We start from the raw sequence: 72,089 nt of genomic DNA on the forward strand, positions 1-72,089 counted from the left end.
CCAAGTTCTCTGCAGAAGCCCATCATAAAGATGTATCACGAAAATGCTCATGTGTCCTCAGAGACCTCATGAAGCAGTACTATCGGTAGCCAGGCCTGGCCACTGATGTGGAACACTGGTGCAGAACATGCATAGTGTGTGCCATGGTGAACCAGGGGAAAACGTACAAGGCTCAGCAGACCAGAACCCCTGAGGAGTCCCTGGGAGTCATTGCAGATTGACTACATAGGTCCTCATCAACTGTGATGGCAATTTCTAAAGTCAAAACGATTTACGAAATTGGGGTAAGACAGAGGAAAACACTAATGCACAATAAACAGTTTATTCTTGCAAGGAGAGAATACACAGGTTACAAAGTAACAATGAATAATCTCTAAATTAGTACAGGACAATCGTCAGTATGTAAGGGAGGAAAAGGGGTGTGGTAAGATGCTGCCCATCTGTCTTATGTCAATACAACACATTCCTTTTGTTCTATCACACACCCTAGGCTTCACACAAGTCACATGTTGTCCTCCCCCACCTGGGTAAACTTCTCAACCCTTGAGGGGGACTTAAAGCATCTGGACAAACTACAGATTTACGATTAACCCTATAATCTGCTTATACCAATCAAGAATGCCCCCTTAGACAAATACCAGATACCCCTCTCCCACATTCCTCTACTTATCTAAACAATGGGACTCAGTCCTTTAATCAGTAAGAATGCATCAGTTTAAGAAATTTCCCTGACACAACCCGCAAAAGGGGATTGTAGGTACTGTTTGGTTGTAGTTGCATCCCCACAAAGAATAACTCGGCCCAAACCAGGGCATGTGCGCTGGCAAACCAGATCATTCCCCTCTGGGGAGTGCCAAATAGCTGTGAATCAGAACGAGGTGGCCACTTCACTGTGCAAGTCATGAAGGATATGTGCAAAATGTTAAACATCAAACAGAGGTTTCACGTGCCGTACAGACCACAAGCAGCAGGATTTGTGGAAAGGCAAAACCACTTTCTTAAAGAATTAATTGCCAAACAAATTGCGCAACCCAAAATCCAGTGGATTGATGCTCTCCCCACAGTGTTGACAGTGATCAGGGCCACACCCTCAAGAGCTACAGGTATCAGCCCATACAAACTGATGACAGGAAGAGCTATGTGGCTTCCCATTGACCCAGAGGTGAAACCAGCTGACCTGGGACCTCTACTGTTCTCAACACAACATACTGTGTTGAAACAGATTCAGAATAGACTCAAGGTGCAGTATGCACTGGCTACATTGAGAAAGCAGCAGTCAGACTGATCAAAGAATGCCCTGTTCAACCCAGAAGTTGAAACCAGATTCACAGAAGGGGACATGACCATGGTGAAAGTGTTTGTGAAAGAAAGCACTTTTGCCCTAAGATGGCAGGGTCCCTACGAGGTCAAGGCCATTTGCAACAGCTGCCTGGCCATCGAGGCCAGAAAGAAACTCAAATGGTTCCAAATGACGCAATGCAAACCAGTCCAAATTCAAACAGAAGTGTTGCTGGCTATGACCTTTGTGTGGTGGCCTATGTGCTTTCTTAACAGGCAGGTGGCAGCTGTCCCCTGGACCCCGGAAACCAGAAATGTGATGGGACCCACTTGCATCAAAGCGTAACAGTGTGTAGAGCTTAAACATGCTCTAGGCTGTGGGAGATGGGTATACCATGGACCATACATAGAAGCACCTATTTCCAATTATCCAAAACAGATAGATATATGGCCCCCTGGGGTTATATCAGGACCAAATTGTGCAACACAATTTTGCTGTGACATAGGATTCCCTCATCTCCCCTGTCCGCGTAGACAGGGGATTTTTACCCCCACATAAACATATGAACATAAATCCTGACATTCGTTCCTAGTACAATGGAATGGTCTTGTTATAACACAATGGAGCTGCAGCCAGCCACATATCGGTGCAAGCATGTTGCTCCTCATAACAGGACACATCATAACATTGTCATAGCATTGTATAACCTAACTTTACCCTACAGGTAATTTCTTCAGACCCAGACCATTTGTCTGGACAAAACGCAGGGAGGGTATGTATTGTGATGGCTCGTGTGTTGCTAATCTCACAGCCTGGACAAATGCAAAAACTTTTCATGGGTATCTAAGTGTTGTTCAAACCTGACTACATGTGGCTATCACAAACCAACACAGTGCCCAAAGCCATATCCAGTCCCTAAAGGTGGTCTTGTTAAAGGAAACGCTAACAAGACTCTTTTGTGTCCTACAAACGTTATGTGTCCTACAAACTTTCCAATGTTCTGTCAGCATTCCAGGCTCACTGCAGCAAGGATGACAATTGTGATGGTAATTCCATCTATAGACACTCTTAAAGGAGTAAGTACAGAGACAAAATTCTCTTGGCACAATTAACAGTTTATTTGCAAATAGAGAGATTCGTCAAAAGCTTACAGAATAATCCTCTGAGGAAACTCTGAGGTAGATACATGAACAGTTGAAAGGGGTGTGGTAAGACGCTGCCCAGCTGTTCTGTGTCAATAAAACACGTTCCCTTTGCTCTATCACTACCTAAGTTTTAACCAAGGGGCAGACTGTCCTCCCCCACATGGGTAACCTCTTCAACTCTGAAGAGGTCTTACATCATCTGGACAAACAATAGATAGACTCTGATGGGTTATACAGATTTACGAGTAACCCTATAATCTGCTGATACCAGTCAATAATGACCCTAAACATCAGCTCCCCCTCTCCTACATTCCTTTTCTTATCTAAACATGGGGACTCAGTACCTTTAACTAGTAACCCATTTATAGATATGAATATACGTGGTGGGACTACATCTATCGCAGCTGTGTGGTGGCGAGCCTCATAGTGGTGACTATAAATCTGGCACAATGTTTCTACGTCAGATCTTTGATAACATCTCTCCGGAACACCACTGCAACGTCAGTAGCTTTGGTCCCCCTCAATCTCTCTGGACTGACAGGGGCCAAACGGGGGATTTCTGTAGTGTAATGAAAGATGTGTTTTGGATGGTTTGTGAAGGTGCCGTGTTGTCTGGTGTCTCAACTCAGTGGGCCTATTTGCACCCTGAAAGGAACGGACATACACAGTGGAGGACTTGGAGTCCCTGAGTTCTGGAATTCTGGAAGCAGTCTGGTTAGGCCCAGGAACATACGACCTTCGAGTCATCCTTGAGTCGTTGGGTGTAATTAACTTTCTTTTAGACCCGGGAACACACGCCATTTTACTGTATGGTTCGTGTTGAACGACCTACACATTATGGGCGCTTATGAGAACTGATATAGGCACATTCACATATGTAAATCTAAGTGACCAGACTGATCGTCTCTGAGTTCCGTGAACCTACACTGTCCCTCGTCTTCTGGACTTGACTGATGAGGAGCATTGAGGATGACGTAAGCCGTGAAACATACAATCTTTTAAATGTTTGGCTTGTGGCGAAAGATTAGCTACCTTCACTAAGAACTTCCAGCACATCATGTTCATTTATGATTGCGTATGTTTACAAACAATATGGAGTCAAATTATTCGATATTAAATTATCACGCAGGTCATTGATTCACATTCTGCACTAATTATTCCTACCTATCCACTGTGATGGTAATTCCATTGATTGACACTCTTAAAGGAGTAAGAATTAGAGTCAAAATTCTCTTGGCACAATTTAACAGTTTATTAATTATTTTCAAATAAGAGAGACGCGTCAAACGCTTACAAACATAATCGTCCCGAGGAGTATCTAACTCAATACATGAACAGCGTTGTATTTATTACAGTTAAAAGGGGTGTGGTAAGATGTTGCCCAGCTGTCCTATGTCAATACAACACATTCCCTTTGTTCTATTACTACCTAGGCTTCACACAAGGGGCAAGCTATCTACCCCCCACATGGGTAACCTATTGAACTCTAAGGAGCTCTTACAGTATCTGGACAGACAATAGATGCCCTGATGAGTTATACAGATGCGAAGATAAAGAGTAACCATTTCATCTGCTGATACCAGTCAATGATCCCCCCTAGGCAAATGCCTGATCCCCCACATTCCTTTTCTAATTTGAATAAGGGGCTCTCAGTCCTTTAATCAGTGAGAATACATTGGTAAGAGAAATTTCCACAACAGTAGCATTCAAAGGGGTTTACCTTATTCCCCCATACTACAGGTCCAGATCAGGCGAGTTGGCTGGCCAATCAAGCACAGTAATACCATGGGCAGTAAACCAGTTACCAGTCATTTTGCACTCTGGGCAGTTGCCAAGTCCTGCTGGAAAATAAATGTCCATAAAGCTTGTCAGCAGATGGAATCATGAAGTGCTCTAAAATCTCTCGGTAGCCGGCTGCATTGACTCTGGACTTGGTAAACACAGTTGAAAATATTTTAAATTCTGATCATCATTTTGTCAGTGTGTTAATGTCTACCCGAGAAGCGATTGCACCTTCTTTAGAAACTTAACTAGTCGCAAGTTTGAGGTAAAATGCACTTGTCGATGTCAAAACACTATAAGCTGTGATTCAAATATTAAATAATGTTATGTCATTTTTACTTTTACACTGAATGTTTGCTGCTTCAATCCAGATGAGTAGGCAGAAGGCTATTGTATACATTTAAAATAGGGTGTGAAAATTGTACAGCTGTGGTATTTGTATAGAGTGTGAATTCTGTTCAGAAGATGTGTAACGTTAGATTTTTGGTATGGCGTGTGGATTTTGTAAGAGGTAACATTAACGTTAAAGGAATTTCCATGGGGTGTGAATTTGGTAGGCCTCTAGGGTGTTAAATGTGTATATTTTGTGAAGGCGTGAACCATATTTGATATAATAAAGTTCTGTGTAACATTATTAATGAAGGAATTATTTTAACTATTCCTTTCAGATACTTTTTTCAAAACATTAAAGCAAATCTACTAAATAGCGATCAGATGGCAAAAAAATTTATCTGCATTTTGAGTTCTATCTATTTATGCTCTTGGCAAAGGTCATAACAAAACTAGTGCTATACATATCATAACACTTTGCCCCTAAACAACATCGTTTTTGTTGAGTTATTATTACACAATACTTTTTCTGACCTTTTTGAATCTTCCCCCTGACAAATAGCCCATATTACAAAAAAAGACTAAAACTAATAAAAACTAAACTAAAACTATGCATTTTCAAAAAATAAAAACTAAACTAGCAAACCCACTTTAAAAACTAATTAAAACTAAACTGAATTTGAAAACAAAAAGTCAAAACGAAATAAAAATAAAAACTAATAAAAAATGCAAAACTATAATAACCTTGCTCCAGACACAGTCCACTCCTTGTGAAGCTCCTTTAAGTTCTTGAATCTGCTTTGCTTGACAATCTTCTCATGGCTGCGGTCATCCCTGTTGGTTGTGCACCTTTACCTACCACACTTTTCCCTTCCAGTCAACTATCAATGAATATGCTTTGATTCAGAACTCTACGAACAGCCAGCCCTTTCAGCAATGACCTTCTTTGGCTAATCCTCCTTGTGGAGAGTGTCAGTGAGTGTCTTCTGGACAACTGTCAAGTCAGCAGTCTTCCCCATGATTGTGGTTGTGTGTACTGAAGGCTCAGGGAGTCAATTAACTGATTAGAGCCCTTCTAAAGTCGACATTTCGGTATGGTAGATTTTTTATTAAAATATGTTGAGATACTGGATTTTTGATTTCCATAAACTGTAAGCTGTAATGGTCAAGGTTGAAACAAACAAGAAACCAGGCAAGCCTAGTACAGCCGGACCGCAATAGAAAGTATTGCCCTCTTGAACAAATCCTTGTTTGCCTCTGGCTGTTTTAACAGCTTATTAGTCATTAATAGTCTTTGCCAATATCTACTAACCTACTGGAATAGTCATAGGAATTGAGCAATTGCTAGCAAGTCTGTAAAAGCTATTTCATATTATTTTCTTTCATGGCATAACAACGTTCTTTCATTTGTGAATGACATTGATACAATAACTATAAAGAAAGGTGACAATAACTTTTTCATTAAGTGAAACAACAAGAATAGTGGAAATAAAATAAATAAATGTTGTTGTTCACAACAGATTTGAAATTGAGCCTTCCACGTGAGAGGCACTGTCTTTAACAATAACACCATGGCATTACGCATTTCACCAGTCGCTAAACACTATTGAGCATTGTGTTAAACTGACTAACGTTTCTTATTAAGTTTACCTCCACGCAATCCAATCAAGCATCTGTGGGATGTGCTGGACAAACAGGTTCGATCCATGGAGGCCCCACCTTGCAACTTATAGGACTTGAAAGATCTGTTAACATCTTGGTGCCAGATACCACAGCACACCTTCAGAGGTCTAGTGGAGTCCATGCCTCGACGAGTCAGGCTTAGGCCTATACTTATACCTGAATAACTATAGGCCTATTTCCCAACTACCAGTTTTAGATAGATTTTAGAGACCCTTGTGTCAAGTTTATCAGTTTATGGAATTTTTATTCACCCGTGAAATCTTAACTGAGTGTCAGTCAGGTTTTAGAAAGCAGCACAGGACTATTAATGCAGCAACAAAAGTTCTAAATGATATATCTGTTGCCATCAATTAGAAACAACACTGTGTCTCACTTTTTATTGATCTGTCAAAGGCTTTTGACATTTGATCATGACATCATGTTGCAAAGACTTATTATCAGATCGGGCAGTATCATGGTACCAGAGGCGTAGGTTTCATTATAGTTCAAGTTCAAGTTCATTTATTTCTATAGCACATTTAAACAGCCGCTAGACAGACCAAAGTGCTTTACAGAACAAGCATATAAAAAATAAAAGCCACAAAACAACCCATAAACATATAGAGAACATCTAGACTAAGATTAACTTTAAAACAAAGGCACAAATGTAAAATAGTAAAAACAGCCCAAGAAAAATCATCAATATGCTAAAGAGAACAGGTATGTTTTAACCAAAGACTTAAAAGCAGAGAGGTTTGGAGCCGTTCTCATCTCTAGAGGGAGGGTGTTCCACAGACGAGGCCCTGCCACCGCAAAAGCACGCTCCCCTCCACGCTTTAGTCTGACACAAGGGACTACCAGCAGCGCCTGGTCGTTGGATCTGAGACCTCTGGACGGAATGTACGGATGAATAAGTTCAGAGAGATAAACCGGAGCTATGTTGTGTAAAGATTTTAAAATCTATTCTCTGCCGAACCGGTAGCCAGTGTAAAGATCTGAGGATAGGAGAGATATGATCATATTTGCGACAGTTAAGGATAAGTCTGGCCGCAGCATTTTGGAATAACTGAAGACGGGAAATTTGAGAATTATAGTGAGTTGCAATAGTCCAACCGACACGTGATGAAAGCATGAACCGCCATTTCCAGAGTTATTGGCGTGAGAAAGCCTTTGATTTTAGGTAGTTAACGAAGTTGGTAGAAACTGGAACTGATTACAGATGAGATGTGTTTATCAAACTTTAAGGACTGGTCAACAAGAACACCTAAGTTCCGCACTCCGGTAGATTTAAAGGGAGATTGTACACTGGGACCTCTCACTCGGGCTGAAAACAATGACCTCGGTCTTATCATCATTTAGAGAGAGGAAATTTTGAGCCAGCCATGCCTTCACCTCCTCTAAGCATAGCAGAAGATAATTTAATGCTGCAGGATTATTTCGCTTAATTGGAATGTAAATTTGAGTGTCGTCCGCATAAAAGTGAAATGATACAGTGTTTCCTAAAGATTGCGCCCAGCGATAGGACGTAGAGAGAAAATAGAGAGGGAGCCAAAATGGAGCCCTGTGGAAGACCACAGCTCAGAGGTGCCATGGAGCTGGAGAAGTTGCCCATCTTTACTAAGAACTTTCTGTCAGAAAGGTAAGACTGGAACCATGACAAAACAGAGCCTTTTATGCCCACCCATGTTTCCAGTCTAGCTAACAGAGTTGGGTGGTCAATGTTGTCAAAAGCCGCCGAAAGATCTAAGAGAACTAAAACCTCAGTGTCTCCAGAGTCAGTAGAGATATAAATGTCGTTTAGCACTCGCAGGAGAGCGGACTCAGTGCTGTGAGCAGTCCTAAACCCAGATTGAAAAACCTCATATATACAGTTATTTAACAAAAAGTGTTGGAGTTGATACAACACAATTTTCTCCAATAACTTGGAAATGAAAGAGATGACAGAGATGGGCCAGTAATTCTTTAAAACAGAAGGATCCAGTGAAGGCTTCTTGAGCAGAGGAGTGACCGTAGCCACTTTAAGATTGGCCGGAACAGAGCCTGTGTTTAGACACTTGTTAATAAGAGATACCATACCTGGACCCACCGAGTTGATGATTAATTTTCAAAATCTCGGCTGAATGATATCATTTGGGAAAAATGAAGGTTTGAGCTTGGCGCTCACATCCTTCAGTGTCTGGAGGTTAATAGAATCAAAAGCCTCCCAAACACAGGAGATAAGGAGTTAATTTAGGGCAGATACTAAGCCTTAATTGAGTGATTTTGTTAATAAAAATTCTCTGGAAGTCTTCACATAGAGCATCTGAGGCAACAGACAATTTAACAGATGGATTTAAAACAGATTGAATGACAGAAAACAAGACCTTAGGGTTAGAGGGTTATACATGAGTGGGACATGTCCCCCCCACTTTTTGAAAATGGCATTTTGTTCCTCCCACTTTTTATCAACAGAACTGTAAGAGAAGCTCAAACTCTGTGCTTCAGAATAGTGTGGAGGCAGGACGGTATTTCCTAATTCAGACTGGCTTTTGGAGCACACGCAGGCACTTTACTTTGAGGTATTTGCTGGAAAAGTATTTTATTTATATGTTGGGACAACCTGCATTCAAAAAAAATCTTCTTCTGAGTGCCAAAGGCACTTACAGAGTCAGGGAGGAAAGCCTTTTAGTTCCGTATTCATGGAACAAGCTTGGAGGTTGTAAATGCACTGGCCGTAATTTTAATAGTACATTTTAAACTGTTCTTATTCAGCGTCCATCCTTGCCGCTCATTTTATAAATTAATGTATATTTATTTTTGTGATGTAATGTGTGTGTGTCTATGTAATGTGCTGTCATTTTCACCAGGTCTCTCTTGCAAGAGATTATTAATCTCAATTAGACTAGCCTGGTTAAATAAAGTTTTAATGAAAAAAAGGAGGGGTCTGGAGACACTGTTGCCCCATTCTGGTAACTTTAATAAATGATCAGAAGCTATATGAAATGAGGAGTGAGTCTACATGTAATTCAATAGTTGTATTATTGCCATGAACAGGCAGTTCCCACTATTGCCAAAGGAAACATTTTAGTTGCCTTATAGTAATCAGTAGTGATACTGTAAAAAACTAACAAAAGTTAAACAGCAAACATTGTTATGTCTGTAATGGGAGGAAAAAGCACCAGACACGGGATGAGATGCACACACACCGTTTATTGTATAAATGGAGAAAAGCACATTATCCGGCTACAAACGAGGAACACACAGCACAGTAAACCACGATAAGAGAACAGAAAACAGGGCAACTTAATGCAATGGAAACCAACACAATGAGACACAGGTGTGGGGAAGGGGAGGTGCTGGCGGTTAGTACACCGGCGAGGAGGAGCGCAGTCAAGAGGTTGGTGTTGCCACAGCCCGGGAAGCCGGCGTGACAAACATTCAAAGAAATAGAAAATGTGCTAATATTAAAAATAAGACATGATGAACAAAGCTAAGAATCTGTACAATAGGAAATCATACCATGCATAATCAAAATATCATATGAAAACACAATTCTGTATATTTTATTTTTTTATTTGATGAAATCAATGTCATGCTGTGAGTGTTAGTCTTCTTCATTTTACATTTGATTGAACACACTTCAATACCTATGCCGGACTTACATGTCTTATGTTTACAGGGGGAAGAAAGTGGATGAATGAGCCAAATGGATGTTGTAGGAAATTAGATGGCACTGATGATTTGGAGGCCTAGTGTAGTGACAGGGGATCTTTAGACACAACAGATCGTCAGGGCATCTATTTAAGTGACATCTGAAAAACAGCACCATACACAGGGCACCCTGGGCAATGCCTGCCCTGATATGCTACTGTCTTTATGTCTGGCATGATAAAATAACCAGTTTAGCTCATGAAGACTACATGTATGCTTCTATTGCTTCTATGTATCTATTTAGTGTCTATTCAGTGTCTATTGTTTAAATCTTGTTAACATTATTTATTTATTTTTATATTATAAAATCATATATAGTTGAAGAAATCTCTAGAGGCTAAGGAAATGATTCTAATAAGACACTTCCTATTTTGAAAGTTGGTTCCTCCTAGTGGGGTTATGTTACATTTAAACTCACATGTTTGGTCAGCATGTTGATTGCGCACCACACTTCACCAAAACATCAATAACTACAGATATAGTTAAAGCTAGGTTGTAACTAGGTTTCGGCCAATTCATGCACATTCAGATGGAAATCCGATGCAGACAAACATGTCTATTATTCAGCTAGTCCCAGCAAAAAGAAACAATTGATAGAATTGAATTTAAATATAACTGAACAGACATAAGATAACGTTGAAATATACCAGTGCCAAGTTAAGTTAGTTTACAGTTTTTCATGATTGAAAAGAGACTTGTTTTTCACAATCGTTTACGCACTACAACTGGTTCCCTAAACAATATACACAAAAAGATTTAGCAAACTTCCAGAAGGAAGACCATCCAGCCTAACTCATCAGCAAAATTGAAATTTCTCACTAATAATCTTGATTAAACCTTTTTTGCAAAAGCATACAAGGAACATTTTGAGAAGCACAATTCTTACAATGTTTTCATATAGTAAATCCTGCAATTCAATATACCACATTCATATCATTGCAATTCCAATACACTTCCACTAACAAGCATAATTTGTCGAAAGGCAATAAGACATGAACAAATAGCGCCACATGCAACCGCATCTGTGTTTTTTAAACAATTGATGACAATATTAAAGAGTGGCAAATGTAGAAGAAGAATGAGAATAGGTGGACAGGGAGATAAGAACAACAATCTCTAATGATATTTGTGACAATGTGCTTGTTATTTTTGTACATGCTATAAAAACTATGAAAACTGGGCTAAGAGTAGTGCCAAACCTGAGCTGTTTCACTGTTGCCTTAACTTTAATGTATGTAAATTATGTAAACCTAGCTGACTACTGTGCTGACCACCCTGAATCTGTATGCATTAGCACATGGTGAACTTGATACTTTATGCTGTTCATATTCTATAGAATATATTCTATATTCTGTATATATTCTATAGAATATAGGACATTTTCACTTAGGGGTGTACTCACTTTTGTTACCAGCGGTTTAGACATTAATGGCTGTGTGTTGAGTTATTTTGAGGGGACAGCAAATTTACATTGTTATAAGTTGTACACTCACTACTTCACATTGAAGCAAAGTGTCATTTCTTCAGTGTTGTCACATGAAAAGATATACTCAAATCTTTACAAAAATGTGAGGGGTGTACTCACTTTTGTGAGATACTGTAAATTGCAACAATATTCACTACAAGCTGTCATTTGAGTTTGGTGGGCTGTCCTGACTTCTTGAGTTGAGAGCCTTACAGGGGCCACACAACTGCTGTACTCTCTCCACAAAGCTCTTAAGGAAGTGGTGAAAGGTACCACTGAGGGCCGACGAGGAGAAATAGAAGATAATCGGGTCTAAGCAGGCATTTATGGTACTGGACAAGACTGCTTCCACCCGCCAAGAGGGACTCTCCCATTTAATGAAGCCCACCACGTGTGACAGGTTAAAGGGTGCGAAGCAGACAACGAACACCAGCAGGGTCCCCAGAGACAGGCCAATGGCCCGCAGGCGCTTCTTTTGGCTGATGTTTGGCCGTTGTGAAAGGATCTGTACAAAGTTGATGTAGCAGAAGCAGCAGATGAGAAAGGGACAGCAGAATAAAAACAGGAAGAGCTCCAAACGAACGGGCATTAAGACCACCATCTGCTCTTGTGTGAAATTTTCATAACACCTGCCCAGTTCTGTCTGGCTAGTGTTGGATTGGTGAAGGTATTGCATGATGTAGACAATACTGACATGAGCCATGGAAATTGTCCAGAAGAAGAAACTAGCCACCATAGCGTACAATGGCCGTCTTTTGAGTTTGTACTGGATGGGGAAAGCCACTCCCAGATAACGTTCAACACTGATGGCAGTTAGAAAAAAGGTGCTGTTGTAGATGGTGGTGTAGAAGACAAAGTTGGTCAATGGACAAAGGAAGTCGGGCAGGTACCATTTCATGTTGTCTGCTGCCTCTTTCATTTTGAATGGCAAGACAAGCAGGAAGATAATGTCCGAGATGGTTAGGTTGAGAAGCAGGACATCAATTGGGATGGCTTTCTGCCTCACCTTTTTGCTGAAGGTGTAGAAGGCCACCATGTTGGCTGGGAAGCCAATCAGAAAGGTGAGGATGTAGACAACCAGCAATATATTTTTGTTTCCATATGTCTCAATTTCCTTCTCAGACTGCATTCTGCAAAAGATTACAGAAAATGGTTTAATGTAAGATGATGCATTATATTACAGGTACTCAGGCTGAGGTCACCTTAACTCAGACCAGGGCAAGACAAGGCCTGTTGAGTCATTCTATCTGGCCCGTGATACATCCAAAACATTAAAAATAATAAAAAAATAAAAAATACCTGACGAGGTCCGCAGATTATTTACTGTTGCATATTTATTTATTTTCAAATTAAAAGTCCTGTGGCACTCCCAGTAATAAGTACAGCTGTATCATACTGTCTGTTTAAAATACCTTTAAGTTGAAACAAGGTATTTGCATTGCTATGATACGTAGGGACCAGCACCACAATCCACGCGCGGAAGTTATCATTTGGACGTACTATACGCAATAGGCTCTGTGCACCAGCGTAGTAACGAACTTCCGCTTTTGTCTAGAAGTCTGCATTGCAGTTTCCGGTTTACTTACTAATACTCATCTGCATTAGTAAACACCTAAACTCTCAAGAAGATGAGTGATGCTGTTGTATGGAAAAAAAAGAAATATAATGTACGTGACTCATTTAATTTTCAAGGTACAAGTGGGGCATCATTTTAATCAGGAGAATGTCCTCTTCTTAATAAAATATGGCTTGCGCCATTCAATGACTTCAAACGCTAGACTAGAAATAGTCAGAAAAGGCTTTTTTTTTTATATACTTCCACGTAACGCAGGTTTAAGCGCAATTAATATATAGGACCAGATGTTTACTTCCTATACCAGTTGTTATTTTTCAGTTTCATTGTGAAATGAGGTTACAGTAGTAAAATAAAAGAGGAGACCAGTTTTTGTGCTTTTTTGAGGCTATGGAATTTTAAGCTTAATTCAGGTTAGAAGAGACTAAACGAAGGTTCGTTTCAATTCACTTGCTATTGGGACATGCTAGCATTCCAGCTCAGCCAGCGTTCTTTTGCTGTTTTTGAGGCTAGGGTGAATTTTTATGCGTTTTATTGTCCTGCCTAATACTACACAAAAAAATAACAGATCGCTAACTAGCTTACACCACAGTAAACTACTTGTAGTTGTGCACTTCCAGAGCAAGCATGCAGCAAAATACAAAAACTCTCCCGATGCTACAATTCACAACAAGTCCAAGCGTAGATGCAGCCTCACTGATGAACATCTTGCAGTAGTACAGCACACTGCTTCAACAGAACCGCACACTGCTTCAACAGAACCGCACACTGCTTCAACAGAAATTATTCCTGACTTCACCTCACTTGTCAACGCCCATACGAGGCTCTCCTGTTCATATTGAGTGTGAAGCCCTAAAAGTTTATTTCTTTGGTCTGGGCTGCTGGAATCGCTGTTGTTAAAATCACGTAGTACAAAAAATATACTGTATGAAGTTAGATGACGGCAATTATAGCAACATTTGTTTTGAGTGAAAATCTTCAGAAGTGATTTCATAAACTTATGTCTGCCCTAATAACTATTATACCTATATAACTGTTATACATTATACCTTATGTAATGTAGCTTACACTGTTGTGTTGAAAGATAAGTTTTAAGGTAAATATGTGTTGTAAAATTTCTGTTGAGTAATAACCCTAAAAAGGGATTTTTTTAGGCCTTTGCCTGCCATAATAACAGTTGTGAACAGAAAATAATAATCAAAAAATACATTATTAAAGTAAATTAAGTTCAATTATGAAAACGGTGTTGCATGGGAAAAAAATATGCATAAATATAATATGCAAGTCAACAGAGTTAGCTATGTTGTGTGTTTTTTAGGCATGTTGGTTAAAAAGGTAATCTGGCCCACGATGCTCTCTGGCATTTTCAGTGTGGCCCCCCAGTGAAAAGTATTGCCCACCCCTGCCTTAACTGTTCAGGTAGGGGCGTCAGTTTGTGTTGAAAAGTGGTGGGGACAAAAGATCAGATGAAAAAATATTACAACAGGACGGGAAAAATATTGAATAACGGTGCCGTGCATCAAAAATGGGCATAGGCCAGTCAACAACACAAAAATACTCAGCATAAAAAAATGACCGTTATGGTCGCATATATGGGATTTTTACTTCTGTGCCCCTGAGAGTACGGCCCCACATTGTATTTAGAATGTTCAGTGACGTCGCTTAACTGCCAGATTCAAACTGTGCTTTCACACGTGGGCTGGCCAGAGTCGGAGGTGTTCAGCGCTGTCATATATCACAACTATGCAGTGTTTTCAACCTCATAATGTTCATTTTAGGTTTCAGACATTTCAATACACATAAGCATGAGTAAAATAATACATTTGGAGTTTGTCAAATACACACTGATGGCTGTGGAAGCAGCAATAACAATCTATTCAAATATAATTTGCCGAAATGTTATTCATATCAGACAAACATAGGTGGAAGTAACTATTAAGTTTACTCTATTCTTCTCACAGTTCACCGACCACTTTCTTGTATGTATTTTGGGAGAAACTGATGAATTACGTGCTCTAAATCCGACTGACAGGACAACATTGCGGCACCCATCTCACGTTATAGATCAAGATTATTTATAAAGGTTTTCAAAAGACCAAACACACTCACTTACATGTATTTGAGAATCGGAATATCAGATAGTTAATGACATGGTAAGCAAGTTTGTGAATATTTTGAATAAAAAAGGAAAAAGGAAAGCAGAGCGAAGCTTCAGTGCCTTGAGACGCCTGAAGACCTGGCTGCGCTCTTCAATGACACAAACCCGACTCAACAGTGTGGCTGTTTGTCATGTTCACAGAGAGAGAATGTATAACTTGGAAAAAAGTGGCCCCTACAATACAGAGAGGCTAGTGATTATATTATACTTGTTGATATTTATTTGTTTTTGTTGCAGCCCTGGAATTTGGGTAAATTAGTTTTTTCTTTTCAAAAGTATAATTTACTATATGCAAAGATGTAGACAAAATAAAGGATATTCCTTCAAATTGCTGCATTTCTGATTCATTCTTGTTTCCGTATACATTAGTACAGTCAATAAAGTGAGGTGTTCTTCTTATTCTATGATCAAATACTTACAATTATTTTAAAAACCTACAAGATAAAACATAATTTATGTAATGATCCCTGTTGTTAGTGTTTTTTAGGTCAGTGTGTTATGAGTGAAAGTGTGTGTTTCTGAGTGAGAATTGTTGCAAGTGTTTTGGTGGAACAAGCTTGTTTTGAGACATGTATGAAGTATTTTGGTGGTTTTAGTGAGTTTTGGAGGTGAGATTAATTGTTTGGCAAAGATGCATTTTAGAAATGCACACTTTGTGAAGAGTTTTGTTATTGTGGTTTCAGTATTGACCGATACTTGTTAGCAATCGAGAAAAACTGTAAAATTTAATGATGACCTTTGACTGGTCAATAAAGCCTCACAATAGTATTTTTGTTATTTTATTCAAGATTAAGATGTGACCACCAACAGGTTTTTTGGCCTGTGCCTGTGACAGTGTTAACATTTTAGTTACTTTCAGGTTTAGGCATTATGTATTAGGGATGCATTAAAGCTAGGTTGAGTTTAGTCATAATGGTTAGGCTATTGAGCACAAGGTTAGAATAACAGCTAGGGAATAAGGAACTTTCTTGTACCCCCAAGGATACCACCAGGCAGAGTGGAGAAGAACTGGTACCTATTACCCAGGCCATCATCTGGTAATATTAGGGACATTCTTTAAATAGCGCTACAGAGTAATTTTCTAAAATGCTGATTGTGTAGTCCCCTATCTTAACAATTCCACTGGATCAGGCAGCGCTTTGGTAGCAAATAATGAAAATATGGGGATTTGATGTTGGTGATTTGAAGGCTTTCTTTTATTCCGATCCATATAACCTGCATGTTAAACCTCTTGTTACAAACATCTGCTACAGGGCTTCAAGCTCAAAATAAAGAGCTACAAGCAAGAAACTGACTGTTATGTCTCAATTCTGCCCTACAGTACAATTTTTCAGTTCCTGGACAAAACAGATTACCTTTCACCTTAAGTCCCTCAATGTTTTCTCCCACAGTTCTTTAAGGCTTCAGAGCAGGTCATCAGCGTTTCTTAGCATCTCTAAAGGTCCTAAACTACATAATATCGGCTTTAGACAGGTGTTGAGCTTTTTTTTATTGATTATGCTTAATTCTTTCTGTCAACCATTGCATTCTAATAAATCAATGAATAATGAATCCACCTTCCTGCCCCCAAACCTCATTGCTCTAAATGGATCTGAATTGGAGTTTGTCTACAGCTAGTATTTTGTTATATGGCTTGATTGCTTATGCAATACCCACACGTATGGAGCCAAATTGAGCTCAAATGCATTTACTGTAAGAAAATAAAAATATAACAGAAATATTTCATAGTATGAAAAAAAAAATGCAATCGTATGAAAAAAATAGATTCAAGTGTTTAATTCTTCAACTTCTCTCCATAGATTGTATTGGGAAAGCAGTGCATGGAAAGGCTATGATTTCCACCTTATAATGGTGTGAATCATGGCTAATCGGGTGTGAGAATTCAGTGCCCAGATAAAGCCCTGCCTCCACGCCAATAGAGACTGAATGTAGTTTTTTCATACTATGAAATATTTCAGTTAGGTTTTTCTTTTCTTAGTCAATACATTTGAAATCCATTTGGCTCCATACACATCACCCATCTTTAGTCTAAAGTTAAATTAAGTTTTGTGTTCTACAACAAAACATCCTAAATCTGCTTTTGTAAAAATGACCATCTTACCATTAATTATTCTACACATGTGCATTAGGATTGTAACCTTGGAACCAGAACTTGTTCAGAATGACTGAATTAGTTTTTTAGAATCACACGTTCTCCAGAAAGATTAATGGTATCTAAACTGCAATAAACAAGATATATTTGTCTGAATTTTCAAAACACATTTTACCTTAGGAATGGGGTCAAGTTCTGCAGGCAGGAGTTACACAGAGGCTTTTTTGTCTATTTGTTGTTGCCAAGAAGTTGTTGAAGAATTGTAAACCTTCTACTGATAAAACAACACTCCAGCATACTTATTTTTGTCTGAGATGTATCAGGAAACACCACAAACCACTGATTAGATGGGAGGGTAAATTATCCATGTGACTTACTTGTTTGGGTACATTTTGGTCTTTTCACCACACACAATCTTTTGACGTCAGATCTTGGTTAGAGCTTATCTGATAAGAATTGCGTGGCATGTGGAACAGAACTGCAGGATGTAAGTTTCACCATAGTAGCGTGTTTGACCTGCTCACTGATGACAAAATGAGTAGGAACTCCAAACATCAAAGGCAGTACATTATTACAAAGGTAGCAATATATTTGGCTCATGTGACTCATTATAATAGGTTATTAGGGACATAGAGTCATATCGATAAAAGATAACAGCCAGACTTCATAAATGCATTAAACAAAGGGACAAAAAAAGTTGCTGACTGTTTTGGTAGACAATTAAAACAGAATCATATGGCACAGTGCAGCAGTTTAATTCAAAATCATTAAAAAAATGCATCAGCTTTCTGCTGTATTTACAGACATCTTCAACACTTCACTGGAGACATGCTGCATCTCGGCCTGTTTCAAGTCCTCCATCATCATCCCTGTCCTCAAGAGGCCAAGGATCACAGGACTTAACAACTACAGACCCGTTGCCCTGACCTCTATGGTTATGAAGTCATTTGAGCGCCTTGTGCTGCCCCACCTCAAGACCAATCACCAACCCCCTACTAGACCCACTGTAGTTTGCCTTCAAATCCAACAGTTCTGTGGAAGACGCGGTAAGCATGGCTCTTCACTTTGGACTCCACTGGAACCTACACCAGAATCAGTTCTGCATTCAACACCATAATTCCCACTTTGCTCCAAGACAAGCTATCCCAACTGGGCGTGCCAGAGTCCACATGCAGGTGGATCACAGCCTTCCTGTCCAACAGGAGGCAGCATGTGAAACTGGGGAAGCACTTGTCTGACCCCCTGACCATCAGCACCGGCTCCCTCAAGGCTGTGTCCTGTCCCCACTACTCTTCTGCCTGTACACCAACAGCTACACCTCCAGTCACCACTCTCAAGCTCCTGAAGTTAGTGGATGACACCACCCTCATTGGACTATTTAATGATGGAGATGAGTCAGCTTACAGGTGAGAGATTGACCATCTGGTGTCCTGGGGCAGTCAGAACAACATGGAGCTCAACACCCTAAAGACAGTGGAGATGATATAGTGGACTTCAGGAGAAACCCAGCTGCCCTTCCCCACATCACCCTGGGTGGCTCCGCAGTCAACTCTGTGGAGTCCTTTCACTTTCTGAGCACCACCATCGCCCAGGACCACAAGTCAGAGCTGAACATCAACTCGCTTACAAAGAAAGTTCAGCAGCGTATGTACTTCCAGTGGCAGCTGAAAAATGTCAACCTGCCAAAGACCATGATGGTGCATCTGTACACTGCCATCATAAAGTCCATCCTGACCTCCTCCATCACCGTCATCATCCGCTCTTCAGAGAGGGTGATTGGCTGTAATATGCCATCCCTACAAGACCTACACGACTCCAGGATGCAGAGGTACGGGCAAAGATTGGGGCTGATCCCTCTCACCCTGGAAATTGACTATTCAGAACTCTCCCCTCTGGCAGAAGGCTGAGGTCTATCAGGATCAAAACCTCACACCACAACAACAACTTCTTTCCTACAACAGTAGGCCTCATGAACATGCCCCAGAGTCAAACTGACTATAGCCTGCTCCCCACATAAACACACAACCCTCAACTAGACAAATCTATGACCCCTCCCCACATAAACACATAACCCTCAACTAGACAAATCTATGACCCCTCTCCACATAAATACACAACCCACTACTAGACAAATCTATGACCCCTCTCCACATACACAAACAACCCTCCACTAGACAAATCTATGACCCCTCTCCACATACACACACACAACCCTCTACTACACAAATCTATGACCCCTCTCCACATAAACACACAACTGGATAAATCAATAGCCCCTCCTCACGCACAGACACAACCTTCAACTGGACAATTCTTGCACCTTACATATTTCTTTGTATATTAAATTAAATATTTAATATTGTAATTTATTAATGCTCAGTCTACTGTTTTTATGCTCAGTCCACTAATCTTATTTGTTTTTGTTTCTTTTGTACAAAATTGCTACACTAACAGCAAATTCTAGTTTGTTGTGAAACCTACATACAACAACCAAATTTATTTTAAGTTAAATAATTAGTTGAATGGATTCCATGTGTGAGAAATAAAGGTGTGGCACATGATTTTAGGTTATGTAATGTTAGTTTTGAATCAATGAACAAATTGTATATGCCTTAGAGAGGGTGTATTACAGACCCCTAATAAAGTTTCACCAGCACTCCATACTTACCTTAAGTGTGATTTATTTGAAAGGTTTCCCGGTATTTTTGTCTAAGTATGTCTTCTTTGCCAAGTATCAAAACACTACATGTTTACTTTCTCAGTAATTATATGTAATTCCTCACAATAACACAAGAAGGGTGAGATTAAAGAGCTCCACTTTTACATTACTTGGTCAGCAAACACATAACAACACACAACCACATGCCTCCTGGTCGAATGGTGAGAAAGCTTGGCTCAACTTAAGCTTTTCAGTGCTTTTGTAGTAAAACTGAAACATGATGACCAACTGAAATTGAATGTTGTGAAATGTTTTTATCAATATGAAACATGGAAAAGTGCCAGAGAAAATACACGTGTTTTATGTTTATGAAATGTGTAATTTGTGTGAATTAATTACTGCCTTAAATATTTTGGTTGAATCAATATTATATTATTGAGTGTAGTCCATGCACAATATTAAAACACTGGTATCTCAAAGAAATTGAGTTACATTGCATGGGTAGCATTAGGGTTTCTCTAGTAGATAGACCGTTATTATAAAGACAAAAAAAACTGTTTATTAGGAACTTGAGTTGTGTTTAAAAAAAAATAAGATATGACTTCCTTTAAAAAGTGTAGCAATAACATGTATCTAAAAATAAAGTGTATTGGACAAAACAAGTCTGAGGTGTGAAAAGTAAACAGTTTCAACACTTTTTCTTGCTAGACCTGCTGTTACCACTGCATCTAACACTAAATGTTTACACATCATAAAGCCATGGTGACTAAGCTAACCATGTCAGCAACATGTTTTAGGCATAAAATATGATTTACATACATTTATATTTTTTTCTTCTAAAAGATTTGCCTTTGTGTGTGTGTATGTGTTTTTTAATAACATATTTAACAGAATTAAATTCAATGTACGATTTGTAATTCAGTAATATAACATAAAAAGTCTTATAGTGCCTTCAGAAAATATTTAGATTCCTTCACTTTGTCCATATTTTGTTGTGTGTATTGTTAAAAGACAGAGAGAAAGGACACAGTGCCAGTGGTATGGACCCTGGAGGGTATTAATTTACAAAAAGAGATTGATTCAAAACTGAAAGAACAACAAAAACTGAATCTGAATTCAGCATTTAACAGCATTTTACTTCTATTTTTGTCTTTCAGTACTTGCTGACCAGAGCTGCTTTCCTGGAGCCATTTTATCCAACCCCGACAAGACCAGATTGGGGGCAGGTGTGCCTTGTGAAGGGGTGGAAGCGGTCAGGGCTAATTGCTGGATTGTGTTCAAGAGCCCCATTTGACAGACCCGGGCCAGGTGGTTCTCCTCTGGTGAATCACCTTGGCCTGACACTTGTACAGGAGAGGGGGTGTTTGCACCACTTATTATTTACTTATTTTAAAAGCCATAAAAAAAATCTACACACAATATCCAATAATGACAATGCAAAAAAACTTGAAATAGTTGAACATTTTAATCTGAAACTCATTTATATATGTATTCAGCCCTTTTGCCTTAATTGAAATGAGATGCATTGTGTCCTTTTATCATCCTTCAGAATGCATTTTCTGAATATTCCCAGTCTTCTCCTCTTTTTGAACTTAGGAGGGAATGAGGTTCTGGCCCACATCTGCAGAGTACCTGGCTTGGGGCACCCGTCCCTGTCCAGAGTCTTCCTGGTTGTGTTTCAGATTGAGATAATGCCTGACAATTTCAGTTCCCACTGTGCTGACACCTCCCCCTCCCCCGTGTTGTCCCTTTCCTTGTCCATCAGGTCATGCTTCCGACCTGGACTAAGTTTAAATAGACTCTAGACTCAGCCCACACGCATTTATTAATTATTACAATTGTAATCTTAATATGTTCACCTGGCACAGCCAGAAGAGGACTGGTCACCCCTCTGAGCCTGGGTCCTCTCTAGGTTTTTTCTTAATTGTTGGCATTCTTAGGGAGTTATTCCTAGCCACTGAATTTCAACACTACTGTTGTTTGCTCCTTGGGGTTTAAGGCCAGGTGTTTTGTAAAAGCACTTTGTGACATCTGCTGATGCAAAAAGGGCTTTATAAATACATTTGACTGATTTATTCTAGAACTTGACTGGATTCCAGCTGTAGCAAATTTAATTGATTGGACATGATCTAGAAGGAAACACCGGTCTATATAAAGTCTCACACGTCACACAGCAAAAACCCAGACGGAGGTCTCCGTAGAACTAGTCTTGCGAGGCCACACCTCGAATCTCATCTGGCCTCTTCGGAGGTCTGGAAACTTGCCTATTAAAAAAAGTTGTTGCTGATTCTCAGCGGCAAGATTTCTGTTGGTTGTCAGTTTTCAAACAAACCTCGATGCACAGGCTTGTTGAAAGCGGGCTTAGCGTGGTTTCACTATTTCTGGATTGAATACTTTTCCTGAAAGTTTTTAGTTCCTACCTAGGTTGCAATATATCAGAAAAGCAGCAAAGATGGAGGAAAAACGTAATAATTTTTTGGAAGGACAGTGCTCTGTTGATAAGATTGAGTAAATATAGCCATTACAATGTCTCTGCTTAACCCACTCAAATGCACTGCTTGGGCTAATGCCTCAAAATACGTTAATCCAGTCAAATGCATTGCTTGGGAGGGACTTATACAGTTACTCACAAGAGTAAAAGATAGCAGAGTTAGAGGCTCGGCTTCTGACGCAAATGCCAGGCAAGGATTATGCTAGTGTAGAAATAGAAAAATCTGCGTCAGTGCCACCAGGTAGAAACGATAGTTTTGTTAGCCCCCCGGCACAGCTCCTGCAGCCGGGCAATAACTTTCTCTTGGTCACTGGGAAGAAATGCCGTCGACCAGTTAAACCTGAATCGTTGCTAAAACCAACTGAGACTTTGAACAGGTTTTCCCCACTGGAGTCGGAGTCAAGGCCCGAGCCGTCTTCGGAGGGGAATGGTCGGCAGGCATGTTCTACCGGTGGACTTGAAAAACTGAAAACTTTAGTCATTGGCGATTCCATCACACGCAGTATTAGACTAAAGAATCAGCCGGCGATCGTACATTGTTTACCGGGGGGCAGAGCCACCGACGTAGCCGCAAATCTGGGGTTGGTGCTAGCGAAGTCTAAAACTGGCAAGTATAGAGAGTACAGAGATATTGTTATCCACGTTGGCACCAACGATGTTAGGATGAAACAGTCAGAGGTTACGTAGCAGAACATAGCATCAGCGTGTAAATTAGCTAGAAAGATGTGTCGCATCGAGTAATTGTCTCTGGCCCCCTCCCAGCTAGGGGTGGTGACGAGCTCTACAGCAGACTTGCGCAACTCAATCGCTGGCTGAAAACAGAGTTCTGCCCGTCGCAGGAGGTAGAGTTTGTAGATAACTGGCCTTCTTTTTGGGACTCTCCCAGAAATAGGGCCAGGCCTGATCTGCTGAGGAGCGACGGACTCCATCCTAGCTGGAGTGGTGCTCTTCTTTTGTCTAGGAACATTGACAGGAGTCTCACTCCTATAGCTTTAACATGAGATAGGGTGCAGGTCAGGCTGCAGGCTGTTAGCCAGCCTGCTAGCATAGTGGAGTCTGTCAATAGCATAGCCAGAGTAGTTAGTACAGCTTTACCTATTGCCACTGTGACTCGTTCCAGGCTGAGAAAAGTAAAACAAGGTAGTGCTAACAAAAACAACCTTATTAAGATAAAGCCTTCCTCCACCTCGGTCAAAAATAAAAATTATTGTATCACTTCGCATCTCAAAATGGGACTCCTAAATATTAGATCTCTTGCTCCAAAGGCAGTTGCGGTAAATGAATTAATCTCTGATCATAAACTAGATGCTATTGGTTTATGTGAAACGTGGCTAAAGCCTTAAATGAGTTCACTGCCTTAAATGAGGCCTCTCCTCCTGGCTATACTAGTGATCATATCCCTCGTGCATCCCGAAAAGGAGGGGGTGTCGCTAATATTTATGACAGTAAATATAAACTTACTCTCAAACATATCACAGAGTTTCATTCGTTCGAAGTTTTACTCATGAAAGTTAACCAGGCCGATAAATCATTTTACATAGCTACTATTTATAGGCCCCCCGGGCCATACACATTGTTCCTCAATGAGTTTCCAGAATTCTTGTCTAACCTTGTAGTCATGGCAGATAGTATTCTAATTTTTGGCGATTTCAATATCCATATGGAAAACCCCTATGATCTTCTTCAAAAAGCCTTTCAAGCCATAATCGACTCAATGGGTTTCATCCAACATGTCTCAGGTCCAACACATTGCCACAATCATACCTTAGATTTAGTCCTGTCACGGGAAATAGATATTGTAGATCTAATAATTTACCCCCAAAATCCTGGATTATCGGATCACTGTCTTATTACATTTACCGTTAAAACAAGAAATTCACTTGCCCCCCAAACAATGAGTTTCAAAAGCCGTACTATAAATTCTCGGATTACAAATAAATTCCTTGATATTCTTACTAGTTCGCTCATAAATGACAGAGTAAATAAATCTGTAAACGATCAAATCGAGGATCTAAACTCAATACTGCGAAATACATTAGACATAGTTGCACCACTAAAAACTAAAGAAATACGCAACAAGAAACTTGCTCCTTGGTACACCGACAATACTAGAGCACTTAAGCAAGCCTCCAGAAAATTGGAGCGAAAGTGGCGCTCCACCAAGTTGGAAGTATTTAGACTAGCCTGGATAGACAGTACAGTACAATACCGAAAATCACTCACGTCTGCTCGATCAGCTTATTTCTCCAACCTGATTGAGGCGAACAAAAACAATCCAAAATTTCTCTTTGATACAGTTGCAAAGTTAACAAAAAAGCAAAGCTTAGCATGTGAAGTGGGTCTTCACTTTAGTTGTAATGAATACATGAACTACTTTGATGAAAAGATCGTCACCATTAGAAAACAAATAACTGAATCCCTAAATAGTTATGGTCCTAAAAATCTCAGTTGTCCGGAAAATTTCCGGAGCCTCCCTGATCAGGTGTCAATGGGGACACTTGAGTTTTTTGATACCGTATCGCTCGACACATTTACAAAATTTGTAATGAGTTCTAAACCCACAAACTCTCAGCTAGACCCGATTCCTACAAAATTACTTAAGGAGTTATTTCCTGTGCTAGGTCAGCCAATGCTGAACATAATAAATTGCTCCCTTTCCTCCGGATGCGTACCAAACTCACTAAAAATTGCGGAAATTAAGCCTCTTCTAAAAAAATCTAATCTAGATCCCGACATATTAAACAATTATAGGCCAATATCGAACCTCCCGTTCCTCTCAAAAATCTTAGAAAAATGTGTTTCCCAACAACTGAATGCCTTCCTAAAGACAAAAAACATTTATGAAATATTCCAGTCTGGTTTCAGATCCCATCATAGTACTGAGACTGCACTCGTGAAGGTAACAAATGACCTTCAAATGGCCTCAGACAAAGGTTCCGCATCCGTCCTGTTGCTTCTTGATCTTAGTGCTGCTTTTGACACTATTGATCACTCCCTTCTCTTAGAGAGACTGGAAACCAATATTGGGCTACGTGGACATGTTCTAGCCTGGTTTAAATCTTATTTATCTGAAAGATATCAGTTCGTTAGTGTGGATGGCATATCCTCTGACAAGTCAAAGGTATGCTTCGGAGTTCCTCAAGGCTCGGTTCTGGGCCCATTACTTTTCTCACTATACATGCTCCCTCTGGGCGATGTAATCCGAAATCACAATATTAACTTTCACTGTTATGCTGATGACACACAGTTATATATTTCAATGAAGCATGGAGAAGCCCCTAAATTAGCTATTTTGGAAGCATGCGTTTCAGATATTAGGAAGTGGATGACAGAGAATTTCTTGCTCTTAAACTCAAATAAAACAGAAATGCTCCTTTTAGGACCCAAAAAACAAAGAGCGTTGTTAGCAGATCTCACTGTGAACCTCGACGGCTGCATGGTCGTATCCCAAAAAACTGTAAAAAACCTTGGCGTTACCCTTGACCCTGACCTCTCCTTTGAAGAACATATAAAATATGTCTCAAGAGTTGCTTATTTTCATCTTCGAAACATCGCAAAAATTAGAAACTTCCTATCAAAAACTGATGCAGAAAAATTTATCCATGCTTTCGTTACTTCTAGATTAGATTACTGCAATGCTCTCATCTCTGGTTATCCAGACAAATTAATAAATAAACTTCAATTAGTGCTGCACACAGCTGCTAGAATCCTAACTAGAACAAAAAAATTTGAACACATTACTCCTGTCCTGGCATCCTTACATTGGCTGCCTGTTAGGGTTAGGGCTGATTTTAAGGTTTTACTCTTAACCTATAAATCAATACATGGACTTGCTCCTACTTACCTTGCTGAAATGATCCAGCCATACATACCTACACGTAACCTTAGATCGCAAGACGCAGGCCTTTTAATTGTACCTAGAATTTCTAAACAAACAATTGGCGGCAGGGCCTTTTCTCATAGAGCTCCACTCCTGTGGAATGATCTGCCAATTAAGGTTAGAAATGCAAACTCAGTGCAAACTTTCAAGTGTCTACTAAAAACTCATCTCTACAGCACGGTTTATAATTAGGTGTAGCCTGGCCCGGGGGCGTGAAGGTGACCAGTAGGCTTGATACTGTCCACCCTTGCTGTCTTGCCAGGTGGGCTCTCGTCGCCACTGGGATGCCCTCCCTCCAATGCCCTTCGGGGGAAGAGTCACTGGCTTGTTGTTGACTGTCTATTGCGCACTTGTGCAATTGGGCTGTACGCTGCTAGCAATACTCGGCCCCCATTCAGGGGGGTTGCGGTTGGTGGGTGTCCCTTTGGTTGATGCCTGGCAATGTGGTTGGATTGATTTCCTGCCTGTTGGGCCCTGTCCGGGGCCTCCCCCGGGTAGGGCCACAGTGTCACCGGACCCCCCCCGTCTCAGTTTCCAAGGTGTTACGCTGCTATATTATTGTGCTGGGGGACATGAGGGATGTACTACTAACTTTTCTCAGTTTCCTCCAATTTTAAATTTTAGAAGGAGATGAGGTCCTGGTCCACACCTGCGGATTACCTGGTTTGGGGGGACCGTTGCTGTTCCTGTCCTTGTCCACCTGGTCATACTTCTGACCTAGTCTAAATTGAAATAGACTCTGGATTTAGCCCACATGCATTTATTAATTATTCCAATTGGACTCTTAATATCTCACCCAGCACAGCCAGAAGAGGACTGGTCACCCCTCTGAGCCTGGGTCCTCTCTAGGTTTCTTCCTAAAATTCGACCTTCTTAGGGAGTTTTTCCTAGCCACTGAAATTCAACACTACTGTTGTTTGCTCCTTGGGGTTTAAGGCCGGGTGTCTCTGTAAAGCACTTTGTGACAACTGCTGTTGTAAAAAGCGCTTTATAAATAAATTTTGATTGATTGATTGATTGATTAATGCCTTCAGTTTAACGGTACATAGCTAAGTGAAGATGGCAGCAAAATCGCTAAATAAAACCCCATCGAAATCTGTGGATGTATGACACATTTGTGTTGAAACATATCAATCTTTGAGAAACAAATCATAACATTTTCCTCTGTAAATCATTGTTACTGCAACCAGACAACACAGTCGCGTTAAAAGATATAATCGGACCGGTAATGCTGAATGATGGCTCTTGTCACAATCCTCTGATATACGATGTGGTCATTAGGTTCGTTGGTGAGTTCTCCTAGAAATTTAATTAATCAAAATACACTATAAACAATAAATGAACTACTCAGGAAACCAATATAATCTACTCGAGAAAATGTATTACAAAATTGTAGGTGATAAAACAGTTGTTACACAAAGTATTCAGCAAAGTATGACAACAGTGTACAACCTCAGTGCAAGACAAAAGTTTATGACAACTAAATACAGTTTAACAATACTTTTGTAATGAAACATGAACCAACTCCATGTTACCTCCATGACTTCTCCACTGACCAAGGGTGTGTCTAATATTGGCTTAGGCCTATCTGACCTAATTCAGCTCATCCATACATGCCTAACCTCCACCCTGTGTTTCTGATCACATGCCAACACTGAAATGTCAATACTATACAGATGCTTCTGTAGAGTCTCCATACAGGTTCAAAGGTCTAGCTTAATCACCCTACCTTGAGCCATGACTAGATAACTCTACAGTATGTTGTCAGGAAGTAAAGATTGGAATATGTCCCTAGTTGATAAGAGTGGCTACTCTATACTAGTCTTGTGATTCTCAGGTCAGTCAATCCAAGTTCAACTATCCTGACTGATGAATCATCAAGTTGTATCCTCTCACAGAATGTTCTTATGACAGGACTGACAGCTGGTTTGTTCATATCTAGATAAGTACAGTGGGTATAGAAAAGAATCACCCCCCTTTAAAATAATCACATTTTGTTCCTTTGCAGCCTGAAATGAAGACAGACACAGTTTTTGTTTCATTCAGCTGTATTTACTCAGTGCAACTTATAACATCCAAGTGAAAGATATAACACCAACATGTCAGAAAAAAATAAAAAAACATAATCACTGGGTTGGAAAAAGGATCACCCCCTTGTGTCTGTATTTTGTTGAACCACCTTTTGCTTTAATTACAGCCTTTAGTCTGTTGGGATATGTCTCTACTAACTTTGCACATCTAGACGTTGCAATATCTGACTACTCTTCTTTGCAGAACTGCTCAAGTTCAGTTAAATTTGATGGTGACCGTTTGTGGACTGCTGTCTTCAAGTCATTCCACAGATTTTCAATGGGGTTTAAGTCCGGGCTCTGACTAGGCCATGCAAGGACATTCACCTTTTTCTCCTTCAACCTCTGTGTGGTCAGTTTTGCTGTGTGCTTTGGGTCATTGTCATGTTGGAAGGTAAATATTCTTCCCATTGACAACTTTCTGGCAGAAAACAGCAGATTTTTCTCAAGAATTTGACAGTATTTTGCCCCATCCATTTTTCCTTCTATCCTGATAAGTGCTCCAGTCCCTGCTGCAGAGAAACAACCCCATAACATGATATTACCACCTCCATGCTTTACTGTAGGAATGGTGTTTTTTGGATGGTTAGCTGTATTGGATTTTCGCCAGACATAAATAATTCAATTTTAGTCTCATCTGACCATAACACCTTTTCCACGTGGCCTTAGAATCTTCAAGGTGCATTTTGGCAAAGCTCAGTCGTGATTGCATGTGGCCTTTCTTGAGGAGTGGCTTTTTTCTTGCAGCCCTCCCATACAAGCCACATTTGTGGAGAATTTGTGATATTGTTGTCACATGCACACAATGACCACTCTTTGTCATGAATTCCTGTAACTTCTTCAGAGTTGCTGTAGGCCTCTTGGTAGCCTCTCTGACCTGTTTCCTCCTGGCTCTTTCATCCAGTTCGGAGCTACGTCCTGACCCAGGGAGGGTCTGTGTTGTTCCAAATACCTTCCACTTCTTAATAATAGACTTCACTGTGCTTCTAGGCACTGATAAAGCCTTTGATTTTTTTTTGTATCCATCTCCTGACTTGTGCCTGTCCACAACTTTATCCCAGAGATCTTTTGACAATGCCTTGCCACCCATAGTTGATTGTTTTCTTCAGTTGCACTACCAAGGACTGAAATGCTTCAGGAAAAGCTTGTTTCATGCTGAGCTAATCAAAATGACCACAGCTGATCACAGTTGAAAGTCAATTGGATTTGTGTGTTATTGAGAAGGTGATTCTGTTTTTTAATTGGTATTATATTTTTCATTTAGATGTTATAAGTTGTAAATACAGCTGAATAAAACCTTTAGTTTTTTGTCCGTTTTCATTTCAGGCTGCAAAGCAACAAAATGTGATTATTTTAACGGGGGGTGATTCTTTTCTATACCCACTATATATTCTAAGACACAGAATAAATACATTTCAATAGTATATTATGAATTAGAAATGAAAGATTACATTTGATATGAAAAATAACAAAAACAGTGATGTAACATTTACCAAATCTTCTACAATCATGAGTCTCCACTTTCCCTTTGGTTTTCTCTGTTGGTCTGGGCTTTTGTTCAGAATGTGGTTTGACAGTGGCTGCTAGTGCTAAATGATAGGTGGCTGCTAGTGTTAATGATAGGTGGCTGCTAGTGCTAAATGATAGCTGGCTGCTAGTGCTAAATGATAGATGGCTGCTAGTGCTAAATGATAGGGGGCTGCTAGTGCTAAATGATAGGGGGCTGCTAGTGCTAAATAATAGGTAGCTGCTAGTGCTAAATGATTGGTAGCTGCTAGTACTAAATGATTGGTGGCTACTAGTGCTAAATGATAGGTGACTGCTAGTGCTAAATGATAGGTGGCTGCTAGTGCTAAATGATATGTGGCTGCTAGTGCTAAATGATAGGTGGCGGCGCTGTGGACTGATTGAATGTCCGGTTGGCAGAGCAGGTTCCTCTGTGACTTTACCTCAACTACTATTGATGCCTTGTATCTGCCGGTTGACTCCCATCTACTCCTTCTGGCAATCCTCTGCCCAGCACTACTGTGGTTCCCACCAGCCATTTTCTTTCAAACTAAGTATTACTCCCCCGACGATCTACAATCTACAATCCAATCACATTTCTTCTGATGTAATGGCGCATGCCCGTTTGTCTGGCATCCTACGTAGACGCTCCTACTCACATCGAGGCTTACGCCGCAAACTGTCCTCCGACGTTTAAATCTGTAAACCATAATTGCCTACATTCCCTTCAACCTAACACAATCTACAACTCCGCTTCTACATTTTGCTTTACTAACATTGCTCTCCTAAACACCCGCTCCATGACTAATAAAGCCCCCCTGCTCTATGAATTAATACTGGACAACAAGCTGTACTTTTCCTAACTGAAATGTGGCAAACACCTGGAGATTGTTTCATATTAAATCAAGCCACTCCCAGTGGTTTTAGCTATCTGTCCCACCCCCGCCTAACAGGTCGTGGTGGTGGCCTTGCTGTACTGTACAAATCCCATTTTAAAATCACTGAGTCTCTTCCATCCTTCACCTCATTTGAATATATTGCCTGTAAATCAACAAACTCCCCGACCATCATCCTTATTTATCGTCCTCCAAAAGCTAATGACTCATTCCTCTCTGACTTAGCTGGACTACTCACCATTGCTGCATAACTCTCCTCTCGCATTTTCCTGCATGGCGACATGAATATTCACTTTTACTCACCTAGCTCCAAACGTACCTCTGATTTCATCGCTGTCCTGGACTGTTTTAACTGTATCCAACATGTTAATTTCCCCACCCATATCAAAGGTCACATACTTGATCTCGTCTGCTCCGTCGCCCTTACCATTACCCATTACTCCATCTTCATTTCCTTACCATTACCCATAGAACTACATCTTCATTTCTGTTGTCTGACCACAAGATAATTAATTTCTCATTTTATTCCAATGCACCACAAAACACTGACATGTGCATAATCTCCTTTAGTAACATCAAAGCTGTTGACCCTCTCTATCAACTATCAGATGCCATCTTCTCTGCTCTTCCTATTGATTCCACCCTCAAATCACCTGAAGAACAAGCTAACCATCTCAACACTACTGTCTGTCTCCCTCAACTCTCTGGCACCACAAAAATCTAGACATGTTTCTTTCACCTCCTCATCCCCCTGGTTTACATCTGAGATCCGAACCATGAAGCAAGTTGGTCGTCGCCTTGAACGCCGGGTGAGAAAATCGGGGCTCATTGTCCACACTGAAGCCTACAAACACCAACTTTCAGCTTACAGAGATGCACTCAGTGCTGCTAGGTCCTCCTACATCTCAAACAAACTCAACAGCTCCAAGCCTACCTCCTAGAAAATAATCCATATGAACCTCTTTAGTCTGGTTTCCGGCCAATCCATATTACAGAACCAGCACTCCTCAAAGCCGTCAAGGACCTTCTCCTCTCTGCTGATGCCGGTTCCCTCAGCTTCCTGATTCACCTCAGACCTGAGTGCTGCCTTTGACACCGTTAACCACCAGATTCTGCTCCAGATAAAAGCATGGATGAAGGACAACATCCTCAAACAAAACAGTTACAAAACAGAACTTCTATTCATTGGAACCAAATCCACCCTCACCCAAACTGGCACTTTCAATCTCAGCATTGATGACACCGTTATTTCTCCATCCCCCCACGCACGTAACCTTGGCGTCATTATGGACTCTACACTCCTTTGATCAGCACGTCTAACAGACTGTAAAACCTTCATTCTTCCATCTTCGCAACATCGCCAAACTCAGACCTTCGCTCTCCCGTCCTGCTCCTGAAACCCTAATACATTCATAACCTCCCGTCTTGACTACTGCAACTCCCTACTCACTGAAAAACCTATATCTCAGTTGGGGCTGTGGGTTATGTGGTTGGGGCTGTGGTGGTCGGGGCTGTGGGTTATGTGGTTTGGGCTGGGGTGGTTGGGGCTGTGGGTTATGTGGTTGGGGCTGTGGGTTATGTGGTTGGGGCTGTGGTGGTGGTGGTCGGGACTGTGGGTTATGTGGTCAGGGCTGTGGTGGTGGTCGGGGTTGTGAGTTATGTGGTCAGGGCTTTGGTGGTGGTTGGGGCTGTGGTGGTGGTGGTTGGGGCTGTGGGTTATGTGGTTGGGCTGTGGTAGTGGTCGGGGTTGTGAGTTATGTGGTCAGGGCTTTGGTGGTGGTTGGGGATGTGGTGGTGGTTGGGGCTGTGGGTTAAGTGGTTGGGCTGTTGTGGTGGTGGTCGGGGCTGTTGGTTATGTGGTTGGGGCTGTGGTGGTCAGGGCTGTGGGTAATGTGGTCAAGGCTGTGGGAGATGTGGTCCGGGCTGTGCTGGTGGAGGTAGCGGTCGGGGCTGTGGGTTATGTGGTTGGGGATGTGGGAGATGTGTTCGGGGCTGTGGTGGTGGTGGTTGGACCAGCCACTTTACAAAGAGCTCACCAACCATGTAGCCCTTGAGGGAGACTCCATAGAGAACATCTTTGAGACCTTCCAGGGAGCAGGCAGTGCTGGAGAGGCAGAGTGGGAAGATGATGAAAGGTGGGATGCCATTACCTGCTGCACACAAGCATGAACAGTGATGTGTTCCCTGGTGGTGTTTTTTGGCACCAACACACTCCCCCTTTACTGTTTTGACTGTCCCTGAAACCGGTTTTGTCACAGTTGAAGACAAGATGTGGGTTGTCTTCACAACCATGATTTTTATTGATGGGTTCATACAGTGAGGGAATTTTTTTTTATCCCCTGCTGATTTTGTTCGTTTGCCCACTGACAAAGATTTATCAATCTATCATTTGAATGGTAGGTTTATTTCAACAGTGAAAGTCAGAATAACAACAAAAATATCAAGAACATTTTTTTTTTATAAATTGATTAGAATTTGAATGAGTGAAATAAGTATTCGACCACTCTGCAAAACATAACTTAGTATTTAGTTGCAATACCCTTGTTGGCAATCACAGAGGTCAGACATTTCTTGTAGTTGGCCACCAGGTTTGTACACATCTCAGGAGGGATTTTGTCCCACTCCTCTGCAGATCATTAAAGTCATTAAGGTTTCGAGGCTGATGTTTGGCAACTGGAACCTTCAGCTCCCTCCACAGATTTTCTATGGGATTAAGGTCTGGAGACTGGCTAGGCCACTCCAGGACCTTAATGTGCTTCTTCTTGAGCCACTCCTTTGTTGCCTTGGCCGTGTGTTTTGGGTCATTGTCATGCTGGAATATCCATTTTCAATGACCTGGCTGAGGGAATGGCCCATCCATCATCCCTTAGATGCGGTGAAGTTGTCCTGTCCCCTTAACAGAAAAACACCCCCAAAGCATAATGTTTCCACCTCCATGTTTGACGGTGGGGATGGTGTTCTTTGGGTCATAGGCAGCATTCCTCCTCCTCCAAACACAGCGAGTTGAGTTGATGTCAAAGATCTTGATTTTGGTCTCATCTGACCACAACACTTTCACCCAGTTCTCCTCTGAATCATTCAGATGTTCATTGGCAAACTTCAGACGTGCCTGTACATGTGCTTTCTTGAGCAGGGGGACATTGCGGATGCTGCAGGATTTCAGTCCTTCACAGTGTAGTGTGTTACCAATTGTTTTCTTGGTGTCTATGGTCCCAGCTGTCTGACATTATCCTCCCATGTAGTTTCTCCTTGGGCCCTGGCATACTCAAGGCTCTGTGGAATTCTACTCTACAATTCAGGGTTGCGACTCCTGAACCCTGACCACCAGTTGTCACTCAGGCCATGCTCCAAATTAACCAGAGTTGGTCTTCCACTTACTCTAATAATTTCTAAGGCTAAAAGCGTTATGACCAGTGTTGAAAGAGGTTATGCATGGTCTGCCATCCACTTTATGTAGCCCACCAGCTGGCTCTCCTCTTCAGGTGTCATTGCCAGGTTGGAACAAGGGTCATGAGTGTACTTTTTCTCTTATCTTGAAGCGTGGTGTTAGGAATTGCAAACTCCCTAGCAACCTCCCAAAGGCCTTTTCCTTCCTGGATTGCTTTTAATGCCTCGTCCAGCTTCTCAGGGGTATACTGTTTTTTTCCTGGGGGTCTCAGCAGCCTGACTATTCCCTATTCCAGACATGTTCTGTTCCCAAAAGAGTTTTACAGTACTTTGGTGTTAATACAACATCATTTGTTAAGATATTTCTCTCAGGAAATCTTCAAATAGGTATATATAGTTATTTAATAAAATTGAACATTTGTAATTATAGTTTTAGTTTTTAATTAGTAATTAGTTTTAATAATATTTAAAAAAAAATTGTCACATCAACTAGTCCTGTGGGAAAAAGGTTTTGAAAGGTTCTACTAAGTCTACATTGTTTTTTATATATATTTGACACATAATCTTGAAATTTAAGGAACCATATATTTTATAAACAGACTGTTGTGTAAATGTTATTTACATTTAATTGTTCATCATAAGGACAAATCAGGTGAAAAAGTTTTCCCACACTACTGTACATGTCTCCTGCTTGCGCTATCGCATGGTAGCCTTTCTTTCCCCTGTGCCATTTTTCACAGGGGACTGATGGACAACCGTTAGTTACTTAAATCTTGTGGAGACTGAAACTGTAAATGTCTGCATGATGACTTGGTTGCAAAGGCGGGAAATTATACTTTACATTGGTATCTATTTGCACATAACAGTTTTTCTTACTGTACTCAAACAGGTTCTGAGGGCAGAAATAAATATGATTGGTTCAGGCAAACACCCAATCAAAAGGGGAGGAGGTGGTTCTCAACTTGCTCTCAAGTGTGCAGATTGATTGTAAAGGGAAGACGTAATATAGTATACAAACATCGGCGACACTCCATTAATTATTATCCCATCTTATGTTATGATTTCATTAATTTAGAATTGGCAAAATGTAGAAAATGTAATGAATAAAAATAAAAGCAATGCAATGAATTTCCTGAAACAAATGATATGATACTAATAGGTTTGAATCCAAATTGTTGTCGCTGCAAGTCAAGGGAGAGAATTAAACTTTGTATGAAATTATCACAGTATCTTGTAGCCTCTTTGGTGTTCAACTCGATCTCAACCATACTTCCAGTTACACCCCAATGTATACAGGGGACATGGCTACTCAGAATTCCACAACACAGTAAGGTGACTTCCTGTGAATGTGACTTCCTTTGAACAAATACAACGGATGTTCTGTTTGTTAACTAAACATATTTAACTCACAACCCCATTTCCACAAATCTTCAGATACTGCGTAAAATGCTAATAAAAACATAATGCAAAGAATTGGAAATCATGTAATCCCTATTTTTTATTGAAAATATTACAAAGACAATATATTAAATGTTGAACGAGAAAAATGTTATTGTTTTTGGAAAAATAGATGCCCACTGTGTTGCATCTCCTTTTCTTTTAACAACACTCTGTAAGTATTTGGGAACTGAGGAGTCCAATTGCTTTAGTTTTGAATGTGAAATGCATACCCTTTCTTGCTTGTTATAGGATTTCAGCTGCTCAACAGTTTGGGGTCTCCTTTGTCGTATTTTTTGTTTCATAATGTGCCAAACAATTGTTTTGAATTAGCACTCAAACTCTTTTACTAGAGAGCCATGATGTTGTAATACATGCAGAATGTGATATGGCATTTTCTTGCTGAAATAAAAAGATAAAGATGAAAAAGATATCTCAATGTTTCTCCAAATTGTTCAGCATTAATGGTACCTTCACATATGTGCAAGTCACCCATGTCATGTGCACTAATGCTTTTGAACTGTGCACTGATAACAAGCCGGATGTTCCCTTTCCTTTTTAACCCAGAGGATGTGGCATCCAAAATTCCCAAAATAATTTAAAATAAAATTTGATCAGACCACAGGACAATTTTCCACAGTCCATCTAAAATGAGCTCATGCCCAGAGAACGCAACATCTTTTCTGGTTCTTGTTTATACCTGTGTTTTTCTTTCCATCGTAGAGTTTTAACTTGCATTTGTGGATGCAAAGAAGTACTGTGTTCATAGACAATGGTTTTTGGAAGTGTTCCTTAGCTTATGAAGTGATTTCAGAATCATGTCCGTTTTTAATGCAGTGTCGTTTGAGTGCCGGAAGATCATGGCCATCCAATATTAGTTTTCGGCCTAGTCCCTTGAGTAAAGAAATTTCACTGGATTCTCTGAATCTTTTAATTATATTATGTACCGTAGATGATGAAATCCCCAAGCACTTTGCAATTTTACATTGAGCAGCCTTATTTTTTGCCTGCGCTTTCTTTCATTGAGTGGTAAACCCCTCCCCATCTTTACTTCTGAAAGACTCCTGTGATGTTCTTTTTATACCCAACCATTTTACTGACCCAACCATTTTATTTTATGTGTTACACAACCTTTCCAGTCTTTTCCTTCCCTTGTCCCAACCTTGTTTGAAATGTGTTGCTAGGTGGTTGTTGTTCAGAGCTGTACAGTTTTTTAAACTTATATCCAGTGAAAGAGCGCCCTCTTTAGAAAAAATAAATAGCAAACAAATATACAGTGGGGAGAACAAGTATTTGATACACTGACGATTTTGTAGGGTTTCCTACTTACAAAGCATGTAGAGGTCTGTCATTATTATCATATGTACACTTTAACTGTGATAGGCGGACCTGTTAGTTTTTCTTTAAGAAACCCTCCTGTTCTCCACTCATTACCTATATTAACTGCACCTTTGAACTCATTACCTGTCCACACACTCAATCAAACAGACTCCTACCTCTCCACAATGGCCAAGACCAGAGAGCTGTGTAAGGACATCAGGGATAAAATTGTAGACCTGCACAAGGCTGGGATGGGCTACAGGAAAATAGGCAAGCAGCTTGGTGAGAAGGCAATAACTGTTGGCGCAATTATTCGAAAATGGAAGAAGTTCAAGATGACGGTCAATCTACCTTGGTCTGTGGCTCCATGCAAGATCTCACCTCGTGGGGCATCAATGATCATGAGGAAGGTGAGGGATCAGCCCGGAACTACATGGCAGGACCTGGTCAATGACCTGAAGAGAGTCTCAAAGAAAACCATTATTAACACACTATACCGTCATGGATTAAAATCCTGCAGCGCACGCAAGGTCCCCCTGCTCAAGCCAGTGCATGTCCAGGCCCATCTGAAGTTTGTCAATGACCATCTGGATGATCCAGAGGAGGAATGGGAGTAAGAGCATTGCAGATGGGTCGTGGCTGGGTCTTTCAGCATGACAACGACCCGAAACACTAATTGTAAGGTTTACCCTAAAGTTAAACCAGAAATAGCATTGTTCCTTCCTAAAATACATTGTGATGAGAGAATTATCTGTTTCTTCTGTCTGTACGCGGAAGTCTGGTCTCAACATTTGTAATAAAACAAGGAACATACACATATAATTATAATAAATTGATCACAAGGAATTCCAAATAATTACATACTGTACATTCACAAGACAAAGTATTTCAATTAAAATAGTTTATTATCATAATTGAAATAAATTCATATTGGTGCAAAACATTCATTTTTTCAAGATTTTCTTACTTTTTAGCTTAAAAGCCTTTCCATGTGAATGGACTAATAGGATTTCAGCCAGAACTGTCCTCCTAACACATCTGAACTGTACTGACTGTCAGTTAAACCATTGCATGCAACAGTCAGTCAAGCTCCCCTTATCCCTCCAAAAACATAAAATGTAAAATAAAATAATACAGTAACACTGCAGCACGTTGAAAGAGTATGGTAATAACTGTGGTTTAGGAGTTGTTTCTTTTTTTCAGGGAGGGTGTATATAATATACACACAATTAATCGTGTAATAGGCTATGTGTAATAACAACATGGTAGATTTCTAGGTTAGTGCGTCACACCAAAGATTGGAAGGCACTGCTGTAAAGACAAGACTCTCAGCTTTTAGCAGACACCCTGGATACCCAGATAGGGCCTACCTTTTTCATATAAGACTGAATTGGTACCCCAGATCTGGGGTACTTACATTCATTAAGTAATGGTTATTTGTAGAGATAAAAAGTTATTAACTGAAGACTGTATCAACATTGCAGAAACAATGAATACTGGTGAAAAAACATTTTTGTGGTAGAATAATAGAAAATATCAGGTGACATATTTGCTAGGACATGTAAGATGTAACCTTTTCATAGGTTCATTTCACACTAAGATTATTCTCCACCTCCACCTATTGACTTGCCATTTGTAATTTTTTATGGTTCTTGGCATATAATAAGCTCGAACGCCCAAGACTAACGACACCACTGGAGCTGACATATGATATGCAGTTCATTGGAGGGATATTCATTATAAGCTGTCATTGGAGCTTGGTGTCCTGTCCTGAGTCCTGGATTGGAAAGTCCAGCCGCAAAACCCCTGCACTCGCTCTTAAAAACTTTGCTGAAAGTAACTTTGAGGGCTGACGAGCAGAAGTAGAAGATGATGGGGTCCAAGCTGGCATTGATGGTACTGGACAAGAGTGCATACACACGCCAAGAGGGACTCTCCCATTTAATGTAGCCCACCACGTGTGACACATTGTAGGGTGCAAAGCAAACAACGAACACCAGCAGGGTCCCCAGAGACAGGCCAATGGCCCGCTGGCGCCTCTTTGGGTTGAGGTTTGGCCTCTTGGAGAGGATCCATATGAAGTTGATGTAGCAGAAGCAGCAGATGAGTAGGGGAACACAGAATAGAACCAGAAAGAGCTCCAAACGAACGGGCAATAGGATTTCCTTCTGCTCTGTGTTAAAATTATCATAACATTTGTACTGTTCGGTCTCGGTTGTGTTGGAGTTGTTATAGCTTTGTATGATGTAGACAACACTGCTGTGTGACATAGAAATCGTCCAGAAGAAGACGCTAACCATCACGGCGTACAAAGGCCGTCTTTTGAGTTTGTACTTGATCGGGAAAGCCACTCCCAGATAACGTTCAACACTGATGGCAGTTAGAAAGAAGGTGCTGTTGTAGATGGTGGTGTAGAAAATGAAGCTTGTCAAATGACAGAGGAAGCCAGGCATTTTCCATTTCATGTTGTCGATTGCTTCTTTCATCCTGCAGGGTAGGACAAGCAAAAAAATGAGGTCCGAGATAGTTAGGTTGAAGAGTAGGATATCGATTGGAGTGGCTTTCTGATTCATCTTTTTTATTAAGGAGTAAAAGGCCACTGTGTTGGCCGGAAGGCCAGTCAGGAATGTGGTGATGTAAATAGTCAGCAATAAGATTCTGTGGCCTACATCAGACAGCATTCTGCAAAAAAGAAAAGATACCAAAAATGCCACAATGTTAGCATTAGATAATGCATGTTATTACTGGTACTCAGTCTAGGGTCACCTTAACTATTCAGTTCTTGAATAACTGCACTGTTTTTACTACAATATGTTTGCTAACATTTCAGATTGTCTTTCTAACTTAATCCAAGCCGACAGATCCCCGTCAATCATGGTTAAGCTAATTTTACAGTAAACTTGCAGTTTCAAAGATAACTGCCACATCTAAAACAAGTAGCTATATGTTTTATATAATGAGTGCTATAGCCACAGATCCCAATAGTTATTTCTACACCTACCATACAGCACCCCAAAAGTAGCACTACATTAATTCCCACAGCCACTCTTTTAGCAATATGCAAAGCCCAAACCCTAAAAATAAGCACCTTGGTCCTTATAATTATTGTGATCTAAATCCATTTAGTAAATCCCTTCTTCAATCTCTATTTCAGATAATTTTCCAGGATATTGGCAGGAGAATGATGCTACCCGATCCAGTTACAACATGTCTCACATGTTCACTTAAATCCTCTTAGTCAGCCTACTCTGGTTTCAAACATGTATGGAGCGGTATAGTCAATGACATGTCATCAACATCAGTCTTAATGAGAAACCATTGTGTTGTGTAACGTTGGCTATTTAGTGTTGCTTAAAGCTAATGTTGATATCTTGTATATTTAACTTGTATATGATGACATATGCCGGTAAAATTTTCAGTGTAAAAAAATAGGACATAGTTATTTAAAGTTACATTTTATAATAATATTAGGTCATCCATACCTTTTATAAAGAGTAATAATAATAATAAGTCTTCAGTCAATCGCCGGACACCCAATTTCCCCACGTAGTTGTCTTGAAATGAATGCACTAACTGTCAGTCGCTTTGGAAAAGAGCATCCACTTAATGACATTGTAATATAGTAAACAAAGAAAAGAATACAAGAACGTTCAGCTGTGGTTACAACCATATGACATCACTTCCTATTTTATGTGCAAAAATAACCATCTGTTGTGAAGGTAATCATATGTATGGGTTTTGGCCCACGTATCTTCCATGAAACTGTTCTAAAACTTTTTTCAGGTACCGCTGTTTCCACTGCATTGGCAGGTTTACACACCATTAGCCAAGCTAACTCAGCCAAAAGTTTATGTTTTTGCATAGTTAACACAATATGCCATCAACAGGCCTATGCCTTTTTTCAGATACTTACAGAATGTATCCCTTATTTTGCTGAAATGATTGTATCATGTGTATTTAATTGCGTTATCCGGAAAAACCTACTGTATCTCAGATTTTTTACATTGTATAGTCATTTGTGTTATATTCTCTTTGCAAAATGATTCTATAACCATGCAACCCTGCAGCCTGCCATTTTTAGGCACACATGCACATAATTAATTGAAACGTGAAACCTGTCTCTGTCTTTCACATACACATTGCAACACTATTCACTGTAAGGAACTGTCATTGCAGCACAAAGCTTCTGTGGCAAAATATCTCAACTTCCTTCTCAGACAGCATTCTGCTGAAAAAGAAGGATACAGACAATGACATTCTTTTACCTAATGCCGATAATAGACAATTATCGTGTATTAGCAACACAATGTGCCATTAGAACAGTGGAGTGATGGTTGCTGATAATGTGCCTCTTTACATCTGTTTAGATATCTTATTGAAAATCTGCCATTTACAGCTACAATAGTCAATGCCAACATTCGTAATGTCTACATTGTATTTTTTTTATCAATTTGATGCTATTTCAATGGAAATAAAATGTGCTTTTCTTAAATAAGGAAATTTGTAAGTGAACTTTTGAATGGTAGTGTAGCTGTGTTGTATATACACTGATGAACAAAAACATTATGACCACTCACAGGTGAAGCAAATAACTTTGATAATCTCCTAACAACTGTACATGTCAAGGTCTGAGTACATTAGATGGTAAGCGAACAATAAGCTCTTGTAGTCAATGTGTTGGATGCAGGAGAAACGTTGTGGAACTGGGGTACACTGCTGGCAATACTCAGCCCTCATTTCAGGGTGGTTGTGGTTGGTTGGTGACCCTTTGGATTATGCTTGGCAATGTGGGTGGATTGATTTCCTGCCTGTTGGGCCCTGTCCGGGGCCTTTCCTGGATTGGGCCACAGAGTCACTGGACCCAAGGTTTTACGCTATATTAATGGGCTGGGATGAGTAGGGTCAGTTCTCCTCCTAAACCTAAGGAATGCACTCTCTACATATTCTTGTCTCTTGCTCCATTCAAACTTAGGAGGACATGAGGTCTTGGCCCACACGTCCCGAGTACCAGGCTCTACAGACTCATGCTGCCACTGTCCTCCTGGCTGTGTTGCAGATCAAGACGATACCTGACGATTCCAGCTGCCAGTCTGATAACCAGACCCCCACCTCCACCTGGTTGTCCCTGTCCTTGTCCATCTGTTCATGCTTCTGACCAAGGTTAGGTTTTATAGATTCTGGACACAACCAAAATGGATTTACTAATGCATTTCACAACTTACAACTTATTTTACACTACACTTAAAATGTTCACCCGGCACAGCCAGAAGAGGACTGGTTACCCCTCTGACCCTGGTTCCTCTCTAGATTTCTTCCTAAATTTCAGCCCCTATTAGGGAGTTTTTCGTAGCCAATGTGCTTCAACATTGTTGTTGCTTGCTCCTTGGGGTTTCAGGCTGGGTGTTTTGTAAAAGCAATTTGTGAAAACTGCTGATGTAAAAAGGGCTACATAAATAATTTTGATTGATTGACTGAAATAGGCAGGAATCAAGACCTGAGTGACTTTGACAAAGGCCAGATTTTTATGGCCAGACGACTGGGTCAGAACATCTCTGAAAATGGCTTATAGGGCTTGTGGGGTCCTCCCGGTCAGCAGTGGTGAGTACTTACCGACCGTAGTCTGATGAGGGACACACCACAAACCTGTGACAGAGTGAACCCAAGGCAACAAAGGCTATCCCGTCCGAACTGACAGTAGGTCTGCTGTGGCACAAGTCACAGAAACTTGCTGCAGGTCAGAGCCAAGTTGAGACCACCAGTCGGGGGCAGGGCCAGACCAGCCTGGGACTTGCCGATGTGTGTCAGAGCCTTGCTGAAACCACCAGTCAGGGCCTGATCAGATTTGAACCTGCCAGTTCAAATCAGAGCCTTGTTGAGACATCCAGTCAAGGCCAGACCAACTGTCTTTGACCTTCAGCAACAGGTGCAAATCAGAGCAGTGGGATATTTGTTTACTAGTATTCTAGTATTCATAAAATAACATGTAAATGTACCTATGAGTCATTTAGCAGATTATCTTTTCATAGGTAAAACCACAATGTATCATAAGTGGCATATTCTCAATACCCGGTAAGCATATTAACAATGGAAATTGATTGTTTCAGATAAACCCAGAAATGAGCTTTTCTGCCGAACCTCTGAGGAAGAAGGGGATGATTCTCATGGCAGCATTAACAACAGTTCAGAGAGCATCAGTGACATAGAGGAACCCCCAGTCCCCTCTGGCTCATCAACCACTTTTGCAGTCCCAGTTGGACCTTAAAGTATGTAGTCAAATGGAATCTACCAGTCAGTGGCTTTGTTGTAGACCATTTTACCAGGAATGTCTTAAAATAATTTGGACTGATACTATACATATTATACATATTTCACAATCCAGAGTGGTGGGTCCAGTACAACCAAAGAAGAAGTTGTTCCTCAGAACAAAGCATGGGAAAGGTCAAATGAAGAGAGCTTTTTATCCCCACATGGTACAAAGATTATTACTGGCTGGAATATTCTCAAAGCCGGGACTCTGCACATTGTTTTGCATGCAGACACATTTCACTACCCAATGCTCCCCAATCTGCCTTAATTTCTCTGTCTGGATTTTCTACCTGGAAAAAGGCTTTGTATAAAGATGGTGGTTTTGCCATGCATGCCAAATCAGAGCACCTTGTTAATACCATGCTTGCATGGGCAGAATTCAGAGGGGGAGTTGAGAGTAATTCATCTTTGTAACAATCAATGGATAAAGAAAAAAAACTGAAAGACAATCGTGACTCTATAAAAACTGTGGCAGATGTTCTCCTGCTCACTGCTACAGAGGACTCTAAGAATAGGGGGAACTTTCTTGCCATATTACAACATAGAGCTAAACAAGACCTAAAAGTAGGCAGAGTTAGTCCAGTGTGAAATCATCCAAGAAGTCAAATAAAGTGAGGCATTCAGCGTTCTGGCTGATGAAACTAAGAGCATGAAAAAGAACAACTGTCACTGGTCCTAAGCTATTACTACAATGGAACAGTGCATGAGAGCTTTTTACATTTTCAACAAGCTGATCATTTAGATGCTGCAGCATTGACTGAAAAGATTATCAGCTACCTAGAGAAGTATGGACTGGAGTTCAAAAGCCATCTTGTGGGGCAGGGATATGATTGTGCATCTGTAATGAGTGGAAAACATTCTGGTGTATCTGCACGTATAAAGGAAGTTGCAAAACATGCGTTTTATGTGGACTGCTATGCACATTGCCTCAACCTAGTACTTGTTGATACTGTCAAGTCTGTACCCGATGGCTGCATGTTTTTTTTCTTTAGTACAGAAATTTTACGTTTTCATGTCAGGCTCTTACGTTCACCACAAGTGGCTAGCTGTACAGAAAGAAATGTATGGAGGTCAGCCTAGGGAGCTTCAAAAGCTCAGTGACACCAGATGGGCATGCAGGCACTATTACTGCCACAATCTGATGGACAGACTGCCTGGTGTATTCCGTGTCCTTTAAACAAGTGCTTCAGTCGCCCTTACTGAATCTAGCTAGAGTAGTGGATATCAGTGAAGCACTCCAGGACACATTTCAGGGCTACAGAGATGAGTCCTTCTTTGAGGAGTTATGGAGAGAAGTTTTAGACACTGCTATAAAGGGTAATCTCAGCATTGAAAGGGTGTCAAAAAGGCAACAAAAACCAGCTTGAGATTACAAGGATCTGTAGTTGCATACACTTTGGCTAAGCGTTTCAATGAGAAAGATGAGGATGGGTTTCGAAAGAGCATCTTCTATCCATTCCTTGACACTATGATTGGTGAATTACAGAGACGCTTCTCCAAGCCCAGCTGTAAAATAATGAAAGGTGTTCAAGCCCTCCACCCCAAAGGCAACAGCTTTCTGGAAGAGACCATTCTTTTTTTGTTTGCAGAGATCTACCAATCAGACTTGGATGATCTAAGACACGAGCTGCATCAAGCCAAAATGATTTTGGAAAGGATAAAGAAAACTGGAATGCAGGATCTAACCAACTTACTGGAGTTTCTGTAAACTGGAGTTTCACTGTGTTTCTGGAGCCATTCAAAGAAGTGTTCCATTAACTGTTCCGTTTGTGCAAAATAGTCAGTAGTGCTGCCTGAGAACATAGTTTTTCTAACCTGATATTGATCAAGACTCACCTAAGAACAATTATGAGAGATGAGAGACTGAGGGATTTTGGGATGCTCCACATAGAGTCAAAGTAAGCCAAGTCTCTGAACATGGACAAGTTTAATAAAATATTCAGTAGCCAGCACAATAGCTGTTCTGAGGCTGAGTAATTCTGAAAGATATGTTGTAATCAGCATAGGAATTTCACGACGCCCATGGCCGTCGTTGCCCCTCGCTCTTGCTGTGATGCCCCGAAAATCATTGTACGCCCTACGGCCACCATGGCCTTTGTGTGCTACTGTCAAAATCTCAATGTCGTAAGTTCGATTAAAGTTCACAATTGAGAACAACCTCAAGAACGGACTACATGCAGGTAAAAAAGCTAGCTAGTTATCGATTGATAAGCGTTTTGAAAGCATTCAGGTGAAAGATTTTGAAAGCATTTTGTTGTGAAATACTTGCAAATAAGTCACTATATTTGTTTATTGAGGTTGTACTCATTTGCGCAAGTGATTGTGATGTTAAAGGATACTTAGCAGTTTACTCTTGGGTAACTGAGGTAATGTTATCCTTCTGGCTAGCTAGCCTTAACATTACTTAACTGTCAATACTGTAGCCTGTTTGTTGTCGTCGTGTGAACGCTCCCAACTAAAACCTCTGAAATTAAACATTGCAGAATCTATAAAATCAGAGCAGTGGGAGGGAGATGATGGGGCATCAGTAATGAGTGGATGAAATTGAAGGATTAAAATAAAATAGATATTTTTTTCTTATCAGCAATTAAACTTTTCATTTGAAAGCTCCAAATTCTCTTATTTCACTCAATGGCCTTTGTGCTCTGGCGTGTGGCCTTTGTGCCCTAAACATTTTTGTGATAATGATGGCCAAATGGCCTTGCCCCTAAAATGAAGAAATTCCAAGCCAGGTGGTAATTATGTTTTTTTGTTCAAGAAAACTATTAGCCTTAGCACTTTAATGTGAATACCTGCTTTATTGTAAAACACAACTGTTAAATAAAATAATGTTCATAGAAAATGAGGAGTTCTACGTGTTGTCTTGTTGATCTGAATAGTCCTACTCTCTAAATAGGTGGCAAGCAGAACAAATACAACCACCATGGAAAAAATTATTCAATAATTTATTACCATTTCTATGAAATCCACCACTGTGTACCCCTGTATGCTTCAAAGAGAACCTTTGTGTTTTATGGCTGATTTGAAATGGTAAAGATGTTGGTTTCTATGTTCCCACCTTATTGCTTCTAAACACGTCCAAATCAGATCAGTAATTTGATTGAGGAGGGCAGTAGCAGTATAATTTAATTTAATTGATGCATTTTAAGTATGTAGAATTATTTGAAGCCAGACAGTGATTATACATTGAAGTTCGCCTGCATCTAACTTAAATATTTGCAAGTGTTCATTTACAATTTGATTTGTTTAAATGATTAGGGACAGATATAAGTTAAGTATTCAATAAAAGACTAAAAAGCATTCAAATAAGTTGGGACGCTGTGTAAAATGTAAAGAAAAACAGCTCACAAATCTCACAACTAATTAGGTTAATTGGCACCAGGTCAGTAACATACAGTAAGTGGGTATTAAAAGAGCAACCCAGAGAGGATGAACCTTTTATAAATAAAGATGGGGAAGGGTTCACCACTTTGAAAGACTGCACAGGCAAATAGTTCAACAATTTAAGAATAATGTTTCTCAACTTATAATTGCAACGAGATTGGGGGTCAGTACATAATTTCATTTACAATAAGACCGCCAAATGCCTACGGGACTTGGCACTTGAGTTTGTAACTGCCATTTTGAAAGCTGCATCCTCCTGTTTCCATTACTTTTCCTAAACAGGTGTATATTACATTGTTCCGTTGTCAGAATTCTAAACTCACAAACGTAAGACTATTTAGAGACTATTTACAAGATTACCCACGGATGGTACCCAGGCACTAATCACCCCTCACTGAATGCATGACGTCACTGGATGAATGCGCAATACTCCCAGATGAATGATACTCTTGGTTGAATTTGAATGAACTTACAAATGAAATACAAGATTTCCATGACCATTCAACAATTTAATTAGGCAATTATTGAAATAGAATTCAAACGATATAGGCTATTGTGAGGTTCTGTTCCGTTTGGGTTTCTGATTTTGCATGTAGCCTGTTTTGTTTGGTTTTTGTCTTTTGTTTCTGAACATGCCCTGTCCCTTTGGTCCTGATCGATTTCACCTGTTTGTTGTTTAGTTCTCGTTAGCTCCCTATATAGTTTGTCCTCTTCTGTTAGCCCTTGTTCAGTCATTGTGTTTGATGCTTGGTTTATGTCTGTCCCTGCCACCAGTCTGTGTTTTTGCCTGCCTGCCCGTTTCTTGTTATTTTCTTGTTTTTTCCTTGCCTCTGTTCTGTTATTAAAAGCCCTTTCTTTACTCTTCGTGTCCGTGCTTGGGTCCTGCAAAACTCTAATCCTGACAGCTACTTGACAATTCAACATATGTATCACACTTTACTGTTTTTCAATAGGAGATTCAGCCTTCTTCATCAAATGTAAATCTAAAATGTATATCTGAATATGAAATACAAAACGAAATACCAAGGTTCACAAATTATCAATTCAGCAAACGTATTACGTTAGGTTAGTATGTTATATTGGGGGGGTCTGGGTCAATGGATCCCAGGATTTTCACGCTTTTCCTGGGGTTCACAATGATGTCTCTGTAATATTGGTCCCCCACTTATTCTACACCAATGGATGCTAACTGCATTTTGTTATACTGTAGTTGTACTTGTTTAATGACAATAAATGTACATCTAAACTAATGAATAGCAATGAAATAGCAATGGATGAATGGGCAATAACCCCCTGATCAACCCAGACACACCTATGCAGTGTAATGATGAAGAATGATGATGAGGGTAGTAATTGTACATAATCTGAATTCAAACTCGGACACAATTCACAGTTTAGTTCACATTGGCGAAACAAACCCGAAGATTCGACACCCTAACAGAATTACAGATGCTGCAATATTTAGATGAGAGGGAGTCATATGGAGAATCAGAAACAGACCCCAAAATCAATGTCTCAGATGCCGGGTCTTCATCTGATTCTGATAATGAGCCATTGGGAGTGCACTTGACAGCTTTCTTTGTTTGTGTGATGACAATCGATAAATGACGATCGTTGTTTCTATATATTATCAAATGGCTATTTTCGTTATTCATGTAAGCTACTGTAGATCATCCTTTTAATCTGCTAATCAAATTTACAAACCAAATTAATTGAATAATACACTGCAATGTTTTTACTTAAAGAGAAGGCTAGGAATGGCAGTTACTGGCTGTACACTGCAAAAAATATATGGCTTATCTTATTTACAGGTTAAAAACCCTACCATTTTTAAAATAAGGTATATGTGTCTGAACAAGCTAGATTATACTGCTTGTTTTTAGAAAATACACCTTAAATATTGTGTAATTTGTCTTGTTCCATTGGTAGATTATTTCACTTATTTCAAGCAATAAAAAAAAAAAAAATTGTCTTGTTCCATTTTTTTTTTGTGTGTAATAATTAGGATCTGATGTGCATAATGTCTAGATGTCCGGAGTAGTGATGGCCAATCGAGGCTTTATTACCATTCTTGTAGCAGATTTTCTTTTTCAAAATAAAAGCCATCACTCAAATATATAAGGCAATATAGTTAACAATCTGGTCTGTACATTTTATATTTAATGTCCGTTCCATTGTTGTTCTTGTCTGTTCTTTTTCACAGACTTGATTGTTAGCTATATTGCCTTATACATGTAAATGATGGCTTTTATTGTGATAAAGAAAATCTGAGTGCTGCCAGCAGTCCGGGGTGATGTGATGAGGCACCGGTGTGCATAATAGTGGCGAGTCCCTGATGTTCCATGAATGCAGTGCTAGTAGCCGGAGGCTGGCGTAATCACGGGAGGCCCTGTGACAGGGTAGGCAACTGTAAATCATCATTTACTTTATATACTTATAAAATGAATAGTGTTTATCAACCATGCTTTAGGCTTATGTTCGGCTATTCATGTTGATATCCCTGGATGGTGGCAAACTGGTCAATAATGTCTGTTATTGTACCTTGTATATCATCAAAAATGAGATCAAAACGAAATCTAAATTCTAATGGATTCATTTTGTAATAATTTAAGTGTTGTGTCATTTTCCTTTTGTACATTTGTAGGGCCTAATAAACAAATTAAAATACTATAGCCTTTGTTCTTAAAAATAATCGTTATATGTAGTCATTTTTCGTATGGTAAGGCCTTCAATACAAACACATTCTTGTATTTTTTCTAATTTATGAACCATTTAAAACAAAGAAACGGCGTTCGGCTCTGGCTGATACTGTACGTCTGAAAGGCTTGCCGCTTGTAGTGTTAAAAGATTCAGAGAATCCGGAGAAATGTCTGTACGCAAGGGACAAGGCCGAAAACCAATATTGAATGGCTGTGATCTTCAAGACCTTGGGGGCACTGCATTAAAAACAGACACAATTCTGTAGTGGACATCACTGCATGGGCTGAGGAACACTCCCGAAAAACCAATGTCGATGAACAAAGTACGTTGCTGCCTCAATTCAAGTTAAAACTCTACCATGCAATGAAGAAACCATATATGAACAAGATCCAAAACCTCTGCTGCTTCCTCTGGGCCTGTGCTCATTTAAGATTGACTGAAGTGAAGTAGAAAACTGTCCTGTGGTCTGACAAATCCAAATTAGGCCCTGGGAAGATGGGGCAGAGGCAGCAGGGCCCACCGCATCTATTAAATTTACAATTATATACCAAAGACCAAATATTATTTAGCTCTATACTATGTCAAAATGTATATACAGTTGTGCTCAAAGGTTTGCATACCCTTGGAGAATCAGTAATATATGTACCATTTGTAAATAAAAAAGGAGTGAGCAGACAAAACATGTCTTTTATTTCCTATGGTATTCACGTTCAAATGGCACAATCATAAAACAAAAAATGGCAACAAATAATTTTTTTTACTGACCCCTGTTCAAAAGTCTGCATACCCTTAGTTCTTAATACTGTGTATTGCCCCCTTTAGCATCAATGAAAGTGTGCATTCTTTTGTAATAGTTGTCTATGAGACCCAGAATTCTTGCAGGTGGTATAGCTGCCCATTTGTCTCCAGGTCATGCAAGTCTTTAGTTGTCTTTCATGAACCGCACGTTTGAGATCTCCCCTAAGTGACTTGATGATATTAAAGTCAGGAGACTGTGATGGCCACTCCAGAACCTTCACCTTTTTCTGCTGTAACAACTGGAGGGTCAACTTGGCCTTGTAAAATAGCCTCATGTTTTTCTTACAAAAGGTTAAAATACTGTTTTCTCCTTGTATATTGTATAAGTGGTAGAATGAAGAATCCACATGGTGATAGTCTTTAACATTAAGGAGACACGCTGTGTCCAGTGAGGACTGAATTTGAATCTAAAATAGTCATAGCCTATAAAACAGCTAAAGCGAGTTTACTCCACACAATACAATTAGATGTACCTTAAATGCTGAATTGAGTTTGGTTAAATAATATAGTTTCTCTGTTATTTGTATTTACCAATGATAACTGGGATAATACTTGTGTTTTAAAACCAATGCCTGATACTCATTAAATTCTAAAATGGTAAATTGACTTATGAATAGGGTATTGTCATATCATATCTGTTTTCTGTCAACATAATTTTTGGGTTTGCATAATCTTCAGTTAGCGAGGGATATCGGCTAAGTTGAAAGAATAACAATCTTAATACTGACAGTCTGAGGACTGTGTCCAATTTTAATGTGTGGAAACTTTTAAACAATCCATTTGGCCTTTTTAATGGCTCACAATAATTGGGTGAGGCTAAGGGCTCCAGGAAGGGGGGCAGAGCCCCTGGGATGGCCCCAACCATTGTTTCCCATGAAATCAGGGTGGCCTATTACTACGAGTTACATTTGTGTTCAGATTGGTCTCACCTGTGGTTACTTCCCTAACACAAGCATATTCAGTTATGGGATAAATGAAAGCTAAATATATTTTCTTCTGAATAGCTTTAATGTTAGAAATTAATTATTTTGAACTGAAGTGAGGGTAGAGACCTAAAGTCATCCCCCATTGTTGATGATAGAACAATATTATTGTCAAAAGAACCACAGACATGGTCAAAATATATACGTATACAAGTTTTGGTTGACTGCCACTATTGGACTAAAAATTTATCATAGTTTGTGAATTCCCAAAAATTACATTGCCCTGGTGGTTTCAGCAGGCAAACCACTGCAACAAGGGCTGGAGTTTTTCTCTCCTACAATTTAGTTTAGCAGCTTATCCCCTAAAAGGCAAACCAATTTAGTTAGGCATGTGCCAAGAAACTACAGGATATTATAAATGCATGGTAGCCAATTTAGCAGTCCTTTGTGATGGTACTGAGGTAAAGTCAGTTAAAATAAAATACCAAATACCTTAATTTTAATTGTATCAAAATAAACTACAAAATACAGCAGCCACACCATGTATCAAAATAAACTACTGTATTTTTGTATTTTAAAAATACTGAAAATACTTTTACAAGGGGGCATAAAATAACTTTGCAAACCTTCCATCTATTGGCCAATCAGATCTGTCCCTTCACCAGTACACTCTGTTGATTAAGTAGACAACGTTTTATAGCAACAGCTTTTCTCTTCCTAATGAGTCATGCGATAACATATGCAACCAGTTAACAGATCAAATATTCACATATCCCTCCATCACCCAGATGAAGGTTGGTTTTAAAGTAACCAACAGTGTAATGTTTAACTAGCAGTTTGCTAATGACTCATAATTGTATCCAAATTTAGTTACTTGTTGGTTGGTAATGGGCCTACTTTGCATCAGCAACACTTACTGATGGCACTGCTCAAACTGATGGCACCTTATCAACTAGTTTCTAAGAAATTAATAATTTGATTGCTAATCATAAATACACTGCTCCAAAAAATGTAATCACACATCGAGTCTCAGTGGAGGAAATGTATTAAAATCTTTATTGTACATTGCGTAATTCCTTGAGAACAAAGTGAACTGAACATAAACTTGTACATTACAACGGTCAAAGGAAACCAAAACCACCTACCGATTGAGGGCTGGATTTGAACTCAAAGTAAACAATTGAAATAACAGGCTGGTTCAACTTGTGTGAATTTAATCACGGCAACTCAATGTGACTCAGTAGTGTGTATGACCCCCACGTGCCTGTATGCACTCCCGACAACATCTGGGCATACTCCTGAAGAGGTGACGGATGGTCTCCTGGGGGATCTCCACCCAAACCTGGATCAAGGCATCAGTGAGCTCCTGAACAGTCTGTGGGGCTACTTGGCGGTGTCGGATGCACCGATAGATAACATCCCAGAGGTTCTTAATTGGATTCAGGTCTGAGGAACACGAAGGCCTGGCAATGGCATCAATAACTTCGTTATCCAGGAACTGCCTACACACTCTGGCCACATGAGGTTGGGCATTGTCCTGCACCAGGAGGAACCTAGTTTCGATAACAAAAGACCATCTGTACACAAGGAAGTCAAGTTCATTCAAAGCACAACAGTGAATAGCCAATGGGCATATGTGTATTCAGTTTAGGATGTCTATGAAGGTGAGGACAACCGGAAGTTTTTTTTGAGAATGAGTGAGATGAGATTGAGGTGGTAAGACAATGTGTATGAAGACAGAGTCTGATAGATAGTCATGAATAAGACTATCTAATGCTGCAATAAATAATCAAATGACTCTCTCACTTGACGACCGGGTACGCGATCATTATATACGAAACCACTATACGAAACGGCTGATTTCTTACAGTCTACCTGACCTTGACTTGGTATAAAGAGATCCCTGAATGTTCTACTTCTTAATAAGTGAATGCCAGTCAGTACAGATAACAGTACTGACTGGCATTTGCAAGGCTTTGGATATCTTTTTATATCCTTTTCCTTCTTTATAAAGTTCCATTACCTTGTTACGCAGGTCTTTTGACAATTCATTTCTGCACCCTATGGCTCAGTATCTAGCCTGTTCAGTGCATCCACGTGAGAGCTAACAAATTAATTGACTATTTATACACAGACACTAATTGCAATTTAAAAAGCCACAGGTTTGGGAAATTCACCTTTAATTGCCATTTTCACCTGTGTGTGTCACCTTGTGTGTCTGTAACAAGGTGACACACAATTATTTAACTGTTTTTTCAATTAAATAATGACCGGGGCTGTTTTAATATTTGATTGAAGCCTACATGTAACCTAACCTATAAGCTGGCAATTCCACATACAGTGGAATATACAAAACTATTCCGATCAGCACTGCCAGTGCCGAGCAAAGTTTCAGCCATTTGAATCTCATCAAGAGCTATTTACGTGTATACATTGATGAGGCCTAACCACCCAACCTCACTTTGCTTTGTATGTAGCATGACATTGACAAAGCCAAAGCGGTTGGCAGGTTTGCCAACATCAAGCAGAGGAAGGTGCCGTTTTAAAACGGGACCTTGATGCCTACATAGTTCGTTTAGCAACTTTTGGGGTTTTTACTTCGGGCAGTGGAGTGCATGGAATTAATAAATGGATTACATTACAATATGGCTAAATTGGCTGAGCAGAGACCACCTGGTGAGTGAAACATTTCTTTGGTCTTTATTAATAGGTCTTTATTAAAAGGAAATAAGTCGATGTGATTACAGGCCCTCTAGATCATCACCTGTCAGCACGCAGGGCAGACAATGTTGCCTATGTTTTGTACTGTGCTTAAACTGTTGCTTATGCTGCGCCTGTTTTGTAGTGGTAGACCACTTTGTCTAGTTTACCCATGAATCTAGGCCTATTTGTGTGCTTAACAGGTGCTTAATGTGCGATTAATGGTTGATGGGTGTTCACACATCCCAAAAAAACTTGTAAGCATCTTTATCTACAATGCCAACCGGAAATATGGAGAACAGTTTAATGAAATGTCTTTATGTGTACTGAAATTACTATTCCTGGGTTGTGTGGTTGTCCCACCAACTTAAGTTGAATGTACTGTTAAACACTCTCAATAACAGGATCTTCTAAATGACAAATATGTAAATGTTCCAGTTAATAAGAAGAAACAGATCAAATGTAACTTATCACTGGTAACACTTTCCGAATAAGGGTACATGAACTACCATTAAGGAATGCGGTAGTTAACATGAATGATTGATGAACGGATACTAATGATGACCCTTACTTTTAAACTTTTATTACTTTTGCATGAACAGTGTGTATTTGTTAATGTTGAGACAGGTGGAAACTCATGTTTTTATTCAGCAACACAGTTTGCACTGACATTTTTATAATGTTGATGCAGGACACGCAATCATGTAGCTAGTTGCAGAGGCGTCGCTAGGATCACAATACATTCGGGGCTTAGCCCCCCGCCCCACCCGGGACAGAAAGTACAGGGTTTTGAATGTACATATGGACATTTGTGAACGTACACACTAGTGGCCTACACGTCTACATTGTCATAATGTGCAATCTGAATTATAGATGAATAGATAAAGGGCTATTTTTTTATTCTTATTATTTTGGGTAAATTTGAGATCCAAGGCTATTCATAAAAGAACCGAGGCTATAGCCCCGGAGGCCCAGGCCTAATGACGCCACTGGCTAGTTGTAAGGGTTATCATTACTAACCATTTGTTCATGTCTTTGTTCATCATATATACATGTTAACTACTGCATTCGTTAATGGTAGTTCATGTACCCTTATCGGAAAGTGTTATATCACTGCTTGACACACACTGCATGACTTTCTGGGCAAAGTAACACACATCTACAAATTTGGTGAGGAAGCAAGTTTTCGGTGTGAAAGCACTTCTCTTCCAGGAAACTGTTTGAACAGTATTTGTTGTAAAACCTGTGGTTACCACTGTATTTGAAAATCTTGCAATGATAACCAAACAAACCATGCCACAAACAAATGTTTCAGTAACTCCACAAAATTTTTTACATCTTTTTTGGAGTTCAAACAGTATGACATTCCCTGCTGTTTTTCAACACTCAAGACAATTGTTTTTGTCCATGTCCAAAGTTAAGTGTGTGTGTAAAAAAAATTCTGTTTTCATATTATTTCTTGATTTTCTCTTCTGGTTGCTATGATGTCTTGCTCTGCTATTTTAATTACTTTTTATTGATTTATGTATTTCTTATCTGTATTTTTATTGAATAACATTTTATTCATGAGTTGGTAATTAAGTACTGATCTTTAATATAAGAAATGTTTTACTTATCTTCGGTGAACTCATTTGAGCTAGCTGATTGATTTCTTTTGAATATTTGTATGCACAACTATACTGAAGTTTCACCATTATTTGTAGATCTCTATAAGATGGAAATTTCTTTGTAGTTTTAAGAAGATAAAACAATCTCTTAGTAAGGAGCTTTAAAAAGGACTTCCGCAAATTGGAATCCTTCAGAACAATGAAGGCGACATGGCAGGAAAATATTAAAGAGAGAACACTGTTGACAAAGTTCTGTACATTGCCCTCTTTTGAAAATATATCTACTCTACGCAATCCACAATCTGACCGTCTTGAGCAAGTTAAACATGTCCATGTTCAATCTTTAAATCAGGCCCTTTTAAGACTGGTGCTGTTTAATGTGTAGTCTCTGACAAACAAAACCCTGTTATTACAAGAGTTTATCAAGAACAATGACCTAGCACTTTAACACAAAATGAAGGCCACATCATTCACTTCTCATTAAACTAGTTGTGAAATTTGACCCTACTCTTTTAAGGCCCAAATTACACATATCTGTAATACCACATCTTTCGCCTAAGACCTTCTCTCACATTTTCTGATGTTGAAAAGTTATCATATCCTTGCATTTGTTTTCTCCAGAAATTGATTATAAGAATGCTTTACTAAGGGGCCTGCCATCAAATTCAATTAATAAAATACAGTCCATTCAAAATTGCAAGGATCCTGAGACAATCAAAAATAATCTGCCCACATCACAACTTTCGGTAACACTCTACATTCATTAGATGTAATAACATTTTAATTAATGCATTTATAACATAGTAGATATTATTAAATACTATATAATTAACATGTAATTACTATGTAATAAGGGTTTATCGGTATCAGTTATTACACAATTGGAACAAAGTGATGTAATTACAAACATGATTGTTCCACACGTGTAATTACTAATGATTTATTTATCTGTAATTACAAGGTGTGTAGTTACATGTGTAACTAACATGGGCTGTAATTACACTTTTGTAATTTCAATGTGACACTGTTAACAATGCATTTTGAAGTTTAACCTTGTTACATGTAACTACATTAACCTTGTTACATGTAACTACATAAGTTCTTATCACCAATGTTAGTCTAGGACACAACAAGGCAAACCCTATCATTATCTTCAACTATCTTATTTGATTGTTGAGCAGTGTCTTTGCAGTTGATATTAGTGTAACTATAATGTACCTACACAGTGTGAAATGAAAGACATTTAATTATCCCTTTCATCATAGCTGCACTGTAAGTCAAATGTTTCGAAAAATATTTGGTGTTCATGTATTAGGGAACAACACTTGGTTAATTTGTTTTTATTACGATCCCTTTGAAAGTACAGTACAATATAGAATAATAATATCATTAGAAATAACAATGCAATGTCACAGGCAAACACCAAATTTAGTATATTTCATTTTGAAAGTGTTAATATTTTTCTCCATGTCAGAGTAAGAAATATTAAGTGTACTACAAAATAATTTCTATGTTGTTACACAATGCAAAACTTAATCAAATGTCAGTTACTATTGCAATTGCATTGTAATTAAATGAGTATTACAAAGGAACAAGTGAATTAATGTAAAGTGAAACAAGACCGATTTAAACATCAAGTACTATGCAGTTACTATGTTACAGCAACCACAGAGAATACATCGTGATCTGGGAGTGAAAAATGGGTTAGCTTATGTAAATGTAATTACAAAGTAGTATCAATGAAGTTACACATAACAACACTCAATCCTATGTCAATTACTATGTACCTACATTGTAATTACAATGTTATAAAAAAGGAACGAGTGAATTAATGTAAAGTGAAACAAGATCCATTTACACATTAAGTGCGATTTAGTTACTATGTTACAGCGACCATAGGGAATAAGTTGTGATCTGCAAGAGAATAAAGGGTTAGATCACATTAAATGTAATTAAAATGAAATCAATCTTGTTAGACATTACGCTCAATAAAATGTAAATTAGTATGTATTTACATTGGAATTACAATGTTATTACAAAGGAATAAGTGATTTAATTTAAAGTGAATAAAAGGAAATCAATATAATCCAGATTTTTTTATTTTTATATTGCAAAACCACAAACTTAAATAATTACAATCTGATCTTATATAATTGTAATTAGTCTATGTTATTGTAACTAAATCTTTAGAAGACAAACAGTGCTTGTAGTTCAGATCAGTGGAAATGTAAATTAGTTTTTAGTTGTTTTATTGCATCTTTAAGTGTTTTAAAAGTGTACTAAACAATAAAGTGTTATTCAATTTAAAATTGTATATATCAAAATTTCTACTAAAAACAAAAGTAGACTTACAACAGCATTGCACAATTTAGCTCCACTCCTAATTGACCAGTATATATATATATATATATATATACGGACATTCACTTGCACTTGCAGTGGCCCCTCCAAACATGTGGCCCCTCCAAAATGTACCAAACATGTCCTTTTTTTGCTCCTAAGGAAAATACCAATGCGAACCCTAGTCAACTTTAATCATACTCAACAATACAACAAACAGTCTATAGCCATTTTAAAATTATGAATATATAAAGAATAACTATTTTCTTATTTAATCACAGATGGGTTTTAAAGATTCATATAACTGAGATTCTTATTTTCCTTACCCAAAAAAAAACTCCATTCTTATTTTCCTTACCCAACCAGTACATCCACTCAATGAAATGTAGATGTTTTTTTTTTTAAACTTTTTGCTCCGATTACCCCTTAGTCTCCAGACCTGCCCCTTTATTGTCTGCCATGCTCTTTCAATGTGTTGTGTGTGGCATCCACTTTGAGGATCCACAAACTTGTTGGTGTGATTTACTGTTTGGTGATTGTAACCCAGCCTATTCAGAGACCTGACATATGCTCTCCAACAGTCACTCAAAATGGTGGAACCTATTCGCACATGTCTTCTGATGATAGGGATCAAGGTTTCCTGAGAACGGTCCTTCACCATTTTAAGGATTGGGCGTCGTCTGTTGTGTTTGACCTCCAGCATCCCAAACACCCATCCCTCTCTTCTCCACGTTGGACCCATCCTTCCACGATTGTACTAAAATAAAAGGACATGCAAGACAATGTTATTTGAGCCTCACAATGTGCAATATTTTTTATGTATGAAAGATCCAATCAAGATACATGTTTAAAATCAGACAGTGGTTTGTCATTTAAGCAGTTAATTCAAAAAAACAGTTAATTTGGTTGACTTAAAAAAATCTCCAGTATTACAGTGTATGTCCAGGTGAGTACTGAAGAACACGTATAGACATATTTCAATTACAGGTATGTTATCACTTTCTATTAGTTCAAAAGCCCAGACACTGGGTTGCCATGTCAAAGTTATAATTCTATACCTTTCTCTTGTGCGAGAACTTGGATTCGTCAATCACAACAAATCTCCAAAGAGATCTGGATCCAATTTCAAAACCCTTTCTCCTTTTGAATCTCCTCAAGGCTTTGTTGCAAACCTTGAGAAGAGGTAAGACATTTTTTATTGATATTGGAATAGGATTCAGGGGAGCATGAAATAAAATAAAATCTAGAAATAAAATCTAATTCATTATTCTAAATCGCCCTAAACTGACACTGCTCCTTCAATCATTTGGAAATAAACATGTTATGTACAATATGGGTACCATCATGAACCTTAGTTAATGTATTACTGAATTGAACAAACATTTAGTATGTGTCTTCACTCAAGATTAACTTATTACCAGTTAACCAATATATACGTATGAAGATATTCACATGAGTAAAAATACATGTTCACAATTTAAAAGTTATTGAATCTGTTAACACTATTTATCTGCATCCATCCATCCATCCATTTTCTTCCGCTTATCCGGGGCCGGGTTGCGAGGGCAGCAGTCTAAGCAGGGATGCCCAGACTTCTCTCTCCCCAGACACTTCCTCTAGCTCTTCCGGGGGGACACCGAGGCGTTCCCAGGCCAGCCGGGAGACATAGTCCCTCCAGCGTGTCCTAGGTCTTCCCCGGGGTCTCCTCCCGGTGGGACGGGACCGGAACACCTTCCCAGGAAGGCGTTCCGGAGGCATCCGAAAAAGATGCCCAAGCCACCTCAGCTGACCCCTCTCGATGTGGAGGAGCAGCGGCTCTACTCTGAGGTCCTCCCGGGTGAACGAGCTTCTCACCCTATCTCTAAGGGATCGCCCGGCCACCCTGCGGAGAAAGCTCATTTCGGCCGCCTGTTTCCGGGATCTTGTCCTTTCGGTCATGACCCAAAGCTCATGACCATAGGTGAGAGTAGGAACGTAGATTGACTGGTAAATCGAGAGCTTCGCCTTGCGGCTCAGCTCTTTCTTCACCACGACAGACCGATACATCGACTGCATTACTGCAGAAGCTGCACCGATCCGTCTGTCAATCTCCCGTTCCATCCTTCCCTCACTCGTAAACAAGACCCCTAGATACTTAAACTCCTCCACTTGAGGCAGGCACTCTCCACCAACCTGAAGTGGGCAAGCCACCCTTTTTTCCGACTGAGGACCATGGCCTTGGATTTGGAGGTACTGATTTTTATCCCCACCGCTTCACACTCGGCTGCAAACCGTCCCAGTGCATGCTGAGGGTCCTGGTTAGAAGGGGCCAACACGACAACATCATCTGCAAAGAGCAGAGACGAAATTGTGTGGTCCCCAAACCTGACACCCTCCGTCCCCTGGCTGCGCCTAGAAATTCTGTCCATAAAAATTATGAACAGAACCGGTGACAAAGGGCAGCCCTGCCGGAGTCCAACATGCACTGGGAACAAGTCTGACTTACTGCCGGCAATGAGGACCAAGCTCCTGCTTCGGTTGTACAGGGACCTGACAGCCCTTAGCAAAGGACCCAGGACCCCATATTCCCCAAGCACCCTCCACAAGATGCCACGAGGGACACAGTCGAATGCCTTCTCCAAATCCACAAAACACATGTGGATTGGTTGGGCAAACTCCCATGAACCCTCCAACACCCCGTAGAGGGTATAGAGCTGGTCCAGTGTTCCACGGCCCGGACAAAAACCACACTGTTCCTCCTGAATCTGAGGTTCTACTATCGGCCGTATTCTCCTCTCCAGAATCCTGGCATAGACTTTCCCGGGGAGGCTGAGAAGTGTGATCCCCCTATAGTTGGAACACACCCTCCGGTCCCCCTTCTTAAAAAGAGGGACCACCACCCCGGTCTGCCATCCCAGAGGCACTGTCCCCGACCGCCACGCGATGTTGCACAGGCGTGTCAACCAAGACAGCCCCACAACATCCAGAGACTTGAGGTACTCAGGGCGGATCTCATCCACCCCCGGTGCCTTGCCACCGAGGAGTTTCTTGACCACCTCAGTGACTTCAGCCCGGGTGATGGACGAGTCCACCTCTGAGCCCTCATTCTCTGCTTCCTCAATGGAAGAAGTGACAGCGGGATTGAGGAGATCCTCGAAGTACTCCTTCCACCGCCCGACGACATCCTCAGTTGAGGTCAACAGCTGCCCACCTCTACTGTAAACAGCGTTGGTAGGGCACTGTTTCCCTCTCCTGAGGCGCCGGAGGGTTTGCCAGAATCTCTTCGAGGCTAGCCGATAGTCCTTCACCATGGCCTCACCGAACTCCTCCCAGGCCCGAGTTTTTGACTCCACAACCACCCGGGCTGCAGCCCGCTTGGCCTGTCAGTACCCGTCAGCTGCGTCAGGAGTCCCACAAGCCAACCAGGCCTGATAGGACTCCTTCTTCAGCTTGACGGCATCCCTTACTACCGGTGTCCACCACCGGGTTCGGGGATTGCCGCCTCGACAGGCACCGGAGACCTTACGGCCACAGCTCCGAGCGGCCGCTTCGACAATGGCGGTGGAGAACATGGTCCACTCGGACTCAATATCTCCAGCCTCCCTCGGGATCCAGTCGAAGCTCTGCCGGAGGTGGGAGTTAAAGATCTCTCTGACAGGAGACTCGGCCAGACGTTCCCAGCAGACCCTTACAGTACGCTTGGGCCTGCCGAGTCTGTCCAGCTTCCTCCCCCGCCATCGGATCCAACTCACCACCAGGTGGTGATCAGTTGACAGCTCCGCCCCTCTCTTCACCCGAGTGTCCAAGACATACGGCCGCAGGTCAGATGAGACGACAACAAAGTCGATCATCGACCTGCGGCCTAGGGTGTCCTGGTGCCACGTGTACTGATGGACACCCTTATGCTTGAACATGGTGTTCGTTATGGACAAACTGTGACTAGCACAGAAGTCAAATAACTGAACACCACTCGGGTTCAGATCCGGGGGGCCGTTCCTCCCAATCACGCCCCTCCAGGTGTCACTGTCGTTGCCCACGTGGGCGTTGAAGTCCCCCAGTAGAACAATAGAGTTCCCAGTCGGAGCACTTTCCAGCACCCCTCCCAGAGACTCCAAGAAGGCCGGGTACTCTGCACTGCCGTTCGGCCCGTAGGCACAAACAACAGTGAGAGACCTATCCCCGACCCGTAGGCGCAGGGAAACGACCCTCTCGTTCACCGGGGTAAACTCCAACACATGGCGGCAGAGCTGGGGAGCTATAAGCAAACCCACACCAGCCCGCCGCCTCTCACCATGGGCAACTCCAGAGTGGTGAAGAGTCCATCCTCTCTCAAGGAGTGTGGTTCCAGAGCCCAAGCCGTGCATAGAGGTGATCCCGACTACCTCAAATCGGAACCTCTCAACCTCACGCACTAACTCAGGCTCCTTCCCCGCCAGCAAGGTGACATTCCACGTCCCTAGAGCCAGTTTCCGTGTCCAGAGATCGGGTTGTCTAGGCCCCTGCCTTCGACTGCCGCCCGATCCTCTTCGCACCGGCCCCTAATGGTCCCTCCTGTGGGTGGTGAGCCCACGGGAGGGCGGCCCCACGTCGCCCGTTCGGGCTGAGCCCGGCCGGGCCCCATGGGGGAAGGCCCGGCCACCAGGCGCTCGCATACGAGCCCCAACCCCGGGCCTGGCTCCAGGGTGGGGCCCCGGCTGCGCCATACCGGGCGACGTCACGGTACTCAAAATGTTATTTTGCATTAAGGGGGTTTTGAACCGCTATTAGTCTGACCCGTCGCCTAAGACCTGTTTGCCTTGGGAGACCCTACCACTAAGCTTATCAGTGCAAATTGCAACATGAGGCTTGAATACGTTTTGTTTTTATGAGCTACATTAAAATAACTTACCATATATATCCATCTCTGCATCTATGCTTGATCATTTTCTGCTTGTGGTGACAGATAGGACATCGCATAGACTTTTTCAGCAGTCCTTTCTTCTGGAGGTATTTTATAATCTGTTTTTTATTTCTTCTGGCGTGTTTTGCTGACAATACATTAAGCAGTGCATGGGGCATGAGGAATTCAATGGCATTTGGATTTAAGCGGGAGGTTTAAAATCTTATCGTGTGTCTTACAAGTTGAAAATTGTCAAAACTGTCGTAAAGAAATCAAAGTAAATTGCTACACCTACGTCAGCAGCAGGTATTCTTCAGTGAATGAATTCAGGTAAATAGCTATAAGTAAGTATAATTATAAGTATGAATATTTTAATCTTGTCATTGTTTAATATTTTTTATCCAGTAATTTAGTTTTTCTTCAAATGCACCGTTGTTTGTGAATGTCTAGGACCGTCCCTATCTCTCCCTACCTGTCGAAAATAGCTAGCTAGCTACTAGCTAACATACTGGCTAGCTAAAGTAGCCAAGCTAGCTAGCTACATAGTAAAGATAGATTTCCTCACTTTGTCCCGACATCTCCCTTTGAGTTAACATAAATTTACCTAGCGATGGAAATAACTGTCTGCTGTTCTACAAAGCTAGCTATCTAGCTAGCTAGTAAGAAAAGTGAGCTAACTATGTCGGGCTTGCCAGCTTAGCTGGCGCTAGCTACCCGGCTAACTAGCTAGCTAACGTTTTTGTTCAACTTCTGGCCAAAATTTGATTAGTCATGTTTAACAAAGTTGCCACGTGTAGTCTATCCACCTAGCTAAATATACCTTGATCTTAGCTATGTTTCTGTAGAAGCACATCGATTGTCAAGGTTAAGATGGCCCAATACAATGTTATATGTCAGTGCAGTAACTTTGCTTAGGTATTTAGTTAACATTAGCTAACTTAGTAGTCTCAGCTGTTAAATTGACCAATTTAACTATCTAGGCAAATCTATTTGCAAAGTTGTTTTAGCTAACATTTTGGTTACACCTAATTTTAAGGGGCCTTATTAAAGTGCAGTTACATAATTACTTACACTGCAAAATGTGTTTCAGTGCAAATATGCACACACATTTTGTGTGGCTTGTTTATATGTACGTGTAAAGCATGTGTGAGAATGATGGCATGGGGGATGATGGCATGGCTTCAAAAAATGTGCCGGATGAGTTGACTGAAGTGGTGGATGTTGAAGTCCAGCAACGAGAGGGCCAGGAACCACCTGTGGTTACTGTGATGGAGGATGTAGACACACTCAATGAATCATTTGATTCAGGTGGCAAGTATTACTTCAGTCATTCTGTATAATCCATAGAATATGAAATATCTGAGGCCATGAAGGCTTCAGACTTTGTAAGCTTTATAAGAATAAGACTACGTACTCCAGCCTGTCTGTGAGAAGTTAATGGAAACAGCACCACCATGTGACACCACCTGTAGCTACCACCCAGCCCAATAATTTATTTAGGGGTAACACCAACCTTTAACACCAATAGGTTTCGTATTGATTATTTGTGGGAGGGGAGCTGTATGACTAATCTAATGTCATTGTTGATCTTGTATCAATCTTTGAATTTTAGATGCTGCATCAAGTTACACCAACAATGAAAACATGAAAATGAAGATGCTCAAAATGAAAATAAAGGCATTGGAGGAAGAGAGGGACTTCCTCTGAACAACTATTACCCAGCTGACTGGTTAGTAACATCTTCATGCAAGCCCAAATTCATATATGCGAATAGTAGGGTTGATAACCGAACTGGTTCGCAACTTGAAGGTACACTAATGGTTTTTGAGGTCACATTTACATAAGCTCAGTTAGAGACATTCGCTTTTCTTAACTGGCTCCACTTTGGCGAATCACAGCCTTCAAAGGCAGGAAACAACATGGCTGAACGAAGGTTTGGCCTCAATTTACAGTGGATATAAAAAGTCTACAAACCCCTGTTAAAATGCCAGGTTTTTGTGATGTAAAAGAACAAGATAAAGAGGAATCATGTCAGAACTTTTTCCACTTATAATGTGACCTATAATGTGAATAATTCAATTGAAAAACAAACTGAAATCCTCAAGGGGGAACATTTTTAAATAAAAACCTTACAATGACTGGGTTGCATAAGTGTGCACACCCTCTGATAACTGGGGATGTGGCTGTGTTCAGAATTAACCAATCACATTCAAACTCATGTTAAATAGAAGTCATTACACACCTGCCCTCATTTAAAGTGACTCTGATTAATCACAAATAAAGTTCAGCTGTTCTAGTAGGATTTTCCTGACATTTTCTCAGTTGCATCTCAGAGCAAAAGTCATGGTTGCTGCATTCACTTTCTTTGTCTCTCTGTTGTAGAGTGCAGGAAAATGTAAAAATACATCTAAACTGAAATACTTGTCTTTAAATACTAGGAGCATGCTAGATAATCAGTAAATAGGCCCCAGGGATAATAAGCTCCAAACAGATTTTTTGAAAACTACTGCATTCTTCCATTGATATGTAAATGGAATAGCATAGCATTGCTATCACCCCGTTATTCTTATGCAAAACACCTGACCACACCAGAATAACATCCTGACCACACCAATGTTTGTCAACAGCAAAGACCCCAGAAGATATCCTCAGAAGATACAAGATGGTCCTGGCAGCATACAAAAGGAAGTATGGCTGCTGCATTCCAAACCGTGGGTGTTGACAGAAACACCATGGCCATGAGTGCACCACTAGCAGAGATAATGATTGCGGCACCAGAGTTCTTCAAAAAACAGCCAGCTTTTGAATGTGGTAATGATACACTGAACCAATATGTGAGAAGGATCAGCAAAAATGCAACAGCTGAGGTGAGCAATGTGATCAAAGAAAAGAAGAAACAAAATGAACTGCTCCCAATCACTTATACATTTAAGTGAACACGAAGTATGCAAATGCTTGCACTAACACACTCTGAGACATGCTTTAATCAGATAAACATGTTAAGATACATTGTGTTCTGGCTGCTTGTTGTCTTGCTATCCATCTGAGTTCATATACGATCTATCTTGCTCACATACATTGGATTTTACACACCTGAAACATGTTTTTAATTTTGGGAATATAAATTGAATATAGATTCAAATGTTTTCTGTACATTTTTTTCTGTATATTAGTTTGTAAATATCCTAAGAGACTAGTTTCATAATATTTTTTAATGTAATTTAATGTATTTGTGGTTTAGTGGTATAGGTCTTCACATAATTGTAAAAATCCATGAAAGACGTTCTTCAGAGGTAAATGAAGAGCCCTCACTTGTGGAATAACCCCCATACGTGTAATAATGTACCACAATTACATGTAATTACGTGGTAGTTCCTGTGTAACTATAGTGCTGTTACTACATAAAATGCCAAATTTTTCAAGGTAGCAGATATACACATGGTGTACAGTGTAAGCCTTTTTTTAAACGTAATTTGACCATTTAATACTCTCTTTAGATTTTGGGTTTTGTGGTCTCTGGAAACGTAGGTTGCGATTAGCAGTAATGTTGTGGAAATGGAATGGTAGTAATTATATTCTTCTGCCTCATGTTTAAGAATGAAAACAAGTCTATAGTGTAGTTTAAGCCGTTTGATGTTTAACCTCTTTTGTAATTGTTTTTCGTGCAAAATAAAAATAACGCACCATGTTTACACCTGACTTCAGAGTATTCTTGAATAGTAAATTTGTCCTCCATGATTAATTGTAGATGTTACTACATTGAAGTGCTAGACCATGTGTACCAAATATATATTGACAATACTTTTCTTTGCAGGGACTACTTTTCTTTGCAGTACTGCATAGGTTTTTTTTTTCTTAGTAACTGCATACTACTTGTACTACATGGTCATTGACATTTTATTAACCGGTAAAATGGTTAACAATATTCATATTACCTTGTAATTACACTTAGCATAATCAAACTAATTATTCCCTTGCAGATCGCAAAGTATTCACTGTGGTCGCTGTAACATAGTAATTACATAGCACTTAATGTGTAAATGGATCTTGTTTCACTTTACATTAATTCACTCATTCCTTTGTAATAACATTGTAAATCCAATATAATTGCATACTAATTGAAATTTTATTGAGGGTTGTAATGTCTAACAATATTGATTTCATTTGAATTACATTTAATGTGATCTAACCCTTTATTCCTTTGCAAATCACAACGTATTCCCTATGGTCGCTGTAACATAGTAACTACATACCACTTAATCTGTAAATGGATCTTGTTTCACTTTACATTAATTCACTCGTTCCTTTTTTATAACATTGTAATTATAATGTAGGTACATAGTAATTGAGATAGGTTTGAGTGTTGTAATGTGTAACTGCATTGATACTACTTTGTAATTACATTTATATAAGCTAACCCATTTTTCACTCCCAGATCACAATGTATTCCCTGTGATCACTGTAACATAGTAACTACATGGTACTTGATATGGAAATTGTTCTTGTTTCACTTTACATTAATTCACTCGTTCCTTTTTTATAACATTGTAATTACAAGGTAGGTACATAGTAATTTACACAGGATTGCGTGTTGTAACGTATAACTGCATTGATATTCATTTTTAATTACAATTAGTTAATCTAACCCATTTTTCACTCCCAGATCACGACGTATTCCCTGTGGTTGCTGTAACATAGTAACTGCATAGTACTTGATGTTTAAATCGGTCTTGTTTCACTTTACATTAATTCACTTGTTCCTTTGTAATACCATTGTAATTAAAATGCAATTGCATAGTAACTGACATTTGATTAAGTTTTGCATTGTGTAACAACATAGAAATTATTTTGTAGTACACTTAATATTTCTTACTCTGACATGGAGAAAAATATTAACACTTTCAGAATGAAATATACTAAATTTGGTGTTTGCCTGTGACATTGCATTGTTATTTCTAATGATATTATTATTCTATATTGTACTGTACTTTCAAAGGGATCGTAATAAAAACAAATTAACCAAGTGTTGTTCCCTAATACATGAACACCAAATATTTTTCGAAACATTTGACTTACAGTGCAGCTATGATGAAAGGGATAATTAAATGTCTTTCATTTCACACTTTGTGTAGATACATTATAGTTACACTAATATCAACTGCAAAGACACTGCTCAACAATCAAATAAGATAGTTGAAGATAATGATAGGGTTTGCCTTGTTGTGTCCTAGACTAACATTGGTGATAAGAACTTATGTAGTTACATGTAACAAGGTTAAACTTCAAAATGCATTGTTAACAGTGTCACATTGAAATTACAAAAGTGTAATTACAGCCCATGTTAGTTACACATGTAACTACACACCTTGTAATTACAGATATATAAATCATTAGTTATTACACGTGTGGAACAATCATGTTTGTAATTACATCACTTTGTTCCAATTGTGTAATAACTGATACCGATAAACCCTTATTACATAGTAATTACATGTTATTTATATAGTATTTAATAGTATCTACTATGTTATAAATGCATTAATTAAAATGTTATTACATTTATTGAATGTAGACTTAATGTAAAGTGTTACCCAACTTTCTGACCTTAATTTTCTTCCTGTACCTAAAATAATTGACTTTTAAATTATCCTTTAGCATCCATATTTGGAACATCATCATTCCTCTCAAGAAACGTCCTCCTCCTCAGTCATTACCCCTCCCCCAGTCAAACATCACCCCTTCCTTGGTCAAGTATCCACTCTCCCCTTGTCAAACATCACCCTTTTAAGATTCAGTCCTCCCCTCGTCAATTGTCAGTCCTCCCCTCGTCGATCATCAGCCCTCCGTTGTTTAGCATGGGCGTTCCTAGGATTTTTAAAATAAGGGGGGCAGAGAGTGAACTAGGCACCAGTCAGGGCTGGCCATCTCCAAATTGTATCACAAATGACAGAAAATTTGTTAAATTACAATGCTTTTTATTGAATACTTAACTTATATCTGTCCCTAATCTTTTAAACAAATCAAGTTGTAAATAAACACTTGAAAATATTTAAAATAGATGCAGGCAAACTTCGGTGTATAATCACTGTCTGGCTTCAAATAATTCTACACACTTAAAATGATGCATCAATGAAATGAATTTAGACTGCTACTGCCCTTCTCAATCAAATTACTGATCTGATTTGGACGTGTTTAGAAGCAATAAGGTGGGAACATAGAAACCAACATCTTTACCAATTCAAATCAGGTGAATCAACACAAAGTTTCTCTTTGAAACATACAGGGCTTCAGAGTAGTGGATGTCACAGAAATTGAATTATTGTGTTTTACAATGAAGCAGGTATTCACATAAAAGTTCTAAGTCTTAGTTTTCTTGAACAATTTGTTTTATTTTATAGGGGCAGAGCCATTTGGCCACATGCCAGGGCACAAAGACCATTGAATGAAATAGGATGATTTGGAGCTTATAAATAAACAACTTGAATTTCTAATAAGAAAAACACATGCATGACATAAAACCATATACATTATTCACTTTTTAATATCACACTTTGAATAATAACTTATTATAACTGATAAACGTTCAATGTCGAAAAATATATTATGTTTTAATCCTTCAAATTACATCTACTCCTCCCTCAAAAATGTTTAAATTCTAGAATGTTTCATTTCAGAGGTTTTAGTTGGGAGCGTTCACATGATGACAACAAACAAGCTACGGTATTGACAGTTAAGTAACGTTAGGGCTAGCTAGCCAGAAGGATAACATTACCTCAGTTACCCAAAAGTAAACTGCTAAGTATCCTTTAACATCACAATCACCTGCGCTAATGAGTATGACCTAAATAAAAATATATACAGCTCTGGAAAAAATTAAGAGACCACTGCACCTTTTTCTTTCCTTTGCAAAAAGGTTAAAAGGGAAGGTTTTGAGTGAGGAACAGAAGGGTTAAAATTAAGAGACCACTGCAAGAGAACACCTCTGTTCCTCACTCAAAACCTTTTCAACTTTTTTGGAAGGGAAAAAAAAAAGTGTAGTGGTCTCTTAATTTGTTCTGGAGCTGTAGTGACTTATTTGCTCAAGGAGCAAGTTCTCTTTGTTTTTTATCTTCCACTGCAAACGCTGCCATATCGAGTGATGTCAAACCTAACATTACATATTGGAGCTTTCAAAAAGCATTCAGGTGTATTCTCCCACTCAGAGGTCAGAAATGTCCCACATCTCAGTTGCTTACGAACGCACCTTGTTGCTCCCTAGGCTGACCTCCATACATTTCTTTCTGTACAGCTAGCCACTTGTCGTGAACGTAAGCCTGACATGAAAACGTACAATTTCTGTGCTAAAGAAAAAAAACATGCAGCCATCGGGTACAGACTTCAACAAGTACTAGGTTGAGGCAATGTGCAATACATTGGATATAGAATGCATGTTTTACAACTTCCTTTATGTTAAAATGTAAAATGTTGAAAAATATATTATGTTTTAATCCTTCAAATTACATCTACTCACTTTCTTTGACCTGGTGGAATCTGAGCATTAACAATTACAAAATGTACGTTTCATTGGAAGTGAATGTGCCTAGATAATGAGAACAACAGAAACATCTCTGTGTAGATTATCTCTCTATAGGTTGCGCTCTGATTACACCAGGAATGTTCACATTGACCATTTGGCATGGGGGTTACTGTCTTGGAAACCTGATATTTGCTATGTAGAAATGCCATAAATGTATTGGCTGGCTGGCAACTAACATTACAGTGAGAATGTGTGATTTAGGGTTTGGCTAACCGCCCCACTATTTGGAATAAAAATGAATCTAAGTTTGTGAATTCCCTAAAATTTAGGAGGTTTTTACAGGCCATTGCCTGTAAAAATTAAATGTGTATGCTGTAGCTATGCTAATACAATTGCCCTGGTGGTTGCCACAGGTAAACCACTGCACATGGGATGTTTTTTTTTCACTCCTACAATTTAGTTGTGCAGCTTATCCCCTGGGGGCCAAAACATTTTGTTAGGCATGTTTCCAAAAAACTACAGGATATTCTAAATGCATGATAGTCAATTTCACAGACCTGTCCTGAAGGACTCCACATACTACAGGTCAGAGTACCACAGGCCAGTTGACTGGAAAGGTCACATGGTCCAAACACAGTGGAAGACACTGTTGTGATGTTAATCTTGAATTAGTGAAGTGTTGTAAACTCACTATTCCATTATACACCTACAATGACTTGTTTGGACAACCAGGCAATTTGCTGGGTCTACATCACACTGAATGCAATAACTGATTTTGGAAATTTACATCACTGATACAAGACAAAGAAAACTGAAGACAAGAACTAAAGGACACTTGATTGGAAACTAACTTCTTTCTTTACAATCTAAGATTTTCATAAATGAACGGATAAGGTGATTTCATATGTATGAAGGATTGTTTCTCTATACGATGACAATCCCAATATTGGACTTGGGCATTTTTAGTGATGATGCTTAATGATCTACATTATGATGGCTATCAGGGTATGTTTGGACAGTGAATTGTTCCCTATTATAGGTAGATGTCAAAGGTAGATGTTTTTCCTATTTTAAAGGTGGAATCTTTCACAGGTACAACATGATGTGCATAAGTCTTTTGTATGATATTGATCATGATACGGACAAGGGGGGTTTTGATTGTTCAATGGACTTTGGGGGACATGTTTTAATCATGATGTCATGTTGAGTCTGATTTTCTGCTGAACACCGTTAACACTGATAATAACCTGTTGATGTCAAAATGTTTCTTGACCTTTATAATCTGAGGTGGGGACAGGATTGATGACTGTCATACATTGAGTTATGTGTCGGAGTGTGGTGTGTCAATTGTCTTGTTTACATTCATTTTCATTTGAGGAACAATAAGACCTGATTGGTCAGATACTCATGTTTTTCTCTAAATGTTTGATAGGGGGGAGTGTGGAATCTGAGCATTAACAATTACAAAATTACAACAATAGGATAATGAGAACAACAGAAACGTCTGTTTAGATTATCTCTCTGTAGGTTGCACTCTGATTTCCCCAGGAATGTTCACATTGACCATTTGGCATGGAGGTTACTGTCTTGGAAACCTGATCTTTGCAATGTAGAAACACCCTTAATGTATAGGCTAGCTGGCAACTAACATTACAGTGAGAAGATAATGGAACGTTCACCGTATGACATCTGTGCTGCAATTTTCCAATAAACTTGAGCGAACTTCTCCCTCGATTTGATACGGGTTCTACATTATTTGACAACTATACGAAACCGACGATTTCTAACAACCTCTTGGATGATTTCACACCAGACTAACTCTGCCAAAGACTCAAGGATTTCATTCTGCATTTTATTGATGGGGAACACATTTTTTTCCTTTACTACTGGGTCTTGTTTAGCTATTTGTTCTAATATGGCAAGAAAGTTCCTCCTATTCTTGGAGTCCTCTGCTTCATGATGGCCTCTTTTTGGAATGTTCTGTGTAGCAGTGAGCAGGAGATCATCAGCCACAGTTTTTATAGAGTCATGATTCTCTTTCAGTTTTTTTTTCTTTATCCATTGATTGTAACAAAGATGAGTTACTCTCAACTCCCCTTCTGAATTCTGCCCATGCCAGCATGGCATTAACAAGGT

General features: G+C 39.7%; 2 protein-coding genes across 2 annotated transcripts; both read right to left on the minus strand.

Annotated features, from left to right (window-relative positions):
- Positions 1-11,493: 11,493 nt before the first annotated feature.
- LOC105028373 (free fatty acid receptor 2-like) lies at positions 11,494-12,482 on the minus strand. The gene has a single exon (XM_010901072.2). The coding sequence runs from the start codon at positions 12,480-12,482 to the stop codon at positions 11,508-11,510; it is 975 nt and encodes a 324-aa protein (XP_010899374.1). The 3' UTR covers positions 11,494-11,507.
- A 26,021-nt stretch (positions 12,483-38,503) lies between these two features.
- Positions 38,504-40,390, minus strand: LOC105009622 (free fatty acid receptor 2). The gene is made up of 2 exons (XM_034288713.1): positions 40,304-40,390; positions 38,504-39,503 (listed from the first exon to the last, which is right to left on the minus strand). Exon 2 carries the CDS (start codon positions 39,500-39,502, stop codon positions 38,504-38,506), a length of 999 nt encoding a protein of 332 aa, XP_034144604.1. The 5' UTR covers position 39,503; positions 40,304-40,390.
- Positions 40,391-72,089: the final 31,699 nt, after the last annotated feature.

This window comes from Esox lucius, chromosome 20 (assembly GCF_011004845.1).
Source record: "Esox lucius isolate fEsoLuc1 chromosome 20, fEsoLuc1.pri, whole genome shotgun sequence".
NCBI classification, from domain to species: Eukaryota; Metazoa; Chordata; class Actinopteri; order Esociformes; family Esocidae; genus Esox; species Esox lucius.

What these genes read in the sequence shown, in the direction of transcription:
- LOC105028373 (XM_010901072.2), bottom strand. Translation starts at nt 12,482, where the DNA reads ATGCAGTCTGAGAAGGAAATTGAGACATATGGAAACAAAAATATATTG.
- LOC105009622 (XM_034288713.1), bottom strand. Translation starts at nt 39,502, where the DNA reads ATGCTGTCTGATGTAGGCCACAGAATCTTATTGCTGACTATTTACATC.